The sequence below is a fragment of the Vanessa cardui genome, chromosome 4 (genome assembly GCF_905220365.1).
Source record: "Vanessa cardui chromosome 4, ilVanCard2.1, whole genome shotgun sequence".
Lineage (NCBI taxonomy): Eukaryota > Metazoa > Arthropoda > Insecta > Lepidoptera > Nymphalidae > Vanessa > Vanessa cardui.
In genome coordinates this window covers 4306089-4367036 of record NC_061126.1, presented here as the reverse complement: position 1 = coordinate 4367036, position 60948 = coordinate 4306089, and the positions used below count along the sequence as shown (strand labels likewise).

The window sequence follows — 60948 nt, the reverse complement described above, 5'->3', positions numbered from 1 at the left end:
GAGAGGCCTATGTCCAGCAGTGGACGGAAATGGGCTGATGGATTGGATTGGATTGGATTATAAATTGTAGCCTATGTGTTTTCTGATGTTATAACCTATATTATTGTGAAAATTTCAGATAAATTCTTTCAGTAATTTTTTCGTGAAAGAGTAACAAACATAACACATCCATCTTCAAAAACTTTCATATTTATAATATTAGTAAGCTGTAAGGAATATAAACCAAAAGTAACAATACTCATGCTTTCGGAGTCGAAGCTGCAAAGCCACGTAAAAAATGGATATTGTAAAATAAATACTCACATCCTCACAATACATCGTATCTCATTCGCTAGAGTAACAAGAAACTGTAGAGGAGCATTGACAGTGCTGGATTAATGAGGTTGTCACCTGCAGGCATTTCAGCGAAGTGTAGGCGAACTCGCGTGTCTTTTGTTTTGTACTTCTGTCGCATGCAATACCCGCTGCTTGCGTTAAAAGTACGTTTAATATCGTAAATTGTTTTAAATATCAATAATAATAAGATCAAAGACAATGCATATTATAATTAAGGTAAATAATGTATCAGAAATTAATAAGTTTAAAATACTTTTAAATCTTCATGTCACAGTATCGAATGTAGATTATATCGGGAATAACCGACATGATTACTAATTAAACGAAATAAAATTCATTATTTATGCTGTATGAAAATCAACGGATCCAGGCTTATTTTTATATAAGCGTGTAATTATTGAGTAATAAACCTTATCCATAAATAAATAAGGTTTATTATATTTTGACACGATATTTAAATTAATTATTAAACCAAGTTAAAAATAAACGTGTGAAGCGAATTCCATGTTCCAGGAAAAGTGTATTGACTTTACAACGTCGGCATCTAAGTAGTATAAAAATTTAAATGACAAGTAAATTTTTGCAGATGAATCTTCAAAGTATACTAGGAGTTCTATGTTGGTGCAGTAAATGAAGTTTAACCAGCACATATCATATCATCGCTATAATAAAGCGTTGCTTAGATCTCAGGTGGCGTTATTTACCACCATGAACCTCAGTAAGGGCCTCGTAAAGCGTGCGTGAACTGACTAATGAGTAATGTGAGAGGTACATTATTTACCTTGTATGTAGGACAGGCTAGTGAGATAGCTAAGATTACCTGAGATGTATATCGAATGACTATAAGGGTTTGTGGTTTAAAGTTATTATTTGATATATTTTACGTAATTAAATAATAAAAATAATAATTGTTTATTGTGTTACATAGAAAGGGCTTCGTCTGTATTAGGTTAAAAACCAAAACCTAGATATAGGTTAATACTACTATTTGAGTCAATACAATAATTTAAATATATATATCAAAATGGCGTTTTATTGAATTGCATTTTTTTTCATTCATACATATTTATAAACACTATACTCGTATTGAATTTGTCGTAACCATTGATGAATGAGAAAATTTAAACTTAGGACAAACTGCTTAAGAACACAGAGCCAGTGGATGAGGGTCGGTGGGTCGTCTGTTATCAATTACAGCTCGTACAAACACGGTCTGTTCCTGAATATTTGTTTTCAATTACATTAAATTAATGTAGCGGCCCACGATTGATGAAGTGGATTTATTCGAAGTGATTCGGAAGGGCTGCCTGTTAACGCTCTCGTCCGACTAAGATAAATAAAAGGAAGTACGATTTAACGATGGCGATTAAACGATGATCCACATTTAATTTGATTTGGTTTACTTTATTGATTTAGGTTTGAAGATATTTGCACTAACAGATAATTATACTTCTGGGACGAGTTGTAAATTCTATATTCAATTAAATTATAAATTATTGATCTATACCCTCTTAGTCAAATAAAACAAATGACAAATCATAAAAAATATTTTTATTTTTAGGTTTAGGTCATATATTAAAAATATTTTTATAATTATAATATTATAATAATTTAATCGACGTAAGGCGTCAATTCACTGGAATCTATTCTGACTACCTACTACCTTGCCACACTCTGGTCTTATTTTCTTCTTGGGTTCTTTAAATGTTAAAATAAAATTAATTGATGTTCATATTTAAGACTAATTAATATCGTGATTAGTTTTATTTTACTATTTCCTTTTAAATATTCTTAGTCTCCATTAGTACCAATTTATTAGCTGCCATTTGCTATAAAGATTAAATTATTTTAATTATGGAAAATATGATAATACATTTGAGTAATTAATTATTATTAGTTCGTTTCATCAGTCGTACCCATTTTTTATAGATTAAAGTGATATTTGAGTTCTTGGTTATACGTCTTTCTTATCCAAATAGTTCAGGCTGGCATTTCCACCACGGTTCTCTTAATGATACAATAAAAAGCTTGTCGGCATCACCTTTACTACTCTTATTGAGCCCCGTGGAGTTAGTCTTAATGATGGCAAGAAACCTGATGGACTGGCACTGATCCGAACGTAGTCTATATTTTTATTTTTGTTTTTAATGTCTGCATATATATTATGGTAATGTGTTAGTAATTCTTATGTAAAAGGAATTAATACCAATAAATGAAAAAGCCATGTAAGTTATTTCAGTATTTAGGTACATTATCGATTACTTGTTCTTAAATAATAAATATTTATTTTTTAAATTATTATTAACAATATGACTGATATTTATATATTAATTGAAGTTTAAGTTTGTACTATCACACACATTATTGAATCGTAAAAAAGTAACAAATTCGAGTACCATGAATATAATTTTGTAAGGAATTATCCTCAAGCCTTGAAAATTGTGTCGAATCATGATTTGATTTATAAATATCAACTTGTCTATGTATATAAAAAATCCCTGTTTAATGTGTGTAAAATCTTTAAATTGCTATTATTATTTAAATGTTAATTACTCAGTTGTATTGGTTGCATTGACGATGTATTGGACGGTTAATTTTTAGACTTATTTTAATTTTTCTTTGCAAACGTCACAGTCCAATAGTTACCATCAGGTCACCTATTTGTCAGTCTGCCCATTTCTTCTAAATTAAAAAAAAAGCCGATACAATGTATCCGTCTTTATGTGAACGTAGTATTTTTTTAGATTATGCAGCTAAATCTACATTGTAAATTATAAACCAAGACATCGTTATGGCTTATTGTTATTGGTGTTTTGCTATGATACATTGTTTTCAAATGCAAGAATATACTTAAAGTGGAATTATTTATAGTTGGGGTACCAGATGTGAAGTCACATCGTAGGTTACTGGTTGTGTTTCCTGAGCAATTAAGGGCGGTACAGAACAGTGGAACTATTGAGCGCATGCCGCTGCGTCGGTATTCCGATATTGCGCGATCCCTATCGTTCAAGTGATACGGAAATTTACGGAATATTCGGCATAGCTTTCGCGTCACTGCCTTCGCGTATTTTCCTTGTCTATTCATTAATACGGTGATTAATCTTTCGTCCACTGAATATATCATAAGAAAAACGCAACGTTTATTCGGTTGATGATTTATTTTATGTTTTTGTCAAACTAACATTACTAACTTTAAATGTATACTGTGGCGTCATCCGATATAATGTCTAACTATAAAATGAAATAAAAAATCGTGTCAATATTTATCTTGTCATGTACATTGTTTTTTTTTTCTTTTTTTCATGGTATAGGTTGGCGGACGAGCATATGGGCCACCTGATGGTAAGTGGTCACCAACACCCATAGACAATGACGCTGTAAGAAATATTAACTATTCCTTAACCATGGGAACTAAGATTTTATGTCCCTTGTGTATGTAGTTACACTGGATCACTCACGCTTCAAACCGGAACACAACAATACTGGGTACTGTTATTTGGCGGTAGAATAACTGGTGAGTGGGTGGTACCTACCCAGACGGGCTTGCACAAACCCCAAGTAGACACAAGTTTGTATTTTAGTACTTTTACCATTAACGTGCCTGAATTTCACGAATAAGAGGCGATCTTTAATGAAACCTTTTTTATACTCCATTTATATCTGAAAGGAACATTACTATTTTTCCTTTGATTTTAAATACAACTATACATTATAATGTGGGATACATAACTTCTATCTCGTTTCGTTGCCAACGTAATATGCAAGGAACATGTGAAGAATCGCTAATGTCTCTTGTGATACTAATGTATATTTGCAGATGTGGTAATATCCATTAGCAATCCCTTTGTATGTATGAATCCTAACCAATAAAAATATACCATCTTAATTACTTTTTGAGTCTAGGTGTAATCTACCTAGTGTCTAGTAACCACACGTGTACACGTGAATCTTAAAAAAAGGCGCTCAAACCCATGGGAAGCAAATTTATCGCGTGTCTAATAAGTGTTTATAATTAACTAGCTATACCCGCCCGCTTCGCTGGGCTAGTCGCAGAAAAATATTTTTTTAATTTTTCATTTTTTAATTAATTACTGATCATCAACAATATACAAATAATAAAGAAACAAATAAAGAGAAAAAAAACTTGCGAGATAATCAAATTCTTAAAAAAAAAATATTTAATATTCGTCATCTATTTCATCTTCGTCAATGATGTTCTCGATAGGCTGCAGATTGGTCATAACACCCATAAACTTATACGACGTTATATATGTAAGTACGATGAAATTTTTAATTAAATTTCTATAGTCTGAGACAGTTTGCGTCAAACCAACACGTCCTCTTTTATCCGGTTCTATCGAATATCGATGTTATTACATTTACAACCTTGTCAATACTTGCGAACGTACGTCAAAGCACCCTGAGAATATTCGTCCCTATGTCTTGGACTTCCACTGTAGTAAGATCTTTGTCTAATATCAGCAGCTACTTTATCATTCGATATTGTATCTCGTAAATAAATGTACTCTTTGGTTCAGAGCTTTGATTGGTTGTATCGAATGTAGTTTAATCGTTCGTTCTCGATCATAGCGTACATGTCAACAATGAATATCATGAAACGTGAGAATATTTTGATACAGTCCGAGATGATATCCATCTTCTGCTTGCATAAACATAATTGGATAATCGTAATAATTGTGATACGATTGATGTGTTTCAGCGACACCTTGATTGTTTTTGTGTCGCTTAGTGATAACAATACTTCGTTTTGTAATTTCTGTACCGACAACTACAGCTGTGACTTCAGGAGCTATGGGAGCATTGAAACGCCTTTTATCCTCTGCATTCAATGGCGATCTATCTGCATTGATAATGACTTTGAATAATTTGTTGTTTCACCTTATAGAGCACCTAGTTTCACCTTTTAAAACTGTTAAAATAATTAACTAAACATTTATTTTCATAAAGCATAATCCTAATTTTAGCGATGATTTCTCGATTAGTTGTGGTACTGAACATGCATCGAAGATCAATCTTTTTCTACGTTGTCCATGGAATTAATGTCCAGAAACTGGAGATTTTATTTAGATACTGGAAGAAGTGAACCAATTATATGATACACTTTAAACGTCGACGCGAAATTATTGTATTGTACATTATTTGTTACTCCAAAAAATGTCATTTAAGAGTATGAATTGTAATTTCTAATATACTGAAGGAAATATTTAGACTCCTTAATAGTTCCCGTAACGTAGGTAAGAAGAGGTTCTGGTGGTTCAACTAGTTGTGGTAAATACATTTTGCCAGTGGAGTAGCATATACCAGCAGTTTATTTAGTGTGACAATATGGGCATATTATATTCATTGAACCAATGATCACATCGGGATTCATCTTGTTATCATAACCTATATAGTAATTGAAGGCTGATTTATTGAGATTGGTTCTAGTTCTTGACTTAGTCTATTTTAATCGGTGAGGTTCCGATCTTTTGTGGCACATTGACGATGTAACGATTAGTTAATATTTCTAACAGCGTCCTTGTCTATGGGTGATGGTGACCACTTACCATCAGGTGGCCCATATGCTCGTCCGCCAACCTATACCATAAAAAAGGCATCGTGGTTTCTATTAATATAAATTATTTGATTCAATGATGATCAATGATTTTCATTTTTTATCTCATATTTTATATTTATCGGTTGATCGTCATAGAAATGCATCATGATACTCGTAAGGGCCATCTGTTGGTTATTTTTAATGATACGGATAAAATAATCACTTTCTCCGTGAAAAAATACTTGTACGTACTCATTTTCATGGCAATCGGTTGAACGGTGTAGATATATTTATATCGCAGCGCTACCTGGTGGCGAGTTACATCAATGGGGATAGCATAATTTCTTTATTCATTTAATCTTAATGATCGATCAAGTAGTTTCTAAGTTTATCGATGACACAAATACAAACACATCCACTGTTGTATATAGATAGCCTATCATTTGTGCAAGCACATGTTTTTCCTGTATACCAATTTTTATAAAGATCGGTGAATCTGTTCTCGAGTTATAGCAGAACATACATACAGATAAAAATGACAACATTGGTAAAAATTATGTCAGTCAATCATAAAAAAATACTTATGACGAATTACGACAAAAATAAGTGTACAGACAGACTCTAGAGATTTATATAATAGTATGATTTTAGTATTCACATGTGATAGCTTCATTATTAGCGTATTTCATGTATAACTTTGGTGTTTCTATACCGATTTCTATGCTTCTTTTTTATGGAATAGTTAATACTGTTAACTTTTTTAATTTTGGATGATTGAGAGTATTATAAACGCAGGAATAGACAAATATAATCAGAAAGCTTCGAGCTACTAAGCTATTGGGAGTGACACGTGTTATTGTGAGTCGACCATAAAAGATAGACAAAGGCTGTCATGGGATATTTTTTATACAATTTTGAGGAGAACATTTCCGTAATACACAATTTCTATGTAGCTTCAACCATTAAGGTTGTACACGCGACCGAAGCTTAAAATATGGAGTAACTTCACCCGTTTTCCCGACATTTCCCTTCACTGTTCTGCTCCTATTGACTGTAGCGTGATGAAAAGTATACTATAACCAGCTCAGGAGTATGAAAAATAATTGTACCAAGTTTCGTTAAAATCCGTCGAGTAGTTTTTGTTTCTATAACGGTTATACGGACAGACAGACAGACAAAAATTTTACTGATAGCATTTTTGCCATCAGTATCGACCCCTTTTCAACCTTTGATAGTTATTTTGGAAAAATATTTCATGTACAGAATTGACCTCCCTACAGATTTATTATAAGTATAGATGTGAATATGATGTTTACACAAACGTAATAACTTGTAATATCATATGACTTAATGTATTCGTCAATTTGACACGTCAATTTACATGCACTTGCTTTCTCGGGTTGAAACTGACGCGAGAATCTAAAGCGCCGAATAGCGTCGAAGGACGCGATAGGGAGCTATTTCTATTGGTTGTATACTCGTAAATCGGCAGTCATCTGTTTTATTGAATTTGCCGATGCTACATCTAAGTTGTGTCGTACTATATGTATGAAGGTATGAATAAGAAGGTATATATCGTATCTATATTATTGCACTAGCTTACTTTAACTTAAAATTGGAACACAATAATACTGAGTAATCAAACTGTTCAGTGGTAGAATATCATACCAAAAAAAAAAATGTTTTATCAAGTTTGCCGCATACTTTAAGGTTATGTTAAAAAAAGGTTTACACGGAATGCCCCGAACATACATACATGTCGATCCGTGAGGTACTCGTGGTGGTGTTATAACCTATGCCCTTTAACATTTAATTATACAATATGGGCTTAGGTTAAGGGGTTTGCATCGAAATAGCACCCAAGTTAGTGTTAAATCATATTATCACACAGCTATTTGGATTTAAGGTTGTTTTTTTATTATTTACTATCAATCGAATTATGTTTAAAAACATCATTAAAAAAAACTTAAAGCTTTATGAATTAAATTATAGGCGTAACTCAATCAAGAATTCAATTTGCAATCTCATGGTCTATATATATTCGGTTATTCTGATAGGCTTTATGCGTTAAAATCGCTTTGAGTTTTAAAGAGAAGTTAATTTGCACTCAATTTTATTGCTATAAAAAGGTTGATCTAATTACTCAATAAATAGGTTATACATAATATACTGCATTAAATGCCAACGTCACGTCGCGAACACGCCAGTCCAGATTTTAGTTTGCGTGTTGAAAGTATGTGCACCATATTCTTTGTTATTCTGTGAATAAATTTTATTAATTTGTGTTTTTTTAGGTTTTAATGTGAAGAGCAGAGATGGCCCCGTGGTTAGAAAGCGTGCATCTTAACCGATGATTGCGGGTTCAAACCCAGGCAAGCACCGCTGATTCATGTGCTTAATTTGTCTTTATAATTCATCTCGTGCTCAGTGGTGAAGGAAAACATCGTGAGGAAACCTGCATGTGACAAATTTAATAGAAATTCTGCCACATGTGTATTCCACCAACCCGCATTGGAACAGCGTGGTGGAATATGTTCCAAACCTTCTCCTTAAAGGGAGAGGAGGCCTTTAGCCCAGCAGTGGGAATTTACAGGCTGTTGTTGTTGTTGTAGGTTTTTCAGTATTGTGCCACCTAGGCATGAAATGAGATGATCAACTGATTAGTATATGTAAATCTTGACTGATAAATATCGGGCTTAAAACCGGACAAGCAATGCAGGATTATCTTATTTTTTGTGTTTAAAATTCATAGGTCAAGTAAAACGTCGTAAGGAAACGGCGATCTCTCATATGAAAATTTCGCATATTTGAATCGACAAACTCACGTTGTAGAAACATAGGGGACAAAGTCTTTCTTTAAAAAAAGAAAAATGATTTAACGAAGCACTTACTCGTACACTTTGAATTTGCTTATTATGGTTATTTGCTTATCCTGTTATACAAATGCAAGCAATCATTATGACCTCCGTTTTGAACCACTTATTTAGTTGTAATCTGGAATACAATAGATTCATAATTATAATTAAGACCAAAGTATTCAAGAAATACTATAATTAAAATACCTTTCTTCGTTCAACTCATAATCTTAAATTATGTTTCACTCAAAGTAATAATATTATATTGAAGGAATTAATGAATATACGATAATTACTTAAAAATAGACAGGACAATCCTTCGTTTTGTGTATGTCTGGTAAGCTTAGTTGGAACTCGTCTCACGGCGCGTCGCGTCACGGCAAATTAATTATTTAACTCGTTAATTGCGACACGAGCGAAATATATAGAAACAAACGATAATGTTTCTGAAATGTTTCTAAGGCACGAATTATTTAATAGTAATGCTATGCTAAGCTAATCTCTCTTAACGATGATGATATTCTTATGAACAATAAATTTTTCAAAATACAATAGAAAAATATTTAAAGAAGATTCTACATCAAACTGATACGGTATAATGTTTTTTTATATTACAGTTCGGTTAGGTTCTATACAGACTTATGCAGGAACCCGCTTTCTGGCTTTTGGCTATTTTGTATCGTCAAATAATACTTTGTAGATTTTAGTGATATTAAAAGAGTATATATTATTAATAAGAATATTGAGTACCTAATTGAAAGGTTTTTTAATCACCTTCAAAATGTCACGTTAGGTGACGAAGCCAAAATATTAACGACCACAAGCAAATATGTTGTAAAATGAATATAGGTAACCACACCTACTTTTGTGTCACTTAAGAAATATAATACAATTACGAAATTAAAGACGACTGTGGTAGTATTGTTAAGTTATAAGACAATTAACAAAGTAAAATGAATTTAATACATAATACAAAGAAGGGAATAAAAAAAATCTAATTTTAGTAAAATTGTAACGACAGATACACGTCTGCAAATTAATTTCGAGGATGTCCCTTAGGAAATCCAATTAAATGAACGTCTCATTTGCTTCGATTCATTAAGGGAATTCTGTGACGCGAGTTCGACTCACGTACTAGAATTCAAATTAAAGATTTTCAATATTAAACCACAAGTAATTTATTCCATGTAATTTTGTGTACGGCGTAATTTTGAATCAAGATAAACTGTTTATTTAATGTCTTAGGTTTATATAAATCTCGTATCTGCTAATCCAAAATGATGTGATTTTAAAGGCTTCAATAAAAATGACGTGAATTGATGAATTACTCCATTTTTCCAAATGTTCCTAGACATATGATGTCCACAAGGCTTCAATAGAAATATAGTTCATAAGTCAGAACGGATAAGTTCAAGAACTATTCATCTATACAGAATGTTATGTTGTGTATGGATGTAGGTAAGTTCAATAATAAGGGAATGATGTATCGGACCAATGGATTTGAGTAATTTTTAAATCACGAGAGTGTCAATTGTTTTTTATACAATACTCTCAATAAACTCAATAACCCGATATCTGCAGTATCAGCTTCATATAATTTTGTCAGGAAATTTTATTTCAAAAGTTTCATGTATTAAAAGTACCGTGTATATATGGAAGGAAGTAAATTTATCCTAAAATTGATTGCATAACATTTATAATACGTAGAGATAATTCTATTTTTATATTCGCTTGTTTGAGTCAATCTTATGTAATATTTTTTTTTATATAATATACATATGTAGATATTATTTTATCGAAGTTTATTTATTTTAATATGAAAGATCAATTGGCGGATCCTAAGGCATATTGTAATATAATAAGGAAGATTATAGTAATGGCTCTTTCATTATTACTGTGATAATAAAAAATATATGTTTATTTTTTTTTTGTTAATGGATTCTTGTTATATATATTATCCCAAATTTCAGTACTAATTTCCCTTTAATTATATCGTCTATAGTCTGTAAATTTCCCACCGCTGGGCTAAGGCCTCGTCTCCCTTTCGACGAGAAGGTTTGGAACATATTCAACCACGCTGTTCCAATGCGGGTTGGTGGAATACACACGTGGCAAAATTTTTCCTTCACCACCGAACACGAGATGAATTATAAACAGAAATTAAGCACATATATATATCGGTGCTTGCCTGGGTTTGAGCTCGAAATCATCGGTTAGGATGCACGCGTTCTAACTACTGGGCCATCACGGCTCGTTCACATCAATCTCCTTCAAATCTTTCCTCACGCACTTCACTCTTGTGTTCTTAGATTAATTGATTATTTAAGCCGCTTCAAAATCAAGAGTAGAAATCCACGCGTTGTTATTTTCCCAGAATTCGTGTTTTTGTCATTTTAAATTTAAATGTATTAATACGCTAAGTGGAAGTTGCTTTCGGTTTGTATCGGTTTTGTACATTGAACTGACGGCTTATTGATTTGAGAATCTGGAAATAAAATGGTACAGTGCTACTCCTTAAAAACTTGCTTGGTGAAATTTTGTAACCAAACTTTATTACTAAGTTTTATAATAACAAATTCACGAAATATTATTTTCTGACTCGTCATGATCGTAATCATTGATTAATTTCGACTTTTGGGTTTGTTCTTCAAGAATAGATTGATGACGATTTGTAGGTGACGATATATTACGAAAGATTTTTTTTTATGGAAAGTCTGGCGGACGAACATATGGGCCACCTGATGGTAAGTGGTCACCATCACCCATAGACAATGACGCTGTAAGAAATAATCCTATTCCTTATGTCGTCAATGCGCCACCAACCTTGGGAACTAAGACGCTATGTCTGCCTGTAGTTACACTGACTCACTCACCCTTCAAACCGGAACACAATAATACTGCGTATTGTAGTTTAGCGGTAGAATATTTGATGAGTGGGTGGTACCAAACCAGGCAGGCATGCACAAAGCCCTCCAAGTAATTTATTTTTACTTGATCGAACAGCTTTGGTTAAATATTTAATCTGCAGAACTTCAATAAAAGTATATATATCACATATTATTTCATTTTTTAAATATTTTATTATTCCCTAATATTAGTTTCATGTTTATGGAATACAAAGTAGATAACGATTACCGGATTTAAACGAATTAAACTCGAGATAAAATTTGATTAATAATATTGATAATTAATCAACTGTTTAATTAATTTAACAATCAATCAACCATAAATCTAATTATTACTATATATTTGGATCAGTACCTTGTGTCAACCGGAAAATTCTAACATCAAGTAGGTATACCTATATTATAAATATCACTTATACATTTGTATTAAAACATAAAAGATTTAAAAACTTTAAGTTAACGCTTCACTTTTAGGTCAAAAACCTCTCCTTTTGCGCCTTAGAGTTTTTTCTCAGGGAATGCACAACCCATTTGTGACTTTCGTATATGAGAAAGTACACTGGTACCTGCCCCGGTATGATCCCGTAATATTGCTTACGTAAAATATGCCAATTTTGATCGTAACTATGAAATAGAAAAATAATATTCAAACTACAGAATATGCGTATTTTTTAATGTATTTTTAATAAGAATTATATTTATACAACAAAAGTTGTCTTCTAAAAAACCATTTCAATGCTCAACTTATTTTTGTATACGTAGCTATTCTATTAGAGTTTTTAGTCCAAGGTAACTTCTAGCTTTCCACTTGCAGCTTATGCAGGATATTTTCCAGTTCAATGAACAAGATAACGCAACATCGCCAGGGGATAAAAAGAATAATTTGCTATTGCACTTGCCTGGTTCATGTTAAATTAGTGCATGTGAAGATTTTTTCTAAACTTTCCATTTGCTTACGAAAATTACTTTGAATGGAATAAAAAAGTAATTAAAGTAAAGAACAGCCTCTAAATTTCCCACTGCTGGGCCTCCTCTCTCATTAAGCAGAGGGTTTGGAACATATTCCACCACGCTGTTCCAATGCGGGTTGGTATCTATGGAATCTATTATGTTTCTAAACTATTAAGTTGTCATAATTAGTCGTAGTTTGTTGTTTGTTACTTAACTATGTTTATGAATCGGACTAAATTATGTGTCCGAGAAGCAAAGTACGTAACCTGTACGTTCGGTATCTTATCACAATTAGGCTGGGCTTAATTGTAATGAAATTTGAACAGAAAAGAAATAATAAAAACAATTGAATTTATATAAAACTATGTTTTAATTATATTCTTATATATTTATAAATACCTACATAAATTAGTGTGAAAAAGTAAATAATGATATTCTTGCCGGCTCTTATCGATAGAATCTACATTTCAATCTTAAGGGTATTTTTTCTTTGAATAGCTTAATTGATTAAAGAGTATTTTACTTATGATTCATCCCTAGCAATAAATAATAATCAATATTTATACGTCGTCATTTGATATTAGTTTACTGTTTACTTGGTTATCTGGACGTCTAACTCGAAGTTTCCCGAGATCAATAAGACGAAGTGAAATTTATTAAGACCAATCATTACGAAATCCGACAACTGCCAAACTGTCGAACTCTGTAGCGATTCTTTTATTAATTGAATGAGGTAACTTGTCGAAAGCACTTAATTGGATTTCGATAAGTAGGTAATTCTACTGTCTTTGAATGGCTACGACCTTTATATTTTTATGCAATTACTTTAATGGGACATTAAATAATAAATAGTTTAATTCAAAGCTAAAAGTAAATAACTATGTTAAACATAAAAGGTGTTTTAATTATGTGCATATAACATATATAAATAATCCTTTTTTGTAAATGTTTTGTTTCTCATTTCAAGTAGAAAACGTATGTAGAAGGCGTAGAAAATCACAAGGGGGCATGAGTTAATGTTAAATAGAACAACAAATATAATGTTTTGAAATCAAAACCTAAAGCATAATTCTTATAGGCTCAGTATCTTAGTATATAAATACTAATCTACATACTGTAAATGATTGAAACCGGTTGTTTTAGTATCGAAAAAAAAAACATACAAAAATATATAAAAATATAGTCTAAAACATTATTTTGGCTAATTTTCCAATAACCAATAGAACTAGCGCTAACTATGACTATAGCCTTACATATTACAGTTTAGATCATCCGAGTAAATCTGAGACATTTTCGAGTAATTACTATCAATTGCGCATATTCCTTTTTCTTTCTTTTTTTAAATCCGATTAAAAAGATGAGGGATGAGCGGGAAGACGTGTGGCGTAGAAGATCTGGTCGAGAAAATCATCGTGGTGCTTTATAAGACCAAGTAATTTTTAAATGACAAAATTGCCCAATATTTGCCCAATTATTATCCCTTTCTCACTATAGCAGTGAGCATGCAATAAGTAACTAAAAACATTGTGAACTGATTTTAAAATTACATTTAAAAATGGACTTAAAATTGAAAAAATAAAATAGGTAAAGAACTTTTATAAGTTAAACGATCTCATTGAAAAGAAAGATAATAATATTGTAGACTAGCTGACCCGGCAAACTTCGTACTGCCATAATCGAAATGCTTAAATTGGTCCAAATGTGATGTGAATAGAAACCATTGCACGCAGCGAAACGGGTGATATGAACTTTAACAATAAACAATTGATACTTAAATTAAAAACGACACCGTCAATAATTTTTTCTATATTTTCAATGACACAGGAATCATTAGGTTGCGTGATAAATTGCCATGTTGCTATGATTAAGTCCTTACAACATAAAATTTTCAAAACAATTTAGTATAAACTGGCTATACCATAAGTTTTAATTTGAAACTCATTTACAATACCAATCAATATAGTTTCACTAAATACAACACGGATAAAATATAGGTGGTCAAGTTTTATTATGGTGTATATAGTCGTAGGGGGTAACCGAAAGCAGTGGGTAAGCGAGCGTACTGCATGTATCTCCGGAATAAGGTGTGGGAGGCGAAGGGTTTGTTTCGACCAATCAGTAACGCCTAAATTGTGAATTAGTTGCGACATGCCTGCGCGCCGCACTATGTGTTGTCTGTCAGTAATTGCTAAAAAAGTATTTTCGTTGATTTACTTTCAACTTTTTAGTGTTTTGGAAAACACTGATACGTCTCAACCTGTCTGTCTGTAATTACGATAAAATTACTCTTTCGTTTATCAAATATAAAAACTTCTTTCGATTGTAAAGTGTGATTAGAGGTTATGTTGAGCGTTTGGGAATTGGTCGTCATTTGTTTGATATTTGGCTTTCTGGGTAAAGTGTGCGCGGGTAAGTGAGCGCACGCGCACACTTATAACATCATCATCATCATCAGCCCGTTCAGACATTCAGCTCCTGCCTGTCTCCTTGCGTAAATCGTCACTCCTTCGTGCCTAAGAACGTCCTACACGAAGTTTGCCGAGACGCGGTCTCCACTCTAAAACACGTTCCCCCCAACGGTTATCGGTTCTACGACAAATATGGCCAGCTCACTGCCACTTCAGCTTACTCCGGTGCGTTTCTGCCACGGCGACGATGTCGTCTGTGAATCTCAAGTGAGAGATGTATTCGCCATTGATGTTGATGCCACGTCCTTTCCAGTTCAGCATCTTGAACATATGTACATAAAATTGATCTGATAGATAGTAAACAATTGAAGTTAATTAAAATTAAGGTTATTTTTGTAACTCCTAAACATGTACTTATAAATATATAACTATTCTTTCAATTTGATTTCTGCATAACGGGGACAACATCAAATGTTTGACAAAGTAGGGATGACCCATGTTACAAAAGCATGATTATGGCGTTGATAATGATCAATACCGAACATTGATACTTGATGTTTGTGGAGCTCTAAACATCGATGTTAATCGATAACATCGGTATTTTTTTTGCGACTGGAAGAAATTATTAAAATCGAGAAATAGATGTAACGAACTCATATGTAGCTCACCGCATAGACCTTTTATCATATTTTTAACGACAACGTGAAATAACTCTGGATCAAGAGTTTCATCGGGAATTTCAGCTGATATAACATTATCGATTTGATCCGGAGTAATTTTATGTACCAGCCAAATTAATACATGTGCATGCGGAAATCCCCCTTTTTGACATTCAATGTAGTACATATGGCAACGCACCTCTCGAAATATATATTATTTTTATAAGTGCTTTCAATTTTTGCCGAAAAACACGTGCTGTAATGTCATGACGGTCAGTTGTCGATTATTCTTCAAATAAATTGTTTTAATATTATCCCACTGCGGATTACATGTAACTGTAATAAATAGATCCGGTCAACTATTTTTCGTACATAAGAAATTGCGTCTTGTGCATATTCGTTCATATGCCGTGGGCAACCAATAAACGAAGATGGCAATATAGTCAATCGCCCGATGTCATTTACATTAGCATCAGTCGCTATCGCATCTTGCAATTGAATATATTATTCGGATATTAATTTTGCTTGGTTGAATGGAAAAAAATTAAAACGTTCAGTTTTTATTTTAGCATACGTATCAACGATGTACTGATGATACAGTTTACCACATCTCGAGATATAATTTTGGGCTTGTGGACGAACCATCAATCGATACGAATAAAAATTCATGGCAGTAACTTTATTCTGTATATTTAGACATGAAAATAAATGCAAACACTGCACTTTTAAATAATAAATTGAAATAAGACGTATTACCTATTGAAACTGGTGGATGAGTGTACTCATTTTTTAATTAATACTTACTTTTAATTGAACAGCACAATTCCTCGTTTGAAAAATCTCCAATAACAAAATGACCCGCCATTTATTGAATTCATTTGTTACAAAAAATGTGATAAATGAAGAACCACTCGACCGATTTTGTGCAAACTTCACATAAACTATCTACTAAATAGTCCGAACAACCCCTGAAAATTTGGTTTGGATAAGTGAGCCCGTTCTTGAGTTATAAAGTGACATCGAAAAGGCCACTTATTTTTATATATATAAATTCGAAAAAAAAAGATGTAACGATGATTTAAATAATGCAAAATTAATTTTAAAACATCAATGTTTTATTGTCTAACATCGATAATCATAGAAAATCAATGATAATTCACTAATAAATCTATTTCTAAGGAAAAACAAAGTTGTTTTTTTATTATATTTCTAGCATTTTTATCATACTTACTCACATTCTAAACCTTCCCTGGACTTCCACAAATAATTCAAGACCAAAATTAGCCAAATCGGTCCAGCCGTTCTCGAGTTTTAGCGTGACTAACGAACAGCAATTCATTTTTATATATATAGATAATGTAATAGAAGTTAAAAAATAATTATGTAATATTCTCGATTCGATTTGGCACAATTTTCTCATCAGTCTCGGGCATTGACAAAAAAATAAAATCGTGGGTCGTAGCTTAACCTCAGTAAATGTATTTTGTGCTTCATTACTAGAAGGTTTCATTCCTGTCCATTTCTAACTATTCAATACATAATCCTTTCAATGATTGGATGACAGTGTAATGTAAGCTTGTCCTTCTTTAAAAGATATGGAGCTTAAAACATAAAAGCGTAGACTTCTTTGGTGCTTTGCATTTTCTGGACGATTGAAGAAGAATTTCAAGAAAAAATTATGGGCACCATCCTTCTTTCAGCCGTCCATATTTAAACTTTGGTGGAAATTGTGTGGCTTTGGGGTGAATAAGGTGTATGTCGTCTCTTTCAAAGTCGACCCGATCTAAATAGACATCTGCTTTGTACATTTGCGGTATTTCCTATTTTATATTGAGTACGTGCAATCTTATTTTTCACCGGACTGGTGAACGGGTCTTAAAATTAGTAATGTATTAATATTAATTTTCAATAATATATTTTTCTTATTGAAAATTAATATTACAATTCTAAGTCTTTTTTCAACATATTCAGTAAAATTATTGTGTTTACTTTAAATAGACCGTATTAAAAAAAATGTTTGTTAATGTTTTATTATATAACAGTTTCAATACAACAAGTGTTGTGAGGAAAACGCTACCGACATTTTCATCCATTCTAATGCCACTCAGTCATCGGCGCGTCTTAACCTTTTACTATAACGTGGGTGGTATACCACTTAGTATCATCTTCAGCCATCGTATATGTCACTAGCACATATTTGACAGTCATCTCGAATCGATACAAGATTTTATAGATGTAAAAAAGCGTGGCGTTAATACCTGTTGACTTCCAAGCAGGATATATTAATTTAAATAATTTTATTTAACTAACTTGACTTTGTATTTTTTAAATGACGAAAAAGAGTAACTACTGAGTTTCTTGCCGGTTCTTCTCGGTAGAATCTACTTTCCGAACCGGTGGTAGCTTCACTTAATTGTAAAATGACGATTCAAAAGTGCTTGTAAAAGCCTACTTGAATAAAGATTATTTTGATTTGGATGCGAGTAGCCCAAGAACGATCTCAGTGGCGTGCAATTGAAGAGGCCTATGTCCAGCAGTGGACGAAAATGGGCTGATGGATGGATGGATGATTTGATTTGATTTGAATTTACAATGAGTGAGTTATAAATTATATTGTTATCACAACTTAACGTATGTACCAAATATCAGATCTATTGGACAACAGGATGGGGTTAAATTTCAATTACGAACTTTGACTTTGATTTGACTTGAACTTCGAAAACGGTCTTCCGCTTAATTATAACTTGATTGTGATTTTTATTAAGACATTTACTTCAAACTACAACTAGTTTTATATTATCACTACAGTAACACTTTATTACCTACATGACGTATATTTTATTAACATAAGAATTAACAACATTAAATGCTTAAATATATATATACAAATATTAACTAAAACTAGTTACTGTATAAATCTTGACCGCGTGGAATGGTGGCAAGAATGCTAGCAGCATTTTCCCGTTGAATCGCAATTCCGATCCTCTGGGCAAAAAACGAACCAGCCCTCCTGTCACCAGTGGAGGCAATGAGGCGAGGTGTTATACTTTTGATGAAGCTTTTTGCACCACTACTCCAAGGGCCAAGCGTTTCGACAGCAAATGGAACAAAAAAGTAATTAGATATATTACCTACATTAGATTTTTGATTGATTAAGTTGGTTACTTTGCCAAGTAAAACATCTTATCGACTTTGACCATTGACACCATGAGACCATTTGCGTAATGCAAACGCCTGACGTTACAATCATGACTCAATTACAATAAATAAATAAAAAATTAGAGATTATTTAATTGATTTTATTTAAGTACTTCAATCTATTCATCTTTATAATATTCATTAATTAGTGTTTAATATTTTATAAGAAGTTTTAAAATGTAATAATATATTATAGTATATTTCCATGCTAGGAGCAAAATTTTGTATAATTTATTTTTTTTACTACTAATAATGAAGTCTTAAGATGGGCATCATTTTTTGCTAGCAACTCGAAATTCAAGGAAAAGTATGGAGTAGACTAAAGATAGTGAATGAAAAGGCAAGTAACAGGAAGAAATGTTACAATATATTTAGTAATATGTTATAGAATACTATAATAATATTTTGAAATATATTGATTGATTAATATTTTGAATCTCTGCAATACGTAGACAGTTGGTCGACCAGATATATTTCTTAGTTAGATTAGACTGGTCCGCATTTTGAACGAGATCATTAATGGAAACTAAAAATAAATGAACGTAAAAAAAGAATACATAATATTGCAATCTAAACAACACGAAATAATGATTAATGATGTACCTGAAAAGAATTTTATAAGTAATTATGTAATATTATTGTCGTCATTTGAAGTAAAACATTATAATGATATGTCTGGTTCTCCCGTAGTAAGAATGTGCAAAGTTTCGCGGTTCAAACTTGTAGATTAAAGCGCGGAACAGTTGCAGATTATAATAATTTGGCCACGATCTTGTTACACTCTCATGAAGGTTAGTTATTCAGACTTAGTTAATTAACTTAGTTGTAAGTAGGTTTGAATTCGGGCCGCTAATTAAAACTTGGCTGAATTAATATGAGTCACGTACGCATGCCGTGATTGCTTTCTGATATGATATGGTTTCGTTCGACATATTTTAAACCTCTTATAATATCTGCTAGATGTCAATAGTGGCTAAAGCAGTAGACAACACACTTACACAACACAATAATATATGTAGTTATTTTTATAGTTATTATAAGCCTCCTAGAATAATTATAGGAATCTATTGGTAAAATCAATGGAAGAATTTGACAAAATTACTTTCACGCAAATATCAAGGGAGATCAGAAGTATTTTTTAAACAGGCTTAAAATGTTTTTATTTTTATTCTAGACAACTTCGGATATTTTATAGACTACAAGTGTGTGTTCAAATGCAAGCTCTTCCTATTGCCTGATATTTGAACGAATAATTACCTAGATTGTAACTTACCTACGTTGTAAACTAGCTAATAGACTAACAAGACTAGTATGTGTACATGTGATGCAAAATAGGATCTATCCTTGGAAATTGCTAGTTTTCTATAGATAGAATTCTCAATATTTCTCTCAGGTGGTTCAAATTATTCTATTTAAAGAGAAAATGCCAAAAGCAAAGGCAGGTTTACTTTAAATCATGAACGATGAAAGTAATTTGAAGCCAAAACATTTAATTGTTATTAAGAATTTGAAATAAAGCCAAATGACTGCGTAGTCTCTTCTATTGCTTATTCGTTCCAAAACGATAGATTACATCGAACACTCGGTGTAGGATAGCTTTTCCAATAGCAAGTGGCTAGAAATGAAAGCCTTTATGGGTCGTAAATAGAAAATTACAGTCTTGGCCGACTCAGGGTCATTTTCACCGGACGTTCACTGTTAATATTGAACGAAGTCAGTTTTCCTCGTGGTCATTCAGTGTCGCACTTTTAGTGAGTTTTTTTTTTAGATCCCGAAATCAAGTCTTTTTGTTGCTTTATTTTTATAGTTAGAGTATTAAGATTTGAATATTTATTGAAACGATTTTATCGTCAGTAACTCTTCAATAATTTATTTCTATATTTAAAAATAAATATACTTTGAAGCAATATTGCGATATTGTGGAAATATTTTTTTCGTTCTTATACGGTATTTGATACAGTAATTTCGCTTTGAGTACTAGAAACGTTCACAATACGATGATTTAGCGGTTATCGTATAGTGCCGGATGTAGCTTTGGCACTCGTATCTATTGTGAGGACTGAATTGGAAGTTGCGAGCGCGATTTGTGATTTCAAAATATATGATTTGTAGCTGTTTTTTTATTTCACCAGCTTTTAGGGATTAAGGGATAGGGATCAAAAAATAAGTGCGTATTTATGTATATTTAAGAAAGAGTGAAATAAAAGTATAAACCTTAAATAATAGTGGATTTTATTTTAGAAATAAAAATAGTCCATTCGAAATTAAATGTAACTTGATTTTTATGATGTTTACAGAATGTTGCTTGATTAAATAGTTAATCGAAGAATATGCGTAGTCCAAATAGCGTAAAATGAGGCGATGCAAGATATTTTCGTTTGTAAGATACTATATTCGTATCTTTGGTTTATTCAGTTATCAACCGTTTGTACACATTGCCCTCTTGCTAGTGTTATCCATTACCTTATATATGATAACGTAAGTCAATTTTTATCCTAGCGATTATAGTTGATGACTGCATATAAAAAATCAGTTATAGTCTCATTTCGAAGAGCTCCAGCCGTAGGTGTGCAGGGAATTAGAGAGGACTCTTAATTGCAATTTAATAAATAAATTGTTGATTTAACAAATAATTAAATTTAGAGTGCGAAAAATTACTGGCCAGATAGAGAGTAGTACTGTGGCTGTCAATAAAAAAACAAAACGAAAAACGTTCGAACAGACGTCGTCAGTTTAAAATGAAATTGAATCAAAACTAAAGCTGTGGTAGGTTTCAAAATTGCTATAAATGTGTGGAATAAACGCGAAGTTTAGCGGACGACCAAATATTGTCATTGAATCAAGCCTTTTTTTATATGTAGAAAAAATTCACAGATTCAAGCAAAATTGTCAAAGATAACAAAATAAAACTAAATTGATGTTCTGAAATAAACTTTATTGCCATTTCGTAAATATGAATTACATTTTAAATACAGTGTTTATTTTTTTACCATCGATAAATCGTTGAGTGTACTATTGAGACTGCCACTTGTCAATGCAATTCAATTAATAAAAATATTTTTTTTTACATTTTTTAGTATTTAATTAAAAATATTCAGAAAAAAGATAGTGGTGACTTATTTTTATGACCTGTTGGTAGCGAACCGACGAATGAATAAACTGATGGTAAATGGTCATTACTTTCCATAGAGGGGAACCGACGAATGAATAAACTGATGGTAAATGGTCATCACTTTCACACGGGTGCAATACTGATACCATATTTTTACGACATAACATTAGAAACTTCTAAAATTATCAGTGTTTCTTTACTATATCATGTACAAACACCTTCCTCTCGAATCACTATATCTGATAAAAAAAAACCGCATCAAAAACCGTTTCAAAGATCTAAGAATACATAGGGACAGACAGCGGTAAGCGACTTTGTTTTATACTATGTAATGATGATGGTGATTACTCATTGATTATGTCATCGATGCGTCTCCCGATTTTGGGAGCTAACATGTCTCTTGTACAGGCACAAGCTTGGAGGACGCGTTAACTCACCCAACCAACTGTAACACGACATTAAATATTAATGTTTGCGGTAGTGTTTTGGCGAGTTGGTGGTAGCTCTCCAGCTTTGCACAAATCCCTACTACCGCACAATAGGAATTTTTAAATAAATGTTTTGTTTGAGATTTTATTTTTCTTTATACCTACCATTATTGATTTGAATTTTGAAAAGAGAACACTGGATTAACTCATCACCCTGTGTCAACATTTATTGTCGTGATTATAATTGATTATTATTTATATAATTAATTAATTAAATGAAAGGATACATGTTTAAGTATTTCTTCGTCAAAAGCAGTAACATTGGTCATCTATACAAATGCCGCCGACGTAATCTTGACATTGAAAGTTGCAGGCGATTGGGTCACAGAAGTTAACTAAAAAGAAAATATAAAAACATATTACAAATTACATTTAAAATGAGTTTATTTATTCGTTTAATAATAAAATGAATTTAAAACCAACAGATTTTGACTCTTGACAATGATAGCTACATTAAGATAACTATTAAATGATTAATGATAATTTGTTTACACAATTTTTGGATACACTGTCAAAGTCGAAAACGCATGGAAAATAGCCACTAAGTATACGCACAGTAAAGTAGTACGACATATGACGTTATAATGGCTGTCACACACACTACGATAACATACAACATAGTGCGACAATCTTTTTAGATATATAATTAATAAATAGAAATAAACACTGAAAGCATGGACAAATAAAATATATACTGATTTTAGAGGAAGTGTTCACAAGTTTTGCTACAAAATAGTGTACCCACTTTCGGTCGTGAAAAATAAATTATGAAAGTTGATAAAACTTAAAGATAATATAGAAATATACTTAAAAATTCTGATTTTGAGTCATAAAAGCACATTATTACTTTATTATACTAGATTAAAAAGTCGTAATTTTTAATCTACATGTCACGTGACCTAAAACACCCGCCACCATGGTGTGACGTAAGAGCGGCAAATTCGGTCAGTTCAGTGTTAAGTTATTAACAGCTAAACTATATCTATTAACTTTAACTTTAATGATTTACTTTAACATTCAATAAAAAAAACCAAGTAAATTTCATTTGTACTTATTTATTTATTAAAATGCAAACCGGATTTGTAATAGCAGAATGCCGGTCGTATTTATGAATATGCACTTTTATTTGTATAGGTGTGACCTCACCAAAATTATTGACAGCGTTTTTTGCAGGAATAAAAAGGTTTTAATTTTATTATCGGACAAGAAAAGGTGTTTATTTTGGTATAGTATATTTTTTGTGGCTTTTTATGAGGATACACAATATTTTGAAGTTTTTTTTTAATCACCATAGAATACCCTATTTGTAGCCCTTGAGCCGATAGTTTTTTCTTTATGATAATTTTAGACGATACTCAAGCAATATACAACATTGTTGATAGATCACAGAAATCTGTAATAGAACCGAATTGGTCAACTCTGACTACACAAAGTCTTTCGCCATCCGATAATATCTCGAGATAAGACACCGTGATTTCTACCGCATCCTCTTCTCCCCTCAAATGCCAATGGATTCATAGAACTAATGGAGTTACGTGGAATAAATTCATTTTGGAACATTCTCATGAACTATTATTGCCTTTATGCGAAAAACTCATTGAATCAATAATGTGATTACATTACATTCCATTTATTAACAATTTTTTTTGTATGAAACATTTTTCTCCAACAGTAACATTTATCGCAATAAATGCAATAAATAAAAATATATTAAAAAAAAAAGTTATTTTCTCCAATTTGACTTTGAAAATTACGGGAAACTTAAATGTCATTCTGTTATCAGTCATCAATTAAAACGGAAGATTATCCAAAAATATATATAAAAGACATGGTAAGCGGTTAAGACAGGCAGGATTATTTCGATTAGCTTGAGGTCTTGAGGTTGTAGCTTGTCGATTTACCTGTATAGATATTCGTTGATAATAATTATCCAATTAAAATGAATCTTTGTGATAGATATCTTGTGTTATATTTAAATCAATTATTATAAATAGCGATGTTAATACAAGCCCATGTTTACTGAAGTATTTTCGGATTGGTCAGAGCAAAGCGGTTAAAACAGCAAAACCGTTTGTGCATAACAATAAGTTATGCGGCATAAAGAGAGTCTATCGATTGTATTGTGGCCCCGGAAAGTGATAACAATACCCTGAATCTATTAGATTCTATCTGTGTAATACAGTCTGCTGTTTTATTATTTTATTTCCTACTGCTGTTTTGAATACTTTTCGACGTCTAAAATCAGAATATGGCACTTAAACGTAACTGTATGACGATTTTTTTGAGATTATGAATAAACGGCACGAATATAAGGAAACAATTTATTTAGATTTTAATTTTTATTATCACAAATAAGATGATTTAGATTAATTTTAATAGCATTGACATGAACCAAATTTACACATTCCTCCGATGTAGTGCATACGGTGACACATGTCGTTGCAAGCCACGACATCACAATATTGCAGTGATCTTGACAATTTCTCTTCTTGCTCTAAAATTGATATTGGAAATTAATGCTTTTCAAGGATTTTCAAACAAAACTAACTGTCTGATAAATTTCCCACTGCTGGGCTAAGGCCTCCTCTCCCATTAAGGGGAGAGTTTGGAACATATTCCACCACACTCCAATGCGGGTTGGTGGAATGCACATGTAGCTGAATTTAGATGAAATTAGACACATACAGGTTTCCTCACAATATTTTCTTTCACCGCCGAGCACGAAATGAATTATAAACACAAATTAAACACATATGTATATGTGGTGCTTGACTGGGTTAGAACCCGAAATCATCGGTTAAGATTTACGCGTTCTAACCACTGAGCCATCTCAGCTATTTTTAATATATTTGAAGTTCTTTGGTTAGTCTTTCCTGTTCTCTTTGTGATAATTTAAATCAATTATTGAGGATACAGGCACTCATTTATCTAGTGTATAATTGTGAGGAATCCTGTGTGCTTCGAATGAAAATCTGTCAGATGTTTATTCTCTAGTCGGATTTGGAACAGCGTGGTGGAATAAACTCCAAAACCGACTTTGAAGCACAGATGTGAAACCTTTGCTTCCAAGTATTATTCGGTTAAATTTTTGAACTTCATTTTTTCTTTTAATAAAGTAAACTATTCAAAATATATTTCGTTCATCGCATTTTGAATGTCGTTGATCTAGAGTATTTGTTTGTAAGCAAACAGTACAACATAGAAGGAAAATCGTGACGTTATAAGGGAAAGGTATTTAATTACAAATGTTTGGAAAATGAAATTGTTTACTATAATTATATTAACTGATTAATTTTATTAATGATAATCGCAATTGCGTTGGTGCGTTCAAAAAGCTGTGTTAATACATATTATGTCATTTCAACGGAAATCTTGAAGACAAGTTCGTTCAAGATTGTGTTTCTATGAAATGGCACAAGTGCTTGGTTGTTTGTTCACACGATTATATATAGATACTTATATGCGAATGTCGTATTTCGTACGATTACGTATATAATTGTACTGCATAATTTAATAAATGTTTTTTAGTTTTAAATACCTAATTGTTATCAGTAGTATTTTGAAATTTAATAAGGAGTTCTAAATGAAAAGTTACCCACAAAAAACAAATTTGATTGTTTTTGTTACAAAACAGCAACAGTACGTTAATTTATTACTGAATATAGAAATTTTTGATAGTTAAATTAAAACTCTAAGGAAATACTTGACAAGTATCAGCGAAAGAAACTTTGAGCGATTTTTGTCAAATCTTATTATTGACCTTTATCATTTGCGTTTCTTTATAAAATAATTGAACGGCCAGATGGACCTGATGGTAAGTGGTCTTCACTGTGGAAATGCATCGGTTCTGTAAGATATATTAATCATTCCTCTCATTGTCTAGTCTCTATCTCTATGTATCTCTATCTCTCTCTATCTCTTGTAAGTCACATTGGCCCATCACTCTTCATCAGGTCACTACAAGTAGGTACTGTTGTTTGGTAGTATTTGATGGTACCTATTCAGACGGGTTTGAGCAAAGCCCTACCGCCAAGTATAATAATCTATTGAAAAACAATCGTTCCTTTATATGGTTATTTTTGAAATTTAGCAACATAAGTACTTGGATATTCAATATGCTGTACCTTTTTGTTGACATTGACATTTTCCATTGAAACAATTTCCTCCTGGATACCCTAGGCTTCGACAAGCTACGTCACATACGGCCGTGATGCAAATATCCAAGTCTTTAGTATCAGCATAACTATCGCTTATCTCCATTACAGCTTCATCAACAGAAGGTATTTCATTATCTGAAATAATTAAGAGGTGGTCTAAAGGACAGCATATTATGAAATTAAAAAAAAAACAGGCATTTGTTTAATAACAAAAAATTTACTAGGTTCTCTTTTATAGAATTTTTTGTGATTTAATTTTTATACGAAACATTTTTTGAAAATCGACGAAACGAATACCTTCATCGTGAAATTGGTCACACTTGCAGAGACCATTCACACATCCACCACTGGGATAAACCAAGCGGCGACAGCGCTGATCGCACTCATTATAATCACAGCGAAGATCTTTGAACCCTGCATCAATGTCTGTAATAAAGGCATGAACGTGAACTTGTATTGAAGCCTTATTTAACTTGCAAATGGTATTGGTCTTAGAAAATCTCAGTCCTTGCATCATTTTAAGATGCCTGGAAGAACACTCTCACCCATGTACGAGTATATTGGCGCTGAAAGAAATATGAAATATCGTCAATGCGCCTCGAACCTTGGCAACTAAGATGTTATGTCTCTTGTGCCTGTAGTTACATTTTGATGTTAAAATGTCTTGCACCGTCTAGCTAGCAGGTGCTATTATATAGTCTTTATATAATAGCAGCTGCAAGCTAGAAGATGCAACATATATGTATAAGAGTTACATAACTTTGTGTAGGGGCTGTGCTGGCGAGTAGTTCATGCAAATATTAGAAAACAACAGAATCGTAATAATAATTTCGCCTGTTCGAGCGAGTGACGTTGGGCTTTGAAGTGTATAAAGTAATGTTACCTTTATGTGGTAGGAAATTGTCACACTTGCAGCGGTCACCGACGCATACACCACCCGTGAAACCCAATCTACGACAGAGTTGATCACAGGCCCTGTTATTGCAGGCCAGTAAATTTTTATGTAATTTACTTTCTTCTAATTCTGTGAAAAAAAATTGTAAGAATAAATGGAAAAAGATGAACAGATGAAGACATTTAATGGTTAGCGGAAATTTTATAAAATTAAATATTGCCTGTTTCTTTTTTGGATTGTTAATTTCGGGTACAGATCCTGATGACGAGGTTGAGATCCCGGATCGAGATCAATAAAGAGTTATTGAATTTTTCTATCAAGATTTCATTAGTTAAAACTCAAAGTTAGGAACTTGTCAGTGTTTGTTGTTACTTGGAAAACATGTAAAAGGCATCCGGCGTGTCAAGTCTCTGCGGAATTGTATTGCCGAAATGATATGATCGGGAAATACGTTTATTATAGATTTAATATTTTACCTTTAAGTGATAGGAAATTGTCACACTTGCAACGATCACCAACGCATGCACCACCCGTGAAACCCAATCTACGACAGAGTTGATCACAGGCTCTGTAGTCGCAACCTTGCACATTTTGATGTAATTTGGCTCTTTCTAAATCTGCAAATTACGATTTATGATGTTATGTTATATAGATTGCAGATATAAATTTACCAGATTTCTTAATTGCATCTTTGACTTGGAGACTAGATAGAGACACTTGGAGTCATTATTATAAAAAAAAATTAGATAATTACAACAATAGATAGCTACTATAGAGATAACTACACTTTGGTGATTCCGAGAGCAATGAATAAGGCATCAAGTTATTAGTACATAATTTATCGCTCAGCTATAAAGGAAAACCGCCATATATAAAACGTAGGAGTAAGTTTTATGTTATTTTATAGGTAAACAATAATCCTAAGTAGGTTTTATTGTGTTCCGGTTTTAAGGGCGAGTGATTGTAATTAGGAGGAAGAGGGGACCATTTATCATCAAACGTCTCTTGTGCTCGCGTCCGCCTACCGGACTATTTCATATATAAAAAATGTCCTTCTAAGTTTCTTTCATCGATTCTTCTACGTCTACTTTCAATCATTAAATTAAAAAATATTACTAAATCTATCCAGTCCATAGTGGAGCCACGTGGTTGAAAAAGATTCGAAATTTTTGTAGTAGAAGATTTTTACGAAAAAGGACCCTTTCTCCGATTTAATGTATTTAATATCACAAAATCGTAAATATCAGACTTTATCCACGGCAATAGGTCAACAAATGCACTTGCTGTGCATTAATAACAATCCTGTATTTAGCATAAATGTGTTTAATTTACCGATCTAGTGTGGTTTGTGTGAAAATTAACATACACGCTTAAAATATATAGATTAGCACTTCTGAGCCGATTGCTATATATATAGCTTTTTATATTTGAACTTAATGTTACCTGCAGCTCGAAGAAAAATGTCACACTTGCACCGACTACCGACGCAAACACCGCCCGTGAATCCCATTCTACGACAAAGTTGATTGCAAGCCTGGTTGTTGCAACCATGAATGTTTTGATTTACTTTATTGTCTTCTTGCAATTCTGAAAGACAAAAATGAATTTCTAAGGTGTCGTATTATAAACTCATACGATAAAGAAAATCTTTTATAATAATTCAAATTTTAGTAGGCTCGAGTTTCATTATCTTGATAAATACAAATCTCAGCAAATGATTTACAAGGGGGCCGTAGCGGCATGTATCAATTATGTTCCTGACTAAAGTAAGTGTGGATTATATTAAGAAGAAACATACCATCGTCATATATATTAACAATGACCGACGCGTTCACTACACAGAGCACGACCATAAACATAATCCCTTCCGAGTGAAACATTTTTAGAAATTCACACGTTCCTCGAATATTAAATATAAAACTAAATTGAAAATGTCCCGAGCCGTTTTATATGAAGACGGACGCACGGTGGGACTTAACCGGGCGCGGTTGTGGTTATGAATCATGTATGCCTTTGTTGATTGATTTAAATTATGAAGAGTATTTCTGGACCGATAAGATAGTTCAATATATAATACAGTGTGAGTTCAATAAAAGTAATTAAAAATAATTACTAGAGTTAATAATAGTTTAGTCGGTGTAAAGGCTTTGTGCAAGCTTGTCTTGGTAGTTAACGACTAATCATTTATACTTCGTACTGTTTTATTTCGGTTAGAATAATGAGTGATACAGTGTAACTACTGGCATAAGGGACATAAAATCTTAGTTCACGAGATTGGAGGATTAGCACTATTTGCAGTGCTGACCACTTACCAACAGATGACCTATTTGCTTGTTCGCCAAACATGTTATAAAAATGAGAATAGTATTACAATTTCTTTATAATTGTTAATTTGACATCCTTTAAAATTAATTCTGACGCCTTTGATATATCTTTATTATAAATAAATAAATATTGGACAATATCACATACATTACTCTGATCCCCAATGTAAGTAGCTAAAGCACTTGTGTTATGGATAATCAGAAGTAACGAACGTACCACCAACACCCAGACCCCAGACAACATAGAAAACTAATGAACTTTGTACATCGACTCGGTCGGGAATCGAACCCGGGACCTCAGAGGAGCGTACCCATGAAAACCGGTATACACACTCGACCACGAAGGTCGTCCAATTATTTCAGATAGCGTCAATTATTCTAAAATGTACATAGTTGTGTTTTTTATTTACAGGCACCATCAAAATCAAAATGTACTTTAGTTAAATTGGCTTTTGCAAGTACCTTTGAATCGTCATTCAAAAAAACTATATTAAGTGAAAGTACCACTGGTTCATAGTAAACATTGTACTTAGAAGAACCGGCAAGAAATTCAGTAGTTACTTACTCTTTTTCAACATTAAAAAATACAAAGTAAAAAAAATATTTGAGTTTATTATAGTGTAGTCGTTCTCCATTATATATCATTGATCTTAATGTGATTCGGGATTACCATTAAATCGGGACGGATTTCTTTAGGGTTGCAATCGAATCGAAAGTGATTGTTTTTTTAAGGTATAGGTTGGCGGACGAGTATATGGGCCACCTGATGGAAAGTGGTCACCATCACCCATAGACAATGACACTAAGAAATATTAACTATTCCTTACTGTGTCAATTTGCCACCAACCTTGGGAACTATGATGTTATGTACCTTGTGCCTGAAGTTACACTGGCTTTCGTCCAAAAGGATTAATAGTTATAATGAATATTAATAAGTGGTGATCATTAGATATAACTTTTTAAATTTACGTAACAGTTCTATTCCGTTAATAAAATTTAAATTGCATTCATAAATCTTTACTGCCAGATGGCTACAGAAATTAACAATAAAAGCTGTTTTAATTATGCTAAAAGAGGAAAGTATTATGAGCTTGATTAATTATTACACAGTTATTTTACCTGCAGTTTGAATTTTAATACATTTGCGTGATTTTTATGAAAATACTAGATGTGCCCGTGACTTCTGAATCTGAATTTAACATAAAAGTTATTGTTGTAGTCTAAGTTAAACTTTATTGCATTAGCTGTCTGCCAGTGAAAGTCCAATCAAAATCAGTTCAGCCGTTTCCAGTGATTAGCCGGAAGAAACAGTCAGAAAGACAAACTTACACAAATTGTAAAAATAGTTATTTTGGTATATGTACGGTGTATACATATTCATTTAGTAAAAAGCGGTTATTTTAATGTAACAAACAGACAATCCAATTTTATTATATATTAGATATCTTGGGAATAATAAATGAATTGCTTATACTGATTAAAAGTCCTTATGGTAATATAGAGTGAAATTTAAAAAAATATGTTCTCCTGGACGCTTTGCGCGCGAAAGTATATGTAAGTGTGCGCTCACATAGTTTTCCTTACTATTCATAGTCCAATGGGCCGGCATTCCACCATGATCGACATTATGTTCCGCTGTTACACAAAGGATTGTCAAACAGGCACTTCTAATTCCGGACCGCCTCTTAGAATTCTTGTGAAATACAGCGAATATAGACATATACAAAATAACTTATAATTAAATTAATTTATAATATGTATTGATATAACTACAGTGATGTATTTATTTTAGCCTTTGTTGATAATCTATATTTGCGTAATAAATGAGTAAGCGTTCACGTCCGATTAATGTATAAGAAACGATTGAACTAAAAAACATTACTATATTAAGAAATGTGAGTAGCATGATAAGTAAACAATGCAGATATCGTTTCGCAGAGTTTGCGCATATATTTGCTTTGATAAATAAACTTATTTCGGTGTATTTATTTTATGTAATATTTCTCGCTTCGATCAGTTGAGTGTCATTATTACTTAAAGGTGGTTCATATCGTTCTCTACAAAACATAAAGTGTGCAAACAAAATGAATTTATACTTTTTAAACGTTCTTATCGTGTTGTTAGTCTTTCTAAATGTCGGATTTAAAGGTAAATTTATCGGAATGTATCCATAAACATTGTGTAATTATACCTAGTTTCATATGTTTTGCTTGTAACAAACAGTGGGTCATTATAAATTAACTGCCATACTAAAATGTAGAAATCATATTTTTTAATGCAATCAAAAGAAATATGTACTTGGTTTAATTTGATATACACGAGTATGACTTCAATGTTTAAGTTTATATTTTTGTTGGTAAAAATTCCACTGCAAGTTAAAAGTTTTAATTTAAGACGTGTCCTAGGACGTTATTACACCTATTATCCTTAATAAGGGATTATCCTCAAATCCTCAAACAATTGAGAAATGTCAAAATGTAATATGCGACAATCATTAAAAATATTATAACATTTAAAGGATACAAGAATCAAAATAGCATATCAGTGTAAGTTGGTTTAAAACATTTTTCGACTGTGTCCTTACTTGCACTGCCGGTTGGAGACTTCGTAGAATCAACAGCAATGTCTTTCAATAAAATATTACAATACTAGCAACCTGCCCCGGCTTAATGGGTACTTTATATTTATCGTTATATTATGACTAAATTACATAATATCATTATAAATCTTAGTCTATCTGTTATTTTAATGTATAACCTATATTACTGTAAAATTTCATCCAAATCCGTTTAGTAGTTATTTCGTGAAAGAATAATAAACATTTATTTATTTATTTATAATGCAAAACTGTAAACATATCATTACAGGACGTTGTCCCAATTCGATATTACAGCACGGTAAATAATAATACTTAAAATAGGACTATATTGTATAGGATATATAACGTACATATGTACATACACCCTCACAAACTTTCGCACTCAAAATATTAATAGGATATAACTATATTTTATAAAAATGTAACACATATCATTCATTATAGTACGTTGTGTATTATTCTTTTACTTCCTAGTACAATGGACACTGAAATTATGTTTATTTTAATATCCATTAAATTAACGCGTCCCACTTCCGTAAGATTACGATACAATACACTCGAGTTATCAGTGAACTCTCTCCTTTAGGTATTCTCTTGCAAGAACGTATACTGAGAAAATAATAATCTTATCTACATTATGTTAACACAGTATGAACTTTTCTCATACATATTTCAGACATTACTTAGTCAACAGGCAAAAATAGACTGATTAAGACTGACAAAGATCATGGGTTCAAATCCTAGTTATCCGAGCAAGTTTATGTGTTGGTGAAACTGCTTGCAACTCGTTTTTGCTACCCACAACATATTCTACTGTTGTATAGCAATACTTGATATTCTTGTCTTCTGGTTTGATAGGTGAGTTAGCCAGTGTGACAAGCACAACATAATATCTTAGAATCAAAGGGTGTTGGAATACTGTCGATGTAATTGCTGGTTAATATTTCTTATCGATTTCTATTGGAAGTTGTGTCACCACCATTTACCATTTGTAAGTTCGGATAAATATTACATAGTATAAAACAAAGTCGCTTGCCGCTGTCTGTTCCTATGTTTGCTTATATCTTTAAATGTCGTAAGACGTAACGTTTTGTGTTATCTAATGACTGAAAAACTATGACCGCTGTTATATATTCTGTAGTATATTTAGTACCAGCAGTGGAGCCATGTGAGGCCGAGGCGGGTCGCTAGTATGACAATAAAAAATAAATTAATAAAAGTAATGTCAGTTTTAATGTGTTCTAGTTTTGTTCAAACTTCGTCTCTTGCTCGACGACCTACAACTTATTTAAACTAATAAATGTTTCAGAAACTTTAAATCGTTTCGAGGGTAAAAGTTTCACGCATGTGTCAAGTGTCTGAGACTTGTCGAATTGAATTTATCGTCGTATAAAACGTAAATGATATATATCGTAGATATTTATTTATAATACCAATATTAACTTGATTTTTTGAACTGTGTAAAATATAATTATTATTAAATAAGCATTACTATCAGAATTTAGACACGTGGTAGCGTGTCAAAGCCAAGTACTAGTAAGAGAACTGGCGAGCAGCACCAGTGTAATATTACACGAACCATTTGGAGCCACTTTTGACCCCTCATAACTCAAATATAGTTACGAATATATTATACCCATCGCCCTTAATGAAATAAATGATGTTTTATGTACTTATAAATACATTCAGGACTGACCATAGAACTCGGCGCCCATTAAGATCTCACTTCTTTTGCCGTTGAAGTCAACCACCACGGCTTATATCTTAATACTTGGCTCTCATTTTACATTTGTGGTTTTGATGGGATACTTTATTACCAAACAGTCGCTATTTATAAAAGGTGCAACAGCAAATTTAATAAATGCAGAAAAATATATACATTATACAAAATCATGCATTGCTAACTATTTGGTATATTTTATTTATATAATAATTGCATATGATAATTATCTTTTCAGACGTTCAAACTGCAGAAGTAAAAAAGTATCCCTGTCGTGTTGAATGCGCAAAATATTGCCAAATCCACGGGAAAGTCACTGGATACTGCTGGCGTGGAACGTGTCACTGTCGAATGAAATACAGTACTCGTCCTTAACATTATATTGTTTAATATATTTTTAAATATACTAGTTTTTTAAAGTATAATTTGTTTATTACTTATTAAGCTAAACACCTCGTGTAAATACAAAATTAATAGTACCTTCCCACTGCTGGATTAAGCCTCCTCGCCCTTGTAGGAGAAGGTTAAAAGAACATTCCACCACGCTGCTCCAATGTGGATTGATGGATTCCCGTGTGGCAGAATTTCGTTGAAATAAGACATATTCAGGTTTCTTCACAATGTTTTCCTTCACCAATGAGCTCGAGATATAAACACAAATAAAGCTCTTGAAAATTCATGGTGCTTGCCTGGGTTTGAACTTGCAATCATCGGTTAAGATGAACGCGCTCTAATCACTGGGCCAACTCGGCTCAAAAAAACGAATTTTAATTAAAAATCCGATTAACCTTTATTTATAATAATAATAACATTATTAATAACAAATAAATAAGTGGAATTTTATGCGTGCATAAGGACAGAGTATTCGGTTGAAGAGTGATTGTTTAATTTGGTAAACTCAGATCTGTCTATTGCAAAAAAGAGCTGTCGGGTGTATCTCGAAGTTCGAGATCCCTTCGGGATGTTTTTTAATAAAGTGGGTGGGTATACTTACAATTGCTTTCAAATATGTTTACATAATATTATGTACATCCATAATAATACAGATGATTTCGAAAGAAATAGTTGTAAAGATATGAGGTAAATTAATTGTTCTTAACTGACATACTCTGAAATAAAATATTTGAAAATAATGATTACTGAGTTTGTTGTATGTTCTTCTCGGTAGAATTTACTTTTCGTAGTAATTTAACACTTCAACGCTGTAACATGACATTTTGTCCATTTATAGTTTCAGATTTAGAAATAATTCGTAAAGTTTATTACTGAGATGACAAATAAATACTAACTCGCACGTGGTGTTAAAAAAATGACGTAATTATGTCGTAGTATGTAGTGTCTTAATAACGATATACCTTAAAGAACGCCGGTGGTTGCCTAGAACAGTAAATACCACTCCGCCGCTAAGTGTGGAATACATTACGGTAAAATTTTCTTTACCAAAAGAACTAGGTCACGAAATATCCTTTCACACTTATAGTGATAATATATTAGAGTAATTAATAATACACACATGTATTTATACATATGTGTCACATCATAATGTTAACATATTTGTTATCGATACATGGTATATATAGTACGACACAGCTTAGATGTAGCATCGGCAAAATTCGTAAAAACCGATCACATCCAAATTGAGTACGCTATCCCAAATTTTCAATATTACGTTTAATAACTTGTGATATTATATGACCTAATACATTCGTCAATTTGCCACGTCGATTTACATGCACTTGCTTTCTCTGACGCGAGAATCTATACCGACGAATAGCGTCGAATGGCGCGATAGGGGGATATTTCTATTGGTTGTGTAAATCGGCAGTAATCGGTTTTATTTTCATTCCATTGCATTTTCCGATGCTACATTTAATTTGTGTCGTACTATAGATAGGTTAAGAGAATACATACAGCAAGGTTTACGCTCCTAGAAAGATTGGTCTCCACATAGTGAGGTCGTGGTACTAAAGTAAACTTTTATGTGTGTAGTGTGTAACATTTTATATAGAGCGCGTGTTCGAGAACTGATTGAACAAAAACATTATATAGATGTGCATATAATATATTGTAGATATCGTCTTGCAAATTTTACGCATATTTATTTCTATTTTGTTGTATTATGTGTTGCCAGTAAGTCGAATAACACTATTAACTAACCTTTAGTTGATATCGTTTACTAGAGTCATAAAGTGCGCAAGCAAAATGAATTTATTCCTTTTAAACGTTCTTATCATGTTGTTTGTGTTTATGAATGTTGGATTCAAAGGTAACAATTTATGTATGATTATTCTTTGTTCCGTATTTTACTATAATACCTATTGTACTAATTGTATTGTACGTAATGCAAAACACACTGACATAAAAAGTATTAAATAAAAAAAATGACAGAAGAAGCGTTATTAAATAAAAAGTTTAAATAAATAAATAAATGCAATGAACCGACTTTTAAAATTGACAAAAAAATAACAATGAAAATAATTTTACCTCATACACATTACGTATTTTATATCGCCCCTTTCATCATTATATCATGTATTAGTATGTCATTAAAATGTAATTTGAAAAACAAAACGTTTGTTTATAATACGTTTTCAAGAAAATTTCATATATTTTTTATGAAATAGTGGAGACCACCTACAAATGGACTTCATATAGAAGTTTTGTGAGCGATCACCACTGCCATAGTGGCAATGGCGCCATAAGAAATTGTAATAAAAAAATATTTCTAATTGCGCTTGATCACTCATCATTCAATCCGAAACCCAACAATATTTGTATTGCTGTTTAGCGGTAGAGTGACTGATGCCATGGTGGCTAATAAGACGAAGCACAAAGCCCTACTAGAAGTAGGTAGTAAGTAGTAGCAATTTCATAAAATTTCGTAATATTTCATTCGTTTTAAAATTAAGAGTTGTGTGGTCTACTTTATAGCTCTTCATATTTAATACCAAATATGAGGAAGTTAGTTTTGTAAATCAACTATTATTTTTTCTAGAACACTTATAATAACGTAAGATTAAATTTTTTACATAAGTTTTATTCGTCTAATAGGGACAACATAACACACAGAACAGGCATCCTATAATGTAGCTAAATTAAAGAGTTATTTTAGTATAGTGTTCGACGTGTCGTTTTAGTTGCAACTATTGTTATCTTTGTTTGTTATCTATTGCAACGATGAGGAAAGTAATAGGTACTTGTTTTCATTGGACAAACATACACGAACGTAGCAATTTATTTAATACCTCGGAAGGATATATCAGACAAAAATCTATACTTTTTAAGGAGAGTGTTTGGAGATTATTATGTGGGAAGTAGAACTACATCCGACAGGTTTGTTCGTCACGATGTTTTGCTCCACCGTGTTAACTGGGATGCTTGCCCGGTTTTGATCTGTAAATTTTGGTTGATATTCGAGTGCTTGTATAAGGGTATCCATTTATACCCAATGTATAGGGTTATCTCAGCTCATTATTCTGCTAGATTATTTATCAATTTTGATCGACTACCGAGTCGAGTTAAATCGATTAATCGAATCAAAAGTGCATTTATATAGTCGTTTTATAAATTGAGCATTAGCTTATGCGTAAGTTTATTTTTTGGTTATATTAAATTTCGAATCGTGCTATTTATTTCGGATATGTCCACCGCAGGGTCGTTAGTCATTTTTTATGGGGTCAAATGGATGTGGTTTAAGCATTATGCGCTTCATACTATGCGAAATCTCTAAGAAAAAATATATTTAATTATTGATTTAATATCTCAGTGTTATTCAGACAGCTCTCTACATTAGTTTAGTTTTTGTTTAGTAATATTTTCATTCTTTTTAGTAGATTAGAAATAGTTATGTTGAATGATGAATATTTAAGGAGGTATTCTAATTTTAACCTAGTCTAACAATGTTTTTAATAGACATTTGTAACTGATTTTTAATGTAATGTAATATATATATAAAAAAAAAAAACAAAAAAGAAACGTTTCTTCTGTCAAAAGATTGTCATTATGAGTGATGACAATGAATTAGCTCTAACTGACAATAATTTTAATTCTGAAAAATCCTATGAAAAAAAGGAATGATTTTTTCAAATTTAAAGAAGAGAATACCATCATAGTTTTGGTATCCCTTATGAGCGCAGTTTAACAGGGTTCTAATTGATGATAATTTTAATCTGAATTTTGAAATTGAATTATTTAATGTGGTTTGTTAACGTATAATAAATTGATACTATAATTATGTAAAATGGTGTTATATTGTAATAATAGTTATTACCTTTTTAATATCGTTCTTCGTATCGGTAAACAATAGAAAAGAATAGAGTACTCAATGGTAAAAGATTACTACATATTATTTTAGGAAATGTAGGAAAATCTTGTTAATAATGAAAAATCAATTAACTCAAGAGTAATCTAATACATACCAATCTCTTTGTTATTATGATACACTAAACATAACGCGATATCATGCGAGATTATAAGAGAAAAATAATTGTTGAGGGCGTTGCGTGGAAGAGCTTTCCTTATGGTATCTGGTAAATTGCGAAAGAGGCGAACGGCCTCGGGTGTCACAGCGAATGAGTCAGAAAAAAAACATTGACATGAATATAAATGTTTTTGTTTATTTTTTGTGACAGTTACAACTTGTTTATTGTCCAAATGGTATATGAAAAGGCTAAGCTAGCCGTTTATTAGTATATTTCTGTTATTTCCACTGTATAACAGTATAATAACGTATTACAGATATAGCCACTGCCATCTCTAGAAATATTTATGTCGCTTGTGAAAGAGGGCTATTCGCGCAATTTAAAGTTGTACCTTGGGGCTAAGGCATCTTTGAGGCATAAATTTAAAGAAATCAAAACGTTACTTGTTGTTAATACATATTTTGGAATGGCATATGTGCGCGGAAAAATATAATGGAACAAAAACGAACTATAATTACTCCTGTTGCTCGATTGTATGGATTCAATACCTAAATCTTTTGTGGAGCAATGCAATGGTTTTATAACAGGATACCAGAAACTGTTCAATATTCATCTGTTGCCAAATGTAAATGTAAAAGCAACGTTTGTGTGTAGAATATTATTATACAATCGGTGAGGTAAATATTGTACTTCAATCAAACGGTTTGTTTTATTATTTGGTATTTTTAGGTTTGTGTGGATATCATTATCAACACAAAATGAATTATATGGATTCACTTACTTATGACCATTATAAAATAAATTCGTACTAATGTACTACGATGTATGAATATGATAACATAGGAAGTTATTAGAAGATTTTTATAATTCTACCCTCTATATAAATGTAAAACATTATTTGTCGAAAAAAATATAATATATCGAACCTTATAAAAATCCTACTAGTCTTAAAAATTAAAACTTACAATTATTCGGTTTTGGAATCGTTTATTAATGAACTGTCACTAATATTATTATTCCTATAAAGAAGAAATTATGTGCTTGAATTGAACGAAATCGATTTTACGTTTGGTTGATGAAACTGTACATAATTTAACGCTTTAATAATACAGGCGAAAAACAATTTAAAAGTTAATTTTAAAACTTTATTTATTAATGCCACGCTTGTATGCAAAATGAGAAATGTTATGACAAAATGTTAAAAAATAATAGGTACTTTCAGTATGGTAATGCAAGTCATTATCCATTTAACACCAACTCTCACGTAGCAAGTAAAATTACAATGGTCTTTGCTCTTCTTGGTGCGTCAGTTACCTTTTGCTGACTACAATTCGAGCACATAATTAATACAAGTATTTAATTCTAAAATTCGATAAACGATTCTAAAGACCTGGGTTAGGGTAATAGAAAAAATATAAGGTGCTTCAGTCAATAAATTTAAAACAGCAGTTCGGAGTTGTCTGCGTTTTAATAGGTCCTTACGACACAGACTTGGGACAGACTTTTCTCTTACCGACCCGTACACACTTACAAGTCTGAGTAGAAAAGTCTATCACAATAGACAAAATGTCTGTACGGAGTTTTAATTTGTTTCGACTTTTAGTTTTGAGGATGCAGAGTTTTTCAAACAACTTTCTTAGCAGATCAGTTGCACAGACATAATTTTCCAGAAAAGTCTGTGCCAAGTCTGTGTCGTGTGGAACTACCATTACACTGCTGTGTCCTAGAAAGAGCGTTAATCTTCTTAACTTGTTAAACGCCTGATCTTTCTATACACATTTGTCCCCCTTCCTTTGTTCTATGTGAGTGACACGTGAGTAAACTGGATAACTGTTTATTATCATAAAGAGTGGTATTGTGTACTAATATCTTGATATAAATTAAGGAGATCTTATTATTATTTCTTTATTATAAACGTGTATGATTATAATATTTTCATAATCATTATAACAAATTCTGTTGTAGATAGTATGAGATCGAATTATTATAAATAAATATATATGTAATACTTACGCTCAGATACCCCATTTGCTCGCCCGCTTTCCTTTTCTAAGTAAATATATCGCTTATGCCTAGATAATTGCTACCTATTTGGTGTCTTATTTCTGCTTATGGTTCAATTATCTTTTCAGATGTTGAAGCTGATGAAGAAAATACATGTCACTATCGTTATGCATTAAAGTGTTCAAATTTTTGCCAAATCAAAGGAACAGTCGCTAGTAACTGCTGGCCTGGATTATGTAGCTGTAAATCAAAACAAAGTCTTCGACCTTAATATTATTTTGCTTATATATTTAAAATGTAACATTTCATTATATAAATACACATATTTTAAGATTTATTATCATTATAATTTGTTTGCTTATACTGGGCTGTTAGCTAAAATTATAATTAATAAAGTTATATAAGTAAATTTATTTCTATCATTTGTTTTAAGGATTGTTGTTGTTCCAATTAAAATTAGATATAAAATGGATGGCCGTTTTATATCTAATTTTTATCGTATAATTTCTGAAATCACAGCCAAATGGGATGAAAATTGTAGTTTTATTTACAGGTCATTCAAAAAACTTTTAAGCGCGTGTGAGTGTGTTTAATCTAAAACATTACAAAAATAACATGTTGGATTCAATAGATAAGATCTACACTATATCCTATCGGATATGCCGAATAAATTAGGTTTTTTAAGAAAAGATTATTAAAAAATAATGTTCAAGAGTTCCATCCTCACCATTTCCGATGCCTGGTAACACATAATACTGCGAATTTGGCTTCACACAGCAACCTAGTCGAATCATTTGCTACCTGCAGTTTTCCCTAACCGATTTGATTTGCAAGGAAATAACTTGTTTTTCAAGAAATTAAAATTTTCAGAAAGTGAAAAAATGTGACCGCAACCCGGGCCAGGTTATTAGGGGTTCCTATCAAACCACTGCGACGGAAGTCCTCGGCACGGATTGGTGAGGCTGCGAGGTTGTGTCGTTGTGACGCATCCACAGTCCCTCCCGTAAAGTGCTCTCTCAATGCTCTCTCCTGGCTTAGCGATGATCTTGCCCTCGCGCATTCCTCGCTAGTGGGTACGGCGGCAAGAGACCATCCCGACTGCTCTCTACCTCAGGGCCGTCGGAAACGTAAAATCTCCACCACATGCACCCAGGGTCTATTTATATTATTATGATTTCGGTCTATTTAAAAAAGACAGAAGTAACTCTCTCGGTGTATTTATTTAAGTGTAATTCTCATATGCGTTAGTTGATTGTCAATATTAGCTAAAGGTGTTCGATACTATTATGAATTAACGATGTGTATGTAAGTGTGAGTTTTATTGTTGCTTTAACCTTTGTTTTTTGTTTCTGAATGTAAAATCATTTTCAAAACATTTTTATACAAAAAATAATAATCAAATTAATGAAAGAAATTTTTATGAGAATAATTATTTAAAGACTATATTTAGATTTAATTATATGGGTAGGCGTGTAGACAAATAAGCAAATAAGTAAGAGGTCGCCACCACCCAAATAGTCATTATTCCTAACATTGCCATATTATGTCACCAATCTTGAGAATTAAGATGTTTTGCCTCTTGGGCAAATAATTCACTGGCTCACTTAGCCTTGAAACCAAAGAAAATCAATCGTACGTATTGCTCTTGGGCGATAGAATTTTCACCTTGTAATGATTCTGGTGATGAGCTGACGTGAAGTAAACTGATGATGAAAGGTGATATGTATTCTCTATTTAACACTCCTTTAGCTGTCATAGCCAATTTGGGGATACTTGGCGTCGACATTTCTAGAGTTTTTCATTTCCGCGACCGAGTAAAAGCTGACTTGGCTTCTATAGAATTTGGTGTACTCAATAAGTGATCACTCAGATGTTACTGCACGTCAGCGCATCAGAAACTATCTAAGCAACGTATGTCTAAGAAAATTATTCTCAGATATACTAATTACAATGAATAGAGTAAATATTTACTAATCTAGTTTATTGTTGCAAATTCGAATACAATATTAATGACGTAGAATATCCTAATTACAAATATAAACAGCAACGGTCTGCTTTTCAGTGTTGTCGTAGTCAATTTCATCATGTGTTTTGCGGCCTGTTCAAAGCGTGCTTAAGAACTGACTTATCAAATATATATAAACGTATTCGGAAATAGAAAATAAATCGTTAAAATAAAACAATTCCGATATCGTCTCGCCAATTTTACGTACATTTATTTTAATTTCGGTCTATGTATATAAAAAGACCGCAGTAATCATTCGGTCTATATATTTGAGTGTAATTCTCGCATCCGTCAGTCGAGTGTCAACATTAACTGAAGGTGTTCGGTATTGTTATAGAGCAGTAAAGTTTGTCAACGAAATGAAACTACGCTTTCTTAATGTTCTCATCGTGTTGGTAGTCCTTATGAATTTAGGATTTCAAGGTATTTCTTCTGGAATTTGATAGTTTGCGTGAATTTTCAACCGACTTCAAAAAGGAGGAGGTTATCAATTCGTCTGTATTTTTTTTTATCCTTTTCAAATCATTTTCGTAGTGAAAATAATAGTTAAATTTAATAAGTGTGACTCTGCGTTACTTCTTATTAATTTTGAATCCAAAGTCTGTAGCTTAATAGTTGTCGCCTGTAGTTTCGCTCGCGTTATAGGATTTAGGTTAACAAGACAATTAAAAACGTAGCCTATATCCTTTCTTAAAGGTCATGTTTGCTTTATTTAAAATTTCATCAAATTCGGTTAATTGGTTTGGTCGCGAAAAAGCGACGGACAGAGAGATAGACACAGCTACTTTCACATTTATAATAATGATATGGACTTATATATATAGACAGGCAAATGAGCCACCCGATGGAAAGTAACACTAAAATTAGATATTGGCGATGTAAGAAATATGAAGCGCTCCTTACATCACCAATATGTCACTTATCTTGGGAATCAGCATGTTTTGTCCCTTGTACCCGTTACACTGGACCACTCATCCTTCAAACCGAAAAACGACAATGCTAAGTATTGCGGTTTGGCGATAGAATACCTTAGGGCTTACAAACTTTAGGGTAGTAGTGGGGCAACTTTTTAGCTGTTCGGTTTAGTAGAAGATGATAATTTTGTAAATTACCGATTATTTTACCCAGAACATCGTAATAGTGCTTTATACGTTGAAAACGTTAAGGCATAAATTTTGGCTGTGTTTATGTCCATTTAACGGCGTATATATGTAATTATCAGCCTATAATATTGCAAATTGTAGACGAATATTAGTACAGAGTTCGAAGTGTTTCTATTATTTTGGGTTTTGTTCTCTCTCTTGGAAATGAGGTCGTATTACATCTAAACAACATGAAGGGAAACATGAGGGTTTACTGGTATAAATATATTTTCAGATGTTGAAACAGCAAAACCAAAATCGTGTGCTGCTCGGTTTAATTGTCCAAATAATTCCACGACCACGAAATAATATTGTTGTATAAATATATTACATTTTTATTGTATAATTTAGTCTTTGATTAATTATCATTAAGATCATGGTTGATATATATGAATTGTAAATATAAAAAGATTTATTATCATTATTCTTTATTTGCCTATAACCTTACCAATAAAAAAATACGGTCGAATTGAGAACATCCTCTTTTGAAGGCGGTTAAAAAACTAATCAAAAGCTAACCTATGCGATGAAGTGTGATGGTTTGATTAAAAAGCTTAAATTGAGTGTGGTCATGACGTATTATTCTACATACTTCATTCTTTAAATTGTCAGTCTTTGTTTATTTTTATATTTTTTTCATCTTCTTCAGCTTCAACATCTGAAAAGATAATTAAAACATAAGCCATTACAGAAATAAAATATCAAATAGGTAGTAATTATTTAGGCATACAGCGATTCTATTTGCTTAAAAAAAGGTAAGCGGCCGGCAAATGGGGCACCTGATGGCGAATGAACACCAATGTATTTTAAACTTCGATCTCATATTATCTACAATATAATTTCTAGTATAGATAATGAAAATATTATGATCATACATGTTTATAATAAACAAATAATATCCTCCTGAATTTCCATCAAGATTAGAAGCAGTACGTAACACAGTCTTTATGATAATAAAGAGTTATTCAGTTTACTCACGTGTCACTCACATAGAACAAAGGAAGGGGGAAACATGAGCACAGAAAGATCAGGCGTTTGACAAGACAAGAAGGTTAACGTTTTTGTTGGGACACGCCAGGGTATTGGTATTTTCACTCGACACAGACTTAGCACAGACTTCTGTTGAATTTTGTCTGTGCAACTGTACAGCGCAGGCAAAAATTGTTTCAAAAAAGTCGAATGAAAAGTCCGTACAAACATTTCATTGATAGACTTTCTAACCAGAGTTGTAAGTTTGAACGGATGCCTTGTACGACCAAAAGTCTGTCCCAAGTCTGTGTCGTGAGGACCTACCAGAACACAAACAACTCTGGGCAATGGCTCAACCGTAAATTTATTAACAGAAAAACCTATTAATTTTTAGTACCCCAATTCAAGATATTGTCCTAGGTTATCGGAATCTGCAGAAAGACACGGAATATACAATAATAAAATATAATTAATCATTTATCGAATTTTAGAATTAACTTTAAATACTTATATTAATTACGTGCACAAATTGTACCTGACGCACCAAGAAGAGCAAAGATCATTGTAATCTTAGTTAACACGTGAGAGTAGGTGTTAAATGGATAATGACTTGTATTAACCACACTGAAAGGACTGATTATTTTTTATCACTTTATTATAACATTTCTCATTTTGCATACAAGCGTGACATTAATAAATAAGTTTTATTATTGACTTTCGAATTTATTTTCGCCTGTAGTACTGAACATTAAACTATGTATTGTTTCATCAATCAGGTATGACATTGATTTCGTTCAATACAAGCATAAAATTACTTATTCATAGAAATAATATCTCGTTCATGACAGTTTTTTTAAATAGACATTAATTCGGACTTTTCTTTTTCAAGTCCAAACATCGAATGACATCATCATCATGATTTTAGGTAATTTATAAATATAGCCTAAAATAAAATAATAATAATAAAGTTATATAAGTAAATTTATTTCAAACATTTGCTTTAAGGATTGTTGTTGTTCCAATTAAAATAAGATTTAAAACGGCCACCCTCTGTATGTTACTTTCTGCAGTTATAGTAAATTGAGTAAAGATTTTATCGTATCGATAATTTCTGAACTCACAGCCAAATGGGATGAAAATTATTGATTTATTTTACAGGACAGGTAAAACATTTCAAAAATAAAGTATTACATTCAAAAGATTTAATCTACACTAAATCCTATCCAAAATGCCGAATAAGTTAGATTTTCAACCGACTTCCAAAAGGAGGAGGTTATCAATTCGTCTGTAATTTTTTTTTTATGTTTGTTACCTCATAACTTTTCACTGGGTGTACCGATTTTGATAATTTTTTTTTTGTTTGAAAGGTAGTGCTTCCCGTGGGGTCGGTAACGGTCCCGTAATAAGCCAATAAAACCCTACAGTATATCTATCAAAAAACAATACGAGAATACTTTAACAAATATGTTTTTTACAAATAATACCTTTTACACAATAATATACTGGATCAATCAAGGGGCTCGTATCGCTTCTTTCTTTTGATTGTTAGGGCAAGGGCACCATGGCTGACACCGGCTCCAAATATACCAATAACTATAACTACATGATATAATCGTTAATCGACTTTTAAGTAGTCTAATATTTTTCATTTCATTTAACTTAGGAAGACTCTAAAAAGTATGTTGAATACGCAATTATTTTTATTACTTTTTCGTGCATATTCATTTGTTTCAAAATTGTGTTTTGTTTGAAGTCGGTTTTTCTTTTTGTTAAAATTTTATTTATTTAAGAAAATATTATATTTATTAAGAAATAATCTCCAAAGTTCTATCCTCACCATTTCCGATGCCTGGTAATACATAATGCTGCGAATTTGAGGCTAAACAAAGTAACCTAGTCGAATCATTTGCTACCGTCGTTTTCCCTAACCGATTTGATTTGCAAGAAAATGACTTTTTCACGTTATTAAAATCTTCAGAAAGTGAAAAATTTTAATTTAAATTTATGTGACCGCAACCCCGGCCAGGTTATTTGTGGTTCCTATCAAACCACTGCAACGGAAGTCCTCGGCACGGATTGGTGAGGCTGCGAGGTTGTGTCGTTGTGACGCATCCACAGTCCTTCCCGTAAAGTGCTCTTTCACTGCTCGCTCGTGCCTTAGCGGTGATCTTGCCCTTGCACATTCCTCGCTAGTTAGGCTACGGCGGCAAGAGACTATTCCGACTGCTCTCTACCTCAGGGCCGTCGGAAACGTGAAGTCTCCACCACATGCACCCACAGCCCCAGGGTTCGAGCAAGAAAACAATAACTGATACGAATATATGTACCTACCTATTTGTATTATTATGATTTCGGTCTATTTAAAAAGACAGAAGTAACCTCTCTCGGTGTATTTATTTAAGTGTAATCTCGTATGCGTTAGTTGATTGTCAATATTAACTAAAGGTGTTTCGATACTATTATAGAGCAGAAAAAAGTAAACAAAAATACACTTTCTTATCGTTCTTATCGCGTTGATATTATTTATGAATTAACGATATATATGTAAGTATAAGTTTTATAGTAGTTTTAGCCTTTGTTTTTTGTAATACATTAGGCGATTAGGTATTAATTTCAATAACAAAACATGTATTGTTGTATTCTACATGTAAAATCATTTTAATACAAAAATTAATAATCAAATTAATTAAAGAATTTATTTTGAGATTAATTATTTCGAATTTAAAAACTGTATTTAGATTTTATTATATGGGTAGACAAATAAGCAATCCGTATTAAGAGGTCGCCACCTCCCAAATAGTCATTATTCCTAACATCGCCATATTATGTCACCAATCTTGGGAATTAAGATATTATGCCTCTTGAACAAATAAATCACTGGCTCACTCAGACTTGAAACCAAAGAAAAATTGAATTGGCTTCTAAAGAACTTGTATTTAATAAGTGATCACTCAGATATTACTGCACGTCAGCGCATCAGAAACTATCTAAGCAACGTATGTCTAAGGAAATTATTCTCAGATATACTAATTACGATGAATAGAGTAAATCTTTACTAATCTTGTTTAATGTTGCAATGTCGAATACTATATTAATGACGTAGAATATCCCAATTACAAATATAAACAGCAACGGTCTGCTTTTCAGTGTAGTAGTCAATTTCATCGTGTGTTTTGTGCCCTGTTCAAAGCGTGCTTAAGAACTGATTTATCAAATATATTTAAATGTATTCGGAAATAGAAAATAAATTGATAAAATAAAACAATTCCGATATCGTCTCGCCAATTTTACGTACATTTATTTTAATTTCGGTCTATGTATAAAAAAAGAGCGCAGTAATCATTCGGTCTATATATTTGAGTGTAATTCTCGCATCCGTCAGTCGAGTGTCAACATTAACTGAAGGTGTTCGGTATTGTTATAGAGCAGTAAAGTTTGTCAACGAAATGAAATTACGCTTTCTTAATGTTTTCATCGTGTTGGTAGTCCTTATGACTTTAGGATTTCAAGGTATTTCTTCTGGAATTTGATAGTTTGCGTGAATTTTCAACCGACTTCAAAAAGGAGGAGGTTATCAATTCGTCTGTATTTTTTTTTATCCTTTTCAAATCATTTTCGCAGTGAAAATAATAGTTAAATTTAATAAGTGTGACTCTGCGTTACTTCTTATTAATTTTGAATCCAAAGACTGTAGCTTAATAGTTGTCGCCTGCAGTTTCGCTCGCGTTATAGGATTTAGGTTAACAAGACAATTAAAAACGTAGCCTATATCGTTTCTTGAAGGTCATGTTTGCTTTATTTAAAATTTCATCAAATTCGGTTAATTGGTTTGGTCGCGAAAAAGCGACGGACAGAGAGATAGACAGAGTTACTTTCACATATATAATAATGATATGGAGTAAGTAACACTAAAATTAGATATTGGCGATATAAGAAATATGAAGCGCTCCTTACATCACCAATATGTCACTTATCTTGGGAATCAGCATTATTTGTCCCTTGTACCCGTTACACTGGACCACTCACTCTTCAAACCGAAATAAGACAATGCTAAGTGTTTTTGTACCTTGTACCCGTTACACTGGACCACTCACCCTTCAAACCGAAAAACGACAATGCTAAGTATTGCGGTTTGGCGATAGAATACTTTAGGGCTTACAAACTTTAGGGTAGTAGTGGGGCAACTTTTTCGGTTTAGTAGAAGATGATAATTTTGTAAACTACCGATTATTTTACCCAGAACATCGTAATAGTGCTTTATACGTTGAAAACGTTAAGGCATAAATTTTGGCTGTGTTTATGTCCATTTAACGGCGTATATATGTAATTATCAGCCTATAATATTGCAAATTGTAGACGAATATTAGTACAGAGTTCGAAGTGTTTCTATTATTTTGGGTTTTGTTCTCTCTCTTGGAAATGAGGTCGTATTACATCTAAACAACATGAAGGGAAACATGAGGGTTTACTGGTATAAATATATTTTCAGATGTTGAAACAGCAAAACCAAAATCGTGTGCTGCTCGGTTTAATTGTCCAAATAATTCCACGACCACGAAATAATATTGTTGTATAAATATATTACATTTTTATTGTATAATTTAGTCTTTGATTAATTATCATTAAGATCATGGTTGATATATATGAATTGTAAATATAAAAAGATTTATTATCATTATTCTTTATTTGCCTATAACCTTACCAATAAAAAAATACGGTCGAATTGAGAACATCCTCTTTTGAAGGCGGTTAAAAAACTAATCAAAAGCTAACCTATGCGATGAAGTGTGATGGTTTGATTAAAAAGCTTAAATTGAGTGTGGTCATGACGTATTATTCTACATACTTCATTCTTTAAATTGTCAGTCTTTGTTTATTTTTATATTTTTTTCATCTTCTTCAGCTTCAACATCTGAAAAGATAATTAAACCATAAGCCATTACAGAAATAAAATATCAAATAGGTAGTAATTATTTAGGCATACAGCGATTCTATTTGCTTAAAAAAAGGTAAGCGGCCGGCAAATGGGGCACCTGATGGCGAATGAACACCAATGTATTTTAAACTTCGATCTCATATTATCTACAATATAATTTCTAGTATAGATAATGAAAATATTATAATCATACATGTTTATAATAAACAAATAATATCCACCTGAATTTCCATCAAGATTAGAAGCAGTACGTAACACAGTCTTTATGATAATAAAGAGTTATTCAGTTTACTCACATGTCACTCACATAGAACAAAGGAAGGGGAAAACATGAGCACAGAAAGATCAGGCGTTTGACAAGACAAGAAGGTTAACGTTTTTGTTGGGACACGCCAGGGTATTGGTATTTTCACTCGACACAGACTTAGCACAGACTTCTGTTGAATTTTGTCTGTGCAACTGTACAGCGCAGGCAAAAAAATGTTTCAAAAACTCTGATCAAATCTAAAAGTCGAATGAAAAGTCCGTACAAACATTTCATTGATAGACTTTCTAACCAGAGTTGTAAGTTTGAACGGATGCCTTGTACGACCAAAAGTCTGTCCCAAGTCTGTGTCGTGAGGACCTACCAGAACACAAACAACTCTGGGCAATGGCTCAACCGTAAATTTATTAACAGAAAAACCTATTAATTTTTAGTACCCCAATTCGAGATATTGTCCTAGGTTATCAGAATCTGCAGAAAGACACGGAATATACAATAATAAAATATAATTAATCATTTATCGAATTTTAGAATTAACTTTAAATACTTATATTAATTACGTGCACAAATTGTACCTGACGCACCAAGAAGAGCAAAGATCATTGTAATCTTAGTTAACACGTGAGAGTAGGTGTTAAATGGATAATGACTTGTATTAACCACACTGAAAGGACTGATTATTTTTTATCACTTTATTATAACATTTCTCATTTTGCATACAAGCGTGACATTAATAAATAAGTTTTATTATTGACTTTCGAATTTATTTTCGCCTGTAGTACTGAACATTAAACTATGTATTGTTTCATCAATCAGGTATGACATTGATTTCGTTCAATACAAGCATAAAATTACTTATTCATAGAAATAATATCTCGTTCATGACAGTTTTTTTAAACAGATATTAATTCGGACTTTTCTTTTTCAAGTCCAAACAAGAATGACATCATCATCATGATTTTAGGTAATTTATAAATATAGCCTAAAATAAAATAATAATAATAAAGTTATATAAGTAAATTTATTTCAAACATTTGCTTTAAGGACTGTTGTTGTTCCAATTAAAATAAGATTTAAAACGGCCACCTTCTGTATGTTACTTTCTGCAGTTATAGTAAATTGAGTAAAGATTTTATCGTATCGATAATTTCTGAACTCACAGCCAAATGGGATGAAAATTATTGATTTATTTTACAGGACAGGTGTGTGTTTAATCTAAAACATTTCAAAAATAAAGTATTACATTCAAAAGATTTAATCTACACTAAATCCTATCCAAAATGCCGAATAAATTAGATTTTTTAAGAAAATATTATATTTATTAAGAAATAATCTCCAAAGTTCTATCCTCACCATTTCCGATGCCTGGTAATACATAATGCTGCGAATTTGAGGCTAAACAAAGTAACCTAGTCGAATCATTTGCTACAGTCGTTTTCCCTAACCGATTTTATTTGCAAGAAAATGACTTTTTCACGTTATTAAAATCTTCAGAAAGTGAAAAATTTTAATTTAAATTTATGTGACCGCAACCCCGGCCAGGTTATTTGGGGTTCCTATCAAACCACTGCAACGGAAGTCCTCGGCACGGATTGGTGAGGCTGTGAGGTTGTGTCGTTGTGACGCATCCACAGTATCCCGTAAAGTGCTCTCTCACTCCTCTCTCCTGCCTTAGTGGTGATCTTGCCCTCGCGCATTCCTCGCTAGTGTGTACGGCAGCAAGAGACTATTCCGACTGCTCTCTACCTCAGGGCCGTCGGAAACGTGAAATCTCCACCACATGCACCCACAGCCAAGAAAACAATAACTGATACAAATATATGTACCTATTAGTATTATTATGATTTCGGTCTATTTAAAAAAGACAGAATGTAACCTCTCTCGCTGTATTTATTTAAGTGTAATTCTCGTATGCGTTAGTTGATTGTCAATATTAACTAAAGGTGTTCGATACTATTATAGAGCAGAAAAAACTAAACGAAAATACACTTTCTTAACGTTCTTATCGCGTTGATAGTCTTTATGAATTAACGATGTGTATGTAAGTGTGAGTTTTATTGTTGCTTTAACCTTTGTTTTTTGTTTTTGAATGTAAACGAACCGAACCGAACCGAACCGAACGCTGCTGCTGACTCTGTTGCCGATGTGGTGCTTCAGGGTATGGAACTATTCATTCCTTACTCTGCAGTACCCATCGGTGGCAAGTCCCAGCCTTGGTTTGGTCGCTTCTGCAAAACGGCATCACGCCGAAAGTGGGAACGCTATCAAACCTGGGCTAATGCATCTGCGTCTCGTGATGTAAATACCAGCGCATTCAAAAAGGAATATAACTCTGCCTCTAGGTCCCTCAAAAACGTGATTGCTAGGGCGAAAACGGAGTATATTGGCAGAATTGGCGAAAGACTGGTGCGCCTCCCTTCAGGAACACGTGCGTTCTGGTCTCTCGCTAAGGCTGTCTTAGGGAATTTCTGTCAGCCTTCGTTTCCATCTCTGCACAGGGACGGTGAGTCATTGGCCCATACCGCGAAAGAGAAAGCTGATCTTTTAGGCTCTCTCTTCGCGTCGAACTCGACTCTGGATGACCAAGGAAAGTCTCCACCGACAATTCCGCGGTGTGATACCGCGATGCCGGAGGTTAAATTCCGGCAAAGTGCAGTTCGCAAAGCACTTCTTTCCTTGGATATTCATAAGTCGAGTGGACCTGATGGCATCCCTCCAATCGTGCTACGGACATGTGCTCCCGAGTTGGCACCGGTCTTAACGCGTCTTTTCCGGCAATCCTACACATTAGGCGTCGTCCCGAACTCATGGAAGACAGCTTTGGTGCACCCGATCCCTAAAAAAGGCAACCGCTCAGATCCGTCCAATTATAGGCCTATAGCCATCACCTCCTTGCTCTCCAAGGTAATGGAGTCCCTTATTAACTGCCAGCTCCTGCGGTACCTAGAGGAGAATCAGCTGATTAGTGACCGCCAGTACGGTTTCCGTCGGGGTCGTTCAGCCGGTGATCTTCTAGTTTACCTTACTCACAGGTGGGCTGAAGCAGTTGAGAGCAAGGGGGAGGCATTAGCAGCCAGCTTGGACATAGTGAAGGCCTTCGATCGTGTATGGCACAAAGCGCTTCTTTCGAAGCTTCCTTCCTATGGGCTTCCCGGGAAATTATGCAATTGGATTACCAGCTTTTTGGCAGATCGGAGCATCAAGGTCGTTGTCGACGGTGCATGCTCTGACTTAAAATTCGTCAATGCTGGTGTTCCACAAGGCTGCGTCCTATCACCCACTCTGTTTCTTCTGCATATCAATGATTTGTTGCAAATCGGGAACATTAATTGCTATGCAGACGACAGTACCGTTGACACCTTATACACCGGCCGCGCTAATATTTCTCGGGAAAACGTCGAAGACAACCGGATCAAACTTGTATCTGAAATCGAATCTTCGTTAAACGAAGTCTCGAATTGGGGCCGACTAAATCTAGTCCATTTCAACCCCAAAAAGACGCAAGTTTGCGCGTTAACCGCTAAAAAAACACAATTTGTCGTATCTCCACAATTTGAAAACATTCCGATAGCCGCTACAGGTAGTATCGGAATACTTGGCGTTGATATTTCGAGCCTCGTTCAGTTCCGCGGTCAATTGGAAGGCAAAGCCAAATTGGCTTCAAAAAAGCTGGGTGTGCTCAGCAAGGCGAGACAGTATTTCACGTCGGCCCATCGCCTAAAACTTTACAAGGCGCAAATTCGGCCTCACATGGAGTACTGCTCTCACCTCTGGGCGGGTGCTCCCCAGTACCAGCTCCTTCCATTTGACCGCATTCAACGTAGAGCGGCCCGAGTTATCGACGATCAAGCCCTTTCCGATCTCCTTGATCCTTTGGCTTTGCGTAGAGATATTGGATCACTCTGCATCTTCTACCGAATTTTTCACGGGGAATGTTCCGAGGAATTGTTCGGATTAATCCCGGCTGCTGAATTTCACCTTCGGACATCTCGCCAATACTCTAAGTTTCACCCGCACCACCTTGATGTCCGAAAATCCACAACAGCGCGATTTCTCAGACATTTTCTGCCTCATAATGTTGTCTTAAATTTTCGCGATTATTACACATTTAAATAAAACTAATTATAACGGATGAATCGCGTATACGCGATTCATCCGTTATAATTAGTTTTATTTAAATTTTCTGCCTCGCACAACTACTTTGTGGAACCAGCTTTCGCCGGCGGTTTTTCCGAACCGATACGACATGGGAACCTTCAAGAAAAGAGCGTACTCCTTTTTGAAAGGCCGGCAACGCACCTGCAAGTCCCCTGGTGTTGCAGGTGTCCATGGGCGGTGGTAGTCACTTTCCATCAGGTGAGCCTCCTGCTCCCTGCTCGTTTGCCACCTAAGCCATAAAAAAAAAAATGTAAAATCATTTTCAAAACATTTTTATACAAAAAATAATAATCAAATTAATGAAAGAAATTTTTATGAGATTAATTATTTAAAGACTATATTTAGATTTAATTATATGGGTAGGCGTGTAGACAAATAAACAACCCGTAGTAAGAGGTCGCCACCACCCAAATAGTCATTATTCCTAACATCGCCATATTATGTCACCAATCTTGGGAATTAAGGTGTTATGCCTCTTGGGCAAATAATTCACTGGCTCACTTAGCCTTGAAACCAAAGAAAATCAATCGTACGTATTGCTCTTGGGCGATAGAATTTTCACCTTGTAATGATTCTGGTGATGAGCTGACGTGAAGTAAACTGATGATGAAAGGTGATATGTATTCTCTATTTAACACTCCTTTAGCTATCACAGCCAATTTTGGGATAATTGGCGTTGACATTTCTAGAGTTTTTCATTTCCGCGACCGAGTAAAAGCTGACTTGGCGTCTATAGAATTTGGTGTACTCAATAAGTGATCACTCAGATATTACTGCACGTCAGCGCATCAGAAACTATCTAAGCAACGTATGTCTAAGGAAATTATTCTCAGATATACTAATTACGATGAATAGAGTAAATCTTTACTAATCTTGTTTAATGTTGCAATGTCGAATACTATATTAATGACGTAGAATATCCCAATTACAAATATAAACAGCAACGGTCTGCTTTTCAGTGTTGTAGTAGTCAATTTCATCGTGTGTTTTGTGGCCTGTTCAAAGCGTGCTTAAGAACTGATTTGTCAAATATATATATAAAAGTAATCGGAAATAGAAAATAAATTGATAAAATAAAACAATTCAAATATCGTCTCGCCAATTTTACGAACATTTATTTTAATTTCGGTCTATGTATAAAAAAAGACCGCAGTAATTATTCGGTCTATATATTTGAGTGAATTACACTCAAATATATAGACCGCATCCGTCAGTCGAGTGTCAACATTAACTGAAGGTGTTCGGTGTTGTTATAAAGCAGTACAGTTTGTCAACGAAATGAAACTACGCTTTCTGAATGTTCTCATCGTGTTGGTAGTCCTTATGACTTTAGGATTTCAAGGTATTTCTTCTGGAATTTGATAGTTTGCTTGAATTATATCCTTTTCAAATTATTTTCGTAGTGCAAATAACAGTTAAATTCAATAAAGTAGAACTCTGCGTTACTTCTAATTAATTTTGAATCCAAAGACTGTAGCTTAATAGTTGTCGCCTGCAGTTTCGCTTGCGTATATAGGCTTATAGGTGATAGGTTGACAAGACAAGTAAAAACGTAGCCATAAAAAATGAAAAATAAAAAAATAAAAATGTTCGCTTTATATAAAATTTAATCAAATTCGGTTGGTCGCGAAAAAGCGACGGACAGTCAGATAGGCAGAGTTACTTTCATACTACTTTAGCACATTATATAGGTAGGCGTATAGGCAAATGAGCCACCCGATGGTAAGTAGTCACTGCCAAATAGATATTGGCGATATATGAAATCTGAAACACTCCTTACATCACCAATATGTCACTTATCTTGGAAATCAGCATGTTTCATTTCATTGTCCCTTGTACCCGTTACACTGGACCACTCACCCTTCAAAATGAAATAAGACAATGCTAAGTATTGCGGTTTGGCGATAGACTACCTTAGGGCTTACAAACTTTAGGGTAGTAGTGGGGCAACTTTTGAGCTGTTCGGATTTGTAGAAGATGATGATAATCTTCTAAATTAAATTAAAAAATGATATTGCAAATTATAAACTAATGTTTGTACAGAATTCGATGTGTTTCTAATATTTTGGGTTTTGTTCTGACTTTTGGAAATACATGAGGTAGAATTACATCTTAAACATGAGGTTTTACTCGTCACGATATGTTCATGAACCGCTAAGCACATTATTTATTACTATTTTAACGGTCACAAATATTATCCTTTCCGTAAATAAATATTAATATGCGATATAAAATCGATGTTACGTTTGGTTAATGAAACAGTACACTGTTTAACGCTTCAATAATACAGGCGAAGATCAATTTAACAGTCCATTTAAAAAAAAAAGTCAAATTAATTGATCTTCAAGTATGCACAACAATGTTACTAATTATAAATAAAAAAAAAATTAGTGGAATACTTGTTTGTCTTTGATGAAACAAGCGCAAAAGCAAATACACTATACATACTTTTGCAATTTGTTCTTTGAACTTTCATGAGCTTTTAATTAAGTATTGGATAATGTCTCATATTTGTAATGTCTCATGGTATAATTATATTTTCAGGTGTTAAAACAGCAAAACCAAAACCGTGTGTTACTCGGCTTTGCTATAATGTAACATAGTATGCAAATTCCTACTTCAATATGAAATCTGCGTGGAAATGTGTAAATATTCAAAAAAATCCTGACCACGATATAATATTGTTGTATACTACATTTTTATTGTATAATTTGGTTTTTGGTTAAGTATCGTTATGATCATGGTTGAATGATATATATATGAATTGTAAATATAAAAAGATTCATTATCATTATTCTTTATTTGCTTATAACCTATCCAATAAAAAAAACAGTTGGATTGAGAACCTTTTTTTTTTAAATCGGTTTAATAAAGCTTATCAAAAGCTAAACTTTGCGATATAGAGTGATAATTTGATAAGTAAGCTTAAATTTAATGTGGGCGTATTACTGCCTTTGTTCTATTGACTAGATATATGACCACAGATCTCGAGGTCATAGATTCGAGGTCTGGCCAATTAAACGTCAGCGGATTTTTATATCGACGAGAATTAAAAGTAAGCAATGTCCTTCGGAAAGCACGTAGAGTCGTTGGTTCCGCACTTGAAGTCTTTTCGGTTATGTCGGATTTTCCGTCACATCGAATTATTAGAGCCCACCTGTTTTTGCGCATACATTTGTATACTACGATATGTATGTCATTGGTTGGTTTATACTAGTTGATTTTGTTATACTGTCCGGGTAAGTATATGACTCCATTCCACCTGACGGAAAAATTACTTCACGTAGACTCAATGCCTAGCTATTATAAGTCGCAAATTTAGCTTAATTCAGCCATACCAAATTCTTCTTCATCTAAATTGACGGTCATCGATTTCCTTAAAACTAGCCTGATCTTTTGGGTAAGCGCAGATTTGTTGGAATGTCCTGAGAAATAAAGTATACCAGTCGCCGAATTTCACATTTGAATCATTATAAAGTACACAGTAATAGCTTGTAAATTTCCTACTGCAGGGCTAAGGCCTCCTTTCCCATTAGGGAGAGGGTTTGGAACATATTCCAACATGCTGTTCCAATGCGGGTTGGTGGAATACACATGTGGCAGAATTTCGATTTAGCCACTTGCAGGTTCCTCTCGATGTTGTCCTTCACCGCCAAGCACGAGATGAATTATAAACACAGATTAAGCACATACATTTAGTGGTGCTTGTCTGGATTTGAACCCGAAATCATCGGTTAAGATGCACGCGTTCGAAACACTGGGCCATCTCGGGTCGGCTTATTTTAATGATTATTTTCAATGTTGATAATTAGCAATTTCTATATAGCAAATTTTTAACCCTACCTTCTCTGGTGCGAAAATAATATAGGAAGGAATCCGCAGACGGAAACTAGTAATAGTAAATTATAAACATATTTATTGTGTATTTATTTTAATGTATTTCTCGTATAGATTAGTCGAGTTTTGTCATCAACTAAAGGTAGTTGTTACTGATCACTAAAATAAAGTGCGCTAACAAAATGATTTTATATTTCCTTAAAGTTCTTATCGCGGTGTTACTTTTTATGAATATTGGATTAAAAGGTAATTATTTCCGAAATTGAAATATATATAAAAAAATTGTTACTAAATTTTACACAATTAAATATATATATTACAAATTTATTATATGACAAAGATTGAGCGCGTAAATTCAGAGAGTGTGTATGCAAAAAGTTGCGAATGCGATTTGGGCGCTTTTTTGAAAAATACTTTCAACGTTTGAAAGGTTGTAGATTAATACTATTATTATTTTATTTTAGGCTATTTTTATAAATTACCTAAAGTCATGATTATGATGTCATTCTTGTTTAGACTTGAAAAAGAAAAGTCCGAATTTATATCTATTTAAAAAAAATGCCGTGAACGAGATATTATTTCTATGAATAAGTAATTCTATGCTTGAATTGAACAAAATCAATGTCATACCTGATTGATGAAACAATACATAATTTAATGTTTAGTACTACAGGTTAAAATAAATTCGAAAGTCAATAATAATACTTATTTATTATTGTCACGCTTGTATGCAAAATGAGAAATTTTATAATAAAGTGAAAAAAATAATCAGTCCTGTCAGTGTGGTTAATACGAATCATTATCCATTTAACACCAACTCTCACGTGGTAACTAAAATAACAATGATTTTTGCTCTTCTTGGTGCGTGGGGTACTTTTTGCTGACTACAATTAGAGCACGTTATTAATATAAGTATTTAAAGTTAATTCTAAACTTCAATAAATTATTTATTTTATTTTATTTTTGTATATTCCGTGTCTTTCTGCAGATTCTGATGACCTAGGTCAATATCTCGAATTGGGGTAGTAAAAAATTAATAGGTTTTTCTGTCAATAAATTTACGGCAATAGTCCAGAGATGTTTGTGTTCTGGTAGGTCCACACGACACAGACTTGGGACAGACTTTTGGTCGTAGAAGACGTCCGTACAGACTTACAACTCTGAGTAAAAAAGTCTATCAACGAAATATTTGTACGGATTTTTCATTCGACTTTTAGTTTGGAGGATAAATAGTTTTTGAAACAATTTTATTAGCAGATAATAAATGCATATACAGAATTAATAATATAAATAAATAGTTATACATAATAGAACATACATAATTCCAATTGATTCCGACTTTTTCATGAAAATTTCTGACTTTGTCAATACAAGGCTTTTGCCTGCGCTAAACAGTTGCACAGACAAAATTCAACAGAAGTCTGTGCTAAATCTGTGTCGAGTGGAAATACCTTTACACTGGCGTGTCCCAGTAAAAACGTTAACCTTCTTGTCTTGTCAAACGCCTGATCTTTCTGTGCTCATGTTTCCCCCTTCCTTTGTTCTATGTTAGTGACACGTGAGTAAACTGAATAACTCTTTATTATCATAAAGATTGCCCCGGTGTTACGTACTGCTTCTAATCTTGATGGACATTCAGAAGGATATTATTTGTTTATTATAAACATTTGTGATTATAATATTTTCATAATCAATTCTAGAATTAATTGAAATTTAAAAGAAAAGTAATTTAAACAATAGATCGAATTTTAATTTTATTCTACACTGGTGTTCATTCGCCATCAGGTGCCCCATTTGCCCGCCCGCTTATCTTTTTTTAAGCAAATAGAATCGCTCTATGCCTCAATAATTACTAATTATTTGATATTTTAATTCTGTAATGGCTTGTGGTTTAATTATTATCTTTTCAGATGTTGAAGCTGCAGAAGAAAATACATGTCACTATCGTTATGCATTAAAATGTTCAAGTTTTTGCCAAATCAAAGGAACAGTCGCTAGTAACTGCTGGCCTGGATTATGTAGCTGTAAATCAAAACAAAGTCTTCGACCTTAATATTATTTTGCTTATATATTTAAAATGTAACATTTTATTATATAAATACACATATTTTAAGATTTATTATCATTATAATTTGTTTGCTTATAACCCAGTATAATATGTTACCTAAAATTATAATAAAGTTATATAAGTAAATTTATTTCAATCATTTGTTTTAAGGATTGTTGTTGTTCCAATTAATATAATGTAAGGAGTGTCTTTTCTACCACACCAGCCTACCTGCTACGACCTATATAAGGTGTGCGATTCCAAGACTAGGGTTATTTAGAGCCCCGCGCTCAACCTCAGGGATGGGGACATTAGTCCCGAAGGTCCAGTACTTCACAAATAATAAAAAGAAAGGCTAGGGTCCACTTATCATCTCGCCCTAGACGGTTGTCATACTGTCGGTACGTTAGATAATAATTAGTGTTTCGCTAATTGTTATTATTGTCAGCTAGTTTAATAAATGTTTGTGTCAAATTCTTTATTTTGATAAAACTTAAAATAAGAGTGTTTTGTCGGTAGATTGTTTTATTTTATAAATAACCACTTCTGATTCTCATAAGAATTAATAACATTAAATGCTATCAATAAATCCACGCGGTCAAGATTTATACAGTAACTAGTTTTAGTTCATATTTGTATATATATATTTAAGCATTTAATGTTGTTAATTAAATGCTTAAACATATACTATATATATGAACTAAAACTAGTTACTGTATAAATATTGACCGCAAGGAATGGTGACCAATGATTAAGGCGGCAAGAGACTATTCCGACTGCTCTCTACCTCAGGGCCGTCGGAAATGTGAAGTCTCCACCTCATTCTCCCACAACCCCAGGGTCACGTCCTATCTTTTAAGGTACGGACGTCGTGTAATACAAGAAGCAGCCGAGCAAGGAAACAATAAGTGATACAAATATATATATATATATACAATATTTGTATTATTATGATTTCGGTCTACTTAAAATGACAAACGATGATGAAACGAAGAAAAG

At 32.8% G+C, this 60948-nt stretch overlaps 1 protein-coding gene and 1 long non-coding RNA gene across 3 annotated transcripts; one reads left to right on the top strand and one right to left on the bottom strand.

The window, feature by feature from the left end:
- Positions 1-22684: 22684 nt before the first annotated feature.
- LOC124544503 (tenascin-like) lies at positions 22685-29538 on the bottom strand. Of its 2 annotated transcripts, none has more exons than XM_047123097.1 (7): positions 29321-29538; positions 28966-29109; positions 27999-28139; positions 27511-27651; positions 26925-27053; positions 26595-26762; positions 22685-22805 (listed from the first exon to the last, which is right to left on the bottom strand). In XM_047123097.1, exons 1-7 carry the CDS (start codon positions 29400-29402, stop codon positions 22717-22719), a joined length of 894 nt encoding a protein of 297 aa, XP_046979053.1. In that variant the 5' UTR covers positions 29403-29538; the 3' UTR covers positions 22685-22716. The 2 variants fall into 2 exon arrangements, with proteins under 2 accessions (XP_046979053.1, XP_046979051.1); XM_047123095.1 differs by lacking the exon at positions 22685-22805 and adding an exon at positions 24776-24964.
- A 2235-nt stretch (positions 29539-31773) lies between these two features.
- LOC124544185 lies at positions 31774-40944 on the top strand. Its single transcript, XR_006967522.1, has 3 exons — positions 31774-31994; positions 34404-34526; positions 40719-40944. It is a non-coding gene; the product is annotated as an uncharacterized LOC124544185 (long non-coding RNA).
- The last annotated feature ends 20004 nt before the right edge of the window (positions 40945-60948 follow it).

Excerpts from the sequence above, each read along its gene's own strand:
- LOC124544503 (XM_047123095.1), bottom strand. The coding sequence starts at position 29,402 with ATGTTTCACTCGGAAGGGATTATGTTTATGGTCGTGCTCTGTGTAGTG. Across the intron at positions 28,140-28,965 it reads CATTTTTCTTCGAGCTGCAG|ATTTAGAAAGAGCCAAATTA; the intron begins GTAACATTAAGT and ends CGTAATTTGCAG. Across the intron at positions 27,054-27,510 it reads CAATTTCCTACCACATAAAG|ACATTGATGCAGGGTTCAAA; the intron begins GTAACATTACTT and ends CCTTTATTACAG.